Source organism: Pieris rapae, chromosome 24 (assembly GCF_905147795.1).
Source record: "Pieris rapae chromosome 24, ilPieRapa1.1, whole genome shotgun sequence".
NCBI lineage: Eukaryota > Metazoa > Arthropoda > Insecta > Lepidoptera > Pieridae > Pieris > Pieris rapae.
Window position 1 is genome coordinate 4885014 of NC_059532.1, and position 72089 is coordinate 4957102.

The window sequence follows — 72089 nt, forward strand, 5'->3', positions numbered from 1 at the left end:
ATATATATATATTTTCCCTGGAGCGTTTTCTATAAGAATATAAATTAATTACTGTTGTTTGTGAATAATAAACCAATTAACAAAGATAAAAATTTATAACAAAATAGAACATCCCATAGACCTATCCAAAAGCCTGTCGAAATAATATATTTATATGAAGCCTGTATGATTTTTATTAGTAATATTTTAAATTTTGGCATTAGTTACGCCAGCCAAAAGTGATTTGGTCCCCTCTAGTTTGGGGACCAGTTAAAAATATATTAGTATAGATAATAATCATTACAATTTTAGAGCGCTAACTTTTAAATTTATCTGTAGATATTATATAACTTGCGGTAAACTTAAGGGTGCGTCCACATCTGGTGAATGCCCTGCGCAACTCATGCAAGGCTTGTAAGAGGTGCGCACTCAGTTCTCGCGCTTACAGTTCCGTTTACTGACTCAGTACTTTCGAAGATGTCAGACGACACTAGTGCTTTTAAAAGCACTCAATATTATATTAAAATAATTGCTTTAGCTATTACATTACTGATTCAAAGGAGAAAAAGAGACAACGGCGGTGGCTGCAAAATCCTATTTTCAATACAAAACAGAATATAAGAGCGGAGTTTAAAAATGTACCAAAAAATGCCAGACTGAAAGGATACCAAAAGAAACTTAATTAATTTTACGGAGCCCAAATTATACCAATTTCGTACTGAATATACTAAAAACGGTCACACTGCCTCCAATAATCAGAAACCAACTAAGCGGGTAAATTAGGGACGCGGTTTGAGGTGCGGGCGGAAGGAAGACGCCAGCCGCTAGTTGCTCGCAAACTGCTCGCGAGCACATTCGCGACGTATTCGCCTGATGTGGACGCACCCTAGCATTCTCCCGCCGTGACGTCGTTTATACGCATCAGAAAAGACCCGTTTCCCAAACGTCTATAATGACTGTATCATAAACATAATCTTAACGTAACCTGCTGTACTTAGGTCATTGCCGTTTGTGTTACCAGCTTATAATTTCTTACTGTTATTAAATAGTTTCGGGTTTATTTTGATGGTACTTTTTACTTAATTTATTAAATTTTATAGATGCTAATGATTACATAAATAAATAAAATCTGCGTTTAATGCACAAGACAATATAACTTATACTTACTTAAATTATAACTTGATGTTCCGTAAAAATGTTACCGTCATGCGCCTATAGAAGTTTCACTTTTATAGGTTCTTTATTTTAGCGAATTAATTTTATATGACAACGATCAACTTTGACTTTGTTAAAAGTTGTAACTAGGTGAAACGCATGAATTTCATCACGAGAACATCACATCACGAGACGCAGTATGCGTTCTGACCCTCTAACGCGTGTATTGGTCGCACCTATATTCCGTCACATTTATTTTTATATACGTCATCGTGTGTTTGGTTTTTATTTTCGTTACGAAATTTCTTATTTCGGTAGCCGCATTTCAGGCCCGCGATAAAATTTATGCAATAGCTTATAAATTATTCAGAGTACATATTGCTAATAATATAAATAATTAAAAATAATGTGAAATACAAAGAAATAACGAAAACACTTTTTCAACTGATTGAAGCTATATATTATTATAAACTTATAATAATTTTATACAATTTGGTGACCACGCACGCTGTAAAGCACTCGAAACGTCGGGAAAAAAATTAAAATTATGTATAATAATTGTGAGTTTAAACATCGCTTCAATTAGTAGAAAAACTGTTTTCTTCAAATATCAATAAATAAATAAATAAAATATAATATCATGCATGCCTATTCATATGTGGCGGATTTTTGTAATTTATGTAACTTATTGTAAGACTATTCTGGCAAATAAACGATTTGATTTGATTTGATTTGAATATGGTCAAGATAAAATTATTGTACCTGGTATCACTGTTTAGTGTTTACTTGTTTTAGTGCGCTCGGCGTATCCAAGCTGAGATCTCGTTTCTTAATATTAGAATGCTAAGATAACTAGTCAATATTTGAAATTAGTGTTTTAAGTTCTAACTTATAAGTGCACTATGTTTTGGGTTTATTTATGTTATTTAATTTTACGTAAGTAAATTTATTGTCTTATTAGTAACGTATTATTCTTGATTCTATGTTTTCATCGTCGTTGTCGTTGTTTGTTGAATTGTCAAAATGATATTTTCTTTGTACGTTAAGTACAGACCATTCTAAAACATTTATAATTCTTAACATTAATTCTAGTATATAGTGGTTATTTATGTAAAGATCACATATTCTCATGGTGATATTCAAACATGATGATTAATATGATTTACGGTCGTAAACATATTGATTAGGATACTTAAATTTTGACAACCTGATCCCATAGTTTGCGTAAAATCTCGATTTGGAACGTAACATTTAATATATGATGTCATTTAACGAATTGCACATCTGTGCTTTTATTAATATTCCTTACATTTCTACTTAGAATTTATAAAACTTTGAGAGTTTCCTTCGCCGTTCGGAGAAATGCTAATTGGTCATACAAAAATCTATTAGTGTCACCGGAATATACGATCATAGTTATAAAATCAGTAAAATAATGATGGCTAATTCAATCAAATTATCAAAATCTTTTCGATTGAATCTGTAATTACGTTTTGATTGTCGTGGTATGCTAATTGTAAATTTGTGGTTTATACGTGTTTACAACATCGACTATCATAACAGGAAAATTGACGAAGCTAATTCCGAGAATCTTTAAGGTTAATTAATAACAATATTATTTTTTTATTATCGTTAATTTACCGATTTTTTATTTTGTTTCGGTTTTAGAACCATTTGTATTCCTAATTTATTAATTTCCTTTAATCCAATTAAGCAGACATTTATATTCTTAAATATGTCTGCCTAATTGCCCAAAAGTCTTTTGTTGGGCCGTGGGGTTCAGGGGCACAGGCGCTAGTCAAAGATGGTGCCTGGTAGATAGTTCCACAGACCCAGAGATCGCTAAATGAATAAGTTTCGCAATACAGTGAGATAATGCCGCATAAAAAGTACACTTTCACAGGGTCCGATTTTTTTTTTTTAATTTTTAATTATTATTATTACTCTGTATGTACGGTAAATACGGTATATTTGATTGTCACATTACAAAATTGTTTTTTTTACATCATAAACTGATATACGAACGAGATCCATATCATCAACCATCAGACAGCCTAATTTTAGTCTACTAGGCTCATTGTGATACGTATTTTTGATGCCCAAATTATGCCCGCCAAATGCTAAATTCGTACCTGCTTATATAGAAGAGAAGAAATCTATTAGGTATGAGGGTGTGCAATTATTTAATCAATTAACATCTCAAATTCGCAATATTGGAGTGTTTGACAAATTCAAAAAGGCATTAAAGATGCATGTTAGAATGAACATAGCTGACTAAAATTGTTACGGCTAATGGCGACGTCTATCTCGCTCGTATATAATATATACATATTAATATTAAGTTTCTCATGTAAATAAATATTTCTGTTTTGTAATGAGAAATAAAGTTCTTTAAACATTAATATAACGAATTTTAGACGGTAGGTACAGCTTCGGCAAAATAAACTTGCTCGACAAGTATTAATTTGTTTAAATGATAAGCGATAAAAGTTCATTTTATCATTTTTGAAGTTATATTTCTTTGGGCGTGTTAGAGAAAAATTAGGAGATAATTCTTACGAAGCGCGCGCAGATCACACAAAAAAACCGACGTACCCGCACACCGTCATATATCTATTTTATATAGTCAACATTTTAGTTTTTTGTGATATATAAGTATACTTTATTTCACTAGATAAAAAGTTATAATGAACCTTTCAATGTATTTAATACCATTTTTCTATTATAAGTGTCGTTTTATCTACAGTAACTAAAATGTATTTAATTTTAATCACCAATATAATAAAAGCATTAGACACAAATTGTAGTACTGGAATAGATGGAATCAACTCTAAAACCATAAATCAATGATATCTCTGGATCTGCTTTAATAAGCTGCTGCATAAAGGTGAATTTCTGGATTCTCTTAAGAAAGCTAAAGTTACTCCTATCTATAAATCAGGCGGTAAAACCGACCCCGGCAATTACAGACTACTATCCATTCTATCTTCAATATCCAAAATATTAGAAAAAAATATTTATTCACGACTTGATATTTACTTATAAACTAATAATTTTATTTTAAAAAGCCAATAAACGGTTTTAAATCAAAGAGCAGCAATTTATCAGCTACAGCCGATCTCATAATTTTTTTATGCCAAAGAAGTATAACTTCTAAGGCGTGTACATAAGTACACACACTCTTTTTAACTATAAGTTTAGAAAATTGTATATTTTTGTATAAGCGTGTTATTTCTCTATAATATAGAATAAATATTGTAGGAGATATTCAGATGGCCTTAATTTCACCTTGCAGACTCTTCTTATTAATTATTATTACTCATTTTCCTTATTATTACGGCTTATAATGAGAAAAATTAATAAATTCTACACTTTTACATAATATTGTTTTTAACGATGCGGGTTTTCCTTGACATAATCACGGTGTAATTTAACATTTGCTCTATTAAATAATAAATAAGCACTTAATTAAACAGTTGTATGTATAATTATAACTGAGTTCGTAGGTTCGAATCCCGTCTGTATGGCAAATCGAATTTCTTTGTATCTAATATGATGAAGGAAAAGATCGTGGGAAAACCGGCTTGCAGTTAACGGCGTGTACAGGAGGCTGATCACCGACTTGAATATTAGATTGACTAATGATTATGAAACAGATTCAGAAAATTGTTTCATGGCCCAGAGTCAAATAGTTGTAGTGCCACTGATTTATTATTATTAAACACAATTTGAAAGAGACGAAAGGGTGAACTTTATGAAGCGCTTTCGGACATTAATCGTAGGGGTAATCTAACGGCTCTCAACACATCTGCTCATAGTCTAGCTGACTGATTGCAAGATATATTAAGAAAAAAAATCGTAGGGGTAGGTGGGGGAAGCTCCGTCCTCCAACGAATCGAAAACACCCTGTTAATAATTCGTAAACAAGGTAGGGGGGGGGGGGGGGGCGTAACAATTCTCCTAATCCTATCCATTTTCACCTGATCAATAAGGAAATAATGACTTAATACAGTGAAATTGTTGCATTATATATTTTAATAAAATCCTTCAAGCATTCATAATAAAATATCTAATAAACTATTGATATTTTTAGCTACGTCAGCACGGATTTACGATAAAGGAATCATAAGCTCATGCAGGTAAAATATATTTTATTATTATTATTACTGGCTTTCCCACCGATCCTGTGCGTAATGTTGGGGAAAAAATCCTGGAATCGAGGACAGTCCAATTAGATGGACTGATGATCTAGAGAGAGTGGAAGGAAAGCATTGGATACGAAACACGGGAAACCGGTCGCACTGGATATTTAGGGAAGATGCCTTTGTCCAGCAGTAGTTCCCTGTTAGACCAATTCTTAAAAGGCCGGCAACCCACTCGCGGGCCCTCTGGCATTGAGAGTATCCATGGGCGGCGGTATCACTTAATATCAGGTGAGCCTCCTGCCCGTTTGCCCCCTGTTCTATTAAAAAAAGACCTAATCACTAAGGGCCCTTATAAATAAAATTGATCATGAAGTACCAATCAAATTCATATTTTACGAAGGCAATATTTTTTTGTATGTCTGCCAGGGTCAGTTTACGAAGTATGGAATCGACCTCCTATTGCTTAAAAATATTACTATAAAGGCCGGCATCGCACCCACTAATGAGTGGGCATGGGCGATAACTGCTTATGCACCTACCGAAGGCTGGTTCGATTCACTATACTATAAAAGATAAAATTGGTATTTCAGTATTGGCGAGTTCTCATGCAGCGATGGGGCATGTATAAGCTATGATCTGGCTTGTGATGGGAAAGGAGACTGTCTGGATGGCAGCGACGAAATCTCCTGTAGTGGATTATCGTAAGTATTTTAACCATTTTTGATGAATTTTATTTTAATTATACCTACTACTTTTGGGCTTTGGAGACAAATAGACCGAGAGATTGTATTGATATTTGATTGGAGAATAAGAATTTATTGCCAATTCTTCTCTTCCGTTCTACGCCCTTGATTTGAGAACTGGCAGCAAATGTAAAATTAGAAGCATTCAATGTATATTTCTTTTTGACGTTCATACAACATATGTACACTACATTATGTTACCTACATGAATAAATGATTTTGAATTTGAAATAACGACTGTTAATTTTTTTCTATTGTTAGAGCAGTTTTCTACAAACGTAGAATAAGGCGAAAGATAAAATTGACAAAAAAAATGTAATCTTTGTTACGCCAAAAAAGTAACTTTTAACACGTCTAAAAAAATGTGTAAGAAATAAATTAAAAAGAAAACAAAAAAGTGGCTGAAAAAAGAGTAAAATAAGAAGAATTTAATATATATTTCTTTTTTTGACGTTCATAAGTGTACATTGTGTTACCTATCTAAATAATTTTTTACTTTGACTACACACACGTCTATTTTAGAACAGTGCCAATCCGGCAGGAGGCTTATCTGATGTTGCGTGATCCCCGCCGCCCATGGACACTCATATTGCCAGAAAGTCCTCCCATCTTATATAAGGAATAAAAAATTGACAAATTAAATGTTAAAAAAAGGTTTTCTAGATTCTTTAGGATGGCAGGTGATTCCCATCCTGGCGAACGCCTTAATGGGTAGCTAGCACTTGATTTAATTATTTAATATAGTTCTCATTGAGAGCTTTACAATTATAGGGGTTATTCAGTACGATTGGTCTTTAGCATCAAAATAGTATTCACTTTCGGCGATTACCTCTTCATCAGCGCAAAATTTATTTCCAGTCAATTGTCAGCAAGGCTAAATCTGGAGATTTCCTTTACATTAAGACGTCTTCTAGCAGCCTATATATAAATAATTGTATATTTCAGACCTGACTTCAAAGATGATTTGATTTTGCATCGCACTCGGAGACAGTCGACGTCATGCAGGTGAGTCTTCGCCAGTCTCATATATATATATATAAATATGATTCGTTGTCTTGCACACACGTCTTACATACAAAAATAAATATCTAACAATGTTAATCATTCTCGATTCCACTTGAACACATAAAAAAAATCATAGAAATCTGTTTAGCTGTTTAGGAGTTTCATTACGAACATATGTACAGTAGAGACCAGCGGTTTATTTGTTATTTAGATAAATAACCTAGTTACTGACTGCAGCGCCATCTGCCGGGCTGATTGGTCTAAACCATCCAGGTGCCAGCCATTGGTAAAAAAATGTATGCGTGTACATAGTGTATATACGTAAGAAGTGAAATGTCTTTCTTCGAAAAATGATCTACTATATGCAACATTACAGAAATTGATTAAATATAGTTAAATTAGAGAATTTCTAAATTATCTTTATTCTATATTTTTTAATTAAAAAGAAACTAAATATAAATTCTGAAATATATTTTTTATAAATAAATTTTAACAGAATTAGAATTTGATTCATATAATTATTACTATCATTGTTATCGTTATTACATATTTTTGTTATTAATGGCTTCGAATCTCTTCGAATCAAACGTGACAAGAAAAAAATGGCGCGTAACGGAAAAATGTGACGGTAATTTTTTTCTAACGCCGATAAAAAAGTTTCACTTCAGAAAAATCGGTCCAGCCGTTTAAGTGGAGTTCAGTGACATACGCACGTACAGTAGAATTATACCTATAAAGTAGATAGTGGAGTGTTTTAATAATATGTTTTAGGGCCAGTTTCACAATGTATGGATGTCAAATAGCTATGCAACACATAAATTATTCGAAAGATAAAAGTTCCAAATAAGATACTCCGAATTTTATGACGTATAGCGCTATCTGACAGTCGTGAAACGAAAAAATACTATTTATCCTACCAATAAGTAATAAATAGCTTATTTGGAACTTATCCGGACATTGTGAAACAGGCCCTTAGTGAAAAAGATTTAATAATGTTAAGTGTGATCTTATCCGAAAAACAGTCTCAAATACCTGAATAAATTATCCAGTTCAAAACTTTTTCTATACGACCCCGAAGTTAAATACTCAAAGAGAAATATTCCTTCTTTTTGACGAACATTAAAATAGATGCCCGTTACGTTCATTGTACACTTGCGCCACATCTATCTATCTCTCTTCCATTCAATTGGCCTATGCGTCCGAATATTTACTCCTTTGTGTACAAAATAGTTATAATACATTAAAAGTGATTAAATTTTATTTATAAATGCAATCATTTCATAAATGTTTTGTTATGACGTCACGTTAAAGTATCGTCCGTAAACCGAGTTTACAGACAACCATCTCTTTTTTTTGTGAAAGAATTGTTGAAATAATTAGTTTTGGAGTTTATAAAAACTCTAGGAGTCTAGTCCCTCAAAGTTTTTCGTACACAAACCATAAATAAAATAAACAATTCCAGGCGGAATCAATGGCAGTGTCGCGACGGCAACTGCATAGGCCTGGATGGCAAGTGTGATGGTGTCACCGACTGCCCAGATGGAAGCGACGAGACCTTCCCATTGTGTAGGAATACTCCGTAAGTACTGTTTATTGGTGAACAAATTTTAACTGGTGAATTTAACTAACTCTTACACGATGTTCAAATAAATGAAACACTTTGTTTTAAGCTAAGTGTCTTCAATGACTTATACCTTTTTTGTTTTTATTTTTTTTTTAAAATACAATTTATTTATTGGATCACAATACTAATATTTTTGTACAGTTTTTACTATATTGTTACGCTACACAGTAATAATATAAAATAAAAATCAATAAAAATAAAATGCACCAACTAAAATCGATCGGTGTAAGGAACATTTATTTCGTAATCCTACAGCTAACATAAAATATTGTATCTAACAAAAACAAATTATACGAAAGATGGAATACATAATACAAATGGGTTCAAACATTAATGAAATAAATCAATAAAAATAAGTTAACATTTAAACTAAGTAATACCTAATTCGGTTGTATTATGTGTTTGTGTCTAAATGAAATGATATTGAATAAATGACATTAAAAAAATGTGAGCTGTCACAGGACGCCTGGCAGATGTGAAACATCGACATTATTTTGTAAAAGTAATATGCAGAAAAGAACAGATTGTGATAGAAACTAAATATGTCATAATGATAAAATCAAATATTACGATTTTTATTCCAGATAACGATGACTATTTTGAATAAACATTATTTTCATTAAATATTTTTAATGTGAAATTTACTACTGCATTTAGACTGTATATCATAAAGCGTGGCGACGCGTCGCCACGGCATGCGTCGTCACGCCAGAAATCGGTTTTACGTGCGGCTATAGATGTTTCACGGCAATAATAACACGATTTCCGGTGAAAATTTCAGATGTCAGAGCAACTGGTTTCGTTGTACGTACGGCGCGTGCGTGGACGGCACAGCTGCGTGTAACGGAGCGAAGGAATGCGCAGACGAATCTGATGAATTGCTGCCACGGTGTCGGAATGAGACTGAGGAGATTCGGTATGCACTTGCTGAATTTTACTATGACGCTGTACTGTAAAGAACGGTTCGGTGGCTTAATCTTCTCTTTAAAGATGGTCCTTCATCTCCACGTTATTATATCTTTACACATAGAATTATATATATATTGCACAGAGTTTTGACATTTTTCATGGTTCGCTGGCCTCAGCTAAGAGTAGAATTAGGACTCAGTACCAATAATTTCTTTTCTTGTTTGTAGTGTTTTAATTCTTTATAGCTATTATTTTTAGATTTTTGTTTGTTTTTTGTTTTGACACTTTATTGTATTTACTAAATTTCGCTGGTCGTGTCCACATGTTCTAGGGACTTTCGTATGTCTATGTATATCTATGTATATCTTGTTATTCGTATTTTCGTATGTAAGTTGATGTTGACATGTGTTTGTCCTAATTTTGTGGTCCAATAAAAAGAAAATAATAATAATAATAATAATTCTATAATTTCAATACATTATATATATATGTACAATGTATAATATCTATATCACTATCATCACTAAGTCTACATAGTATAAAACAAAGTCGCTTTCTCTGTCCCTATGTCCCTTTGTATGCTTAAATCTTTGAAATTACGCAACGGATTTTGATGCGGTTTTTTTTAATAGATAGAGTGATTCAAGAGGAAGGTTTATATGTATAATAACATCCATTAAATAGTGGAGAAGTACTATTATTTTTTAGGTTTCTAATGTGATGTCGTAAATAATTAAATTTTTTCCGCTTACATTGCAAACGCAGGCTGAACCCTACGAGTTTTATCAAAATAATGTATTCTTCTTAATTGTCAACCGTACCTTCGGCACCAGTTGAGTACTTCTGTCTATACAAATTGTGTTAACGCTATATAAAAACCAGTATATATACATTTCAGAGGCCAATTCCGTTGCGACGACGGGCAGCTAATACCCGCGGCCGACCACTGCGACGGCACGGCCAACTGTAAAGACAATTCGGACGAGACCGTCCGCAGCTGTGCGGGTAACAAATGCCCCGGGTACGCTTTTCAATGCGCGTATGGAGCTTGCGTCGACGAGGGATCGAATTGTGATGGGGTAAGGATTTTTATACTTGGCTATTCATTGTTAGTGAATCAAAATTTGAGTGAAAGTTTTGTGTATAGGATTTTACATCAGTCGGGAACGCCAAACTTATCTGTATTTCATTGAAAGTATTCTGTGAATTGTGCCCATTATTCTGTGAATTAATACCATTATTCTGTGAATTACTACTATTATTCTGTGAATTACTACCATTATTCTGTGAATTATGACCCTTATTCTGTGAATTTCTACTATTATTCTGTGGATTACTACCATTATTCTGTGAATTACAACCATTATTCTGTGAATTACTACTATTATTCTGTGGATTACTACCATTATTCTGTGAATTACAACCATTATTCTGTGAATTATGACCCTTATTCTGTGAATTACTACTATTATTCTGTGGATTACTACCATTATTCTGTGAATTACAACCATTATTCTGTGAATTACTACTATTATTCTGTGGATTACTACCATTATTCTGTGAATTACAACCATTATTCTGTGAATTATGACCCTTATTCTGTGAATTACTACTATTATTCTGTGGATTACTACCATTATTCTGTGAATTAATACCATTATTCTGTGAATTACTACTATTATTCTGTGGATTACTACCATTATTCTGTGAATTACAACCATTATTCTGTGAATTACAACCATTATTCTGTGAATTACTACTATTATTCTGTGGATTACTACCATTATTCTGTGAATTACAACCATTATTCTGTGAATTATGACCCTTATTCTGTGAATTACTACTATTATTCTGTGGATTACTACCATTATTCTGTGAATTACAACCATTATTCTGTGAATTACTACTATTATTCTGTGGATTACTACCATTATTCTGTGAATTACAACCATTATTCTGTGAATTATGACCCTTATTCTGTGAATTACTACTATTATTCTGTGGATTACTACCATTATTCTGTGAATTAATACCATTATTCTGTGAATTACTACTATTATTCTGTGGATTACTACCATTATTCTGTGAATTACAACCATTATTCTGTGAATTACAACCATTATTCTGTGAATTACTACTATTATTCTGTGGATTACTACCATTATTCTGTGAATTACAACCATTATTCTGTGAATTATGACCCTTATTCTGTGAATTACTACTATTATTCTGTGGATTACTACCATTATTCTGTGAATTACAACCATTATTCTGTGAATTACTACTATTATTCTGTGGATTACTACCATTATTCTGTGAATTACAACCATTATTCTGTGAATTATGACCCTTATTCTGTGAATTACTACTATTATTCTGTGGATTACTACCATTATTCTGTGAATTAATACCATTATTCTGTGAATTACTACTATTATTCTGTGGATTACTACCATTATTCTGTGAATTACAACCATTATTCTGTGAATTGTAACCATAATTCTTTGAATCATGCCCAAAAGTTACTGCATTAAGGTGCAATTCAAGTATTACAACAATTATTTACTTTTTTACACATATTACCCACGCATTGTCTATGCTTGCAACAAAATGTACTTTAACACTCATCATTTTACCAAAATCTGTCCAGCCGTTTGGGTGAGTTTATTAACGTCACGCACACTACAGAGCGATATTTTAAAATCAGGCTCAAATTACAGGTACAGCAGTGTGCGGACGGATCTGACGAATCAGATGAATTGTGCAATAGAATCGCCGCTCCCACTACGAGACCTCCGTACGTACAGACTATTTTAAAATAGTTTAATAACAACCCCCAGGTGGGGCTACTACCCTGGCTTGGCTTGTCTTCTGCCTAACAAGTCCACTTTTGGTCTAAGACCGCTACCCTCTCGATGATTACCCTTTACATCGAAGAGTGAGTGTCAAATGCGCTCATAGAAAGTACATTGGTGCAGAGTTGGGGATCGAACCTACAACCTCAAGGATGAGTATCTCAATAAAAACAAAAATATCTGATAACCGAATCCACTACTGGAAATATTTTTGAAATACCCACATTTTTTGCAAGGAACTTGAAGTAGATTTTTATATGAATTTTCAGGATGGGTACCGGAAATTGCATCGTCCCGCCTTCTCCCCCTAACGGAGTATACTCAGTGGTGGGGCAGCCTTCGGCTCGTCCCGGCCAACGGTTCAAAGCTCTCAACCTGAACGTTACCTGCAATTGGGGCTTCCGGGTCAAAGGGAAGAGCACCGTGCTGTGCTTCGATGGCTCATGGGCTGATGACCTTCCGGAGTGTATTCGTAAGTATTTATATCTTTATTGTGATTTTATAATGTATCCCCGAGCCATTAGCACTTTCACTACTAGTGTAGTTTTCATAAAATAATAAAATTATTTTCTTGTTAACTTCAGAGTTCTGCCGTCTGAACCCCCACGAGAGCGTGGAATATCGCTGCGTGTTGTCTGGAGAGCAGGAGGGCACAAAGCCCTGCAACCTATACGAGCCGTCGGGCACCGTCGTCCGTCCCGAGTGCAGGAAACCAAACTACTATTCGCCCTCTGTGTTGCCCCTCATGCGGTGCATCGAAGGAAGCTGGGACACCATCGTCATCTGCCAACCAGGTTTGGCCAGAAATGGAACTAATATCACTGTCATTATCAGGGACAAAGTCGAATTATACGTATCGAGCTTTCAGTATGCGAGTGCGTTTCAAAATAGTGGGGATAAGTCACAGAGTAGTGGTCATATTTCAGTAAATATTGGTCACAATTCACTGAACATTGGTCATAATTCAGTGAATAGTGCCCACAATTCAGTGAATAGTGGTCATAATTCAGTAAATAGTGCTGACAATTCAATAAATAGTAGTGATAATTCAGTGAATAGTGGTCACGATTCACAGAATAAAGGGGATACGTCACAGAACACTTTAAATGAAATACAGAATAATTGGGTGTTCCCGACCGATGTAATTATCCCATTAGATAGCACAAATTACTCATTAAGTAACACAAATATTACAAATGAAAATGGCGGTCAAAACAGCATTTTCACAACTAATAAACCTAATGACTTAGAAAGCACAAAACGAGGACCGGATTATGACATAGATTATGCTGATTGGAGAATGGGTTCCTCAAAAAAAAAACATAAAAATAATAATATTAATATATATTTGACCTCAAATCATTCTGATGTGTATGTGCATGCGCCGGAGTCGGCAATCGTGTTTGTTTAAAATTATATTAATAAATAATATTTCCAACAAAGTTGGCGATTTAAGTTTAATGAATACTCACATATTAAATAATATATTTTCTAAGTTCTTCACTTTTAACATTAGTATACAATTAAAAATAATACTTAGTCGTAAGTGTGGCCAACGTCAAAAATGTATTGAGTTTTGACGAAAGTTGCTGACGCTACTAAATACGGGCAAATACATAAAATTACAATTAGCGGGTATATAATATATTACTTTAAACATATTTGTTCCTATAATGACTGCTGTGTTCCTAATTAATACTCTTTTCTCATTACGTTTACGTTTTGGCGGGAATTCGCTATTTGACACCTGTCATGGCTTTATATCACAAGTTGTCAGTAAAATAAAATAAGGTTTGACATAACTAAAAAATTGTACCATAGACAATTTTTTTTGCTCGAAGCGATGCTCTGTTTCATGTAGGGACAGTAAAGTTTCTAAAGACGCAATTTGGAGTCCACTTAGATTCAGAATCCGAATAGTGACATATCTCGTGAGGCAAAATCCTAAACAGTTTTTACGTGCAGAAGACATAATGGTTTTGCTTATGAATAATACCCTAAAATATGCGTCTAAAGCTAAATAGGATATTTTCTATGAATTGAACCGTGGCTGGTTTTATATTAAAGTATACATATATTGAAATATTTTGTATTGACGTGACAACATCTACTAAAACGATAAACGTGACGCTCACGGTCCCGTGACGCTCACTGTCCCGTTATACTCATTGTACGCATGTGAAGTACCCACTTGCGTAATTGTTGATTGGCTTATGCGCCCGAGGATCGTCACTCCTTTGTAACAATACAAAATTAAATGAATTTTACTCATAAAAGTATGCAATCATTACATCAATGTTTTGTTATGAGGTTGTCACGTTAAACTATCGTCCGTTAACCGATTTGTACAGAAAACCAATTTTTATAACAAATTTATTACCGAAACAAATCTATTCGAAAAACTGTAAGCATTTGGAGCTTTGCCAAATTATCTTTTTTGTTACGTTGACAACACTGGTTCATCGATATAGTTCCACAACCAATTATCTTGATAATTAATAATAACACTTAAATATCTATGATAAACAACTATTTCGCATAACCATGGCGGTTGTCATTCCGCACAGATTACAAGAATATAGATTTAGTTTAAATTGACGTGTTCTTTTCGAATGTCAACTTTGACAGTTTGGTAATCGCGCACCATATTATAAATATGGCGCCAAATTCAAAGCAATACATATCTACTTATCTTCTCATATTAAAATACATATACCAAAGAGAAATCCATAAAATAGACAATCTATACCTAATATACTCTTTCGTCTCCTTTCATTGTGTTAACGCTATGCAGAGAGACAATTTAATTAAGTTTTCTTCTGTATATACATTTTGTAATATTGTTATTTTTGAACTTATATACTCAAAACAAAATCCTTCCGAAAAACTATCCAGATATAATTAACTTTAAGACAAAAAAATTGTATGTATTAAGAGAATGGATGATAATAAAATATTTTTATTTATTTATTTTTTGTTTTATTTACCCTATCCTCCATCCTCTTAATGCTCTTAATAGATAGTTATAAAAGCTAAGAAAAAAATACAGTTTTGAATTGTAGTCAATTGTCATATATTTTATTATTTATTATTATATTGTATTGTAAATGTAATAGTGGCTTCAATATGAGACTCTCACATCTCTCAGGGGTAGGTTCGGTTCCCGGCTGTGCAACAAGAGACTTTATATCTATCTCCACATATAACCAGAATATACACTTATAAAACGTCAATAAAGAAATAATGCTTCTAATTTTATATTTACTGCCAGTTCTCAAGCCAAGGGTGTACAACGGAAGAGAACTGCCAATAAACTCTCTGCTACTCTTTTCTTCGCCAAGCTTTTTGTTTTACACAATGTTTGTTAGGAGCTGCAACCATTACACTATATTCCACATGACATTTTTAAGTAATTATCCATAATAATAAAATAAACAAGATATAAACAACGGGAAAAGAAAACAATGCAACGCTTGCCTTAGACTCAAAAAGTCGAATGCGTGACAGGCACAGCAGGCTAATCATCTACTTACCTTTTAAATTGACAAATGGTCATGAAACAGAATATATATTTTAACAGTTTATACTATGACAGTTTTCTCAGCTCTATAGAATTTATTGTAAGTTCGCAGGATTCTGTAACAGACAGAATCCTCTTAAAGTTAATTAAAAAGAAGTCAATCGGCTTAACACGAATATCCTTCCAGAGTGTGGTACGACCACTCCTACTGGGGTGGATTTAGCGATTGGTGGGTTGCCGGCTCAACGCGGTGAGCTACCGTGGCATGCAGGCATTTTCAGCAAACACTACACTCCATTCAAGCAGATTTGCGGTGGCTCGCTGGTCAGCACCACTGTGATTATTTCTGGTAAGTTTAGCCCATACACGCTGAAAATATAGATACCCCCCCCCCCCTTTAAGGCAGTTTTTCCACTGAAGTATTTCCGAACCAATTCCACTTAGCGACCTTCAAGAAAAGAGCGTATAATTTATTTAAAGGCCCTCGACGCACTTGCGAGCCTTCTGGCAATGTGAGAGACTATGGGCGGCGGTATCACTTAATATTATCTAGATAAGCATCTGGCCCCTTTGCCTATTTAAAAAAAATCGAAATTTACGTTGACAATTGTGTTATTCTATGATATGCTAATTGTCATTTCAGCTGCTCACTGTTTCTGGGACGATCTGACCAAGAAGCAGCCAGCCAACAAATACGCCGTGGCAGTTGGAAAGCTGTATCGGCCATGGAATGATAAAATGGATAGAGACGCCCAGAAATCTGATGTAAGCATTTATTGAAGTAATTTGTACTTTTTTGTCTATTAATCAAGGTCCGGCTGAAGTGATATGGCAAGTATAAGTTTACAATAAAACATAGCATCAATCCCGTAAAAGTGAAAAGTGTTTTCTTTAAATGTGTATAAGCTATGTTAATAAAAGACAATACTAAATATGTCATATTTTTACGTCACACAATGTTGGCACATTACATTGCGATAATTTTAGAAATATTAAAATCATATAATTTTGTACATGGCAACAATATCAAAAATTCGAATGCATTTTTAAAGTGAAACTTCTTTAAGCGTAGGAGAAAAAAAATTACGGAACGTCATGAAGATGTGTTGCGTTTCTGTCAAAGATAAGGAAGAGAGAAATAGAGAGAGAGTGAGATAGGGAGATTGAGAAAGAATACACGCTATTGGTTGAAGTATTCGTTTAGTTGCAGTAAACGCAGATTTTTTATTTATTTAACATTAGCATGTATTCAGTGTACATATAGATATAGAAATATATTGAGTGATCATATACTGGTACATGATCATCTATTGGGGCTTTTACATTAGTAATAATTAATTTACAAAGAAGTTTCAAGTTACATGTGTACAGAGGTTCTTTATTTTTATTTCCAGGTCCGATCGATAGAAATTCCGGTCCGCTTCCAGGGCTCGGCTGCCAATTTCCAAGAAGACATTGCCGTGGTGATACTGACGGTAGCCATTCAGTATAAGACCTACGTGAGACCTGTCTGCCTAAGTTTTGACTACAATTTCGACAAGCGGCAGCTCAGTGACGGGAAACTTGGAAAGGTAATTATATTAAAGTTTACCACATCATATACATATAATCTACAGTATATAGATTACAAGTTATAATACATATATAGATTTATTGACAGTAGTAAATATATTTCTTGTTCCTTCAGATCGCTGGCTGGGGCCTCACAGGTGAAAACGGCAAGCCATCCCCGACCCTCCAGGTGGTACAGTTGCCTTACGTGGATTTGAATAGGTGCATCGCTGCATCTCCGCCTGGATTTAGAGAGTACATCAGCAGTGACAAATTCTGCGCAGGGTATACTAATGGTGAGTTATGCCCCATGCCCCATCAATATTTCTCCGTCTATCGTGTGTTCTATATATGGTTTTTAACCGACTTGTTCCCCATGGCCAATGCCAAATTGCATAATTGTCAAAAAATGTGCTGTAGCTATTGTTCTGTAAATACATAATATAGAATCTAATTGTGCCCCATGGCCCATGCAACCAATAATATATTACTGTATAAATAGCGATATAGTAATTTTCTATTGCAAGTTTTGTTTGTATAAGATTTGAATTCTATGTTCTTTCCCATGGCCCACTAATTATTTTATTCTTTATAAATAATACTTTCTTTGTGACAACATTGCAAATTTTGTTCCTCATATGGGATTGATTTCTGCCCCATGACCCATATCTCATGTCACTATAGACTAATTTTCTTTCTCTTACTTCTTTCACTATAGTCTATTCTATAGTCTCTGTTCTCCCCCAGGAACTACTCTCTGCAAGGGAGACAGTGGCGGTGGATTGGCCTTCCCCGACTGGGAAATGGGAGTTGAACGGTTTTATCTCCGAGGGATTGTATCAACTGCGCCGACTAACGAAGACCTCTGTAACGCACGCACTTACGTCACATTCACACAGATTATCAAACACGAACATTTTATTAAGGAGTTTTTACAATAAATCTATTTTAACGATTTTTTCTTTTATTCAACCAATTTATATTGAAAATTGAAATCTGTTTTGAAAAAATACACAAGTTCAACTTCTTTAATTTTGGGATATCATAAAATAAATTAAAAGTTAAGTACAATATTAAACCGAGTAGGATAACTATTTACTTGTTTAATTACGTCTTAAGTCTTGCTCATAATAATTACGTTGGTATTTAATAAAAATCAAAACGTAGCGCGTCGAAATTAACTATGCACAGATTAAAATATAGCAATGTCAACATATAATTTGTATTTTGACGTTACAACGTCTTATAATTCGATGGAGCCGGCTGCACGCACGAAAAAAGATGACTTATGCGACGTTACCTTCCTCTGAGGCGATCCAATTAAGGCTTGAAGTGCAAGCGAGAGCGCGGAACGAACGACAAAGAGGCACAGTCGGCCTCCGCGTTCGGCAGCGTTTGTTCGTTAAAATATTGACATAACTGTATTTATGTGTAAAAAATAATGTAACTTGATTAATTCAATTGTGATTTTCATTTACCCCCTTCTTTATATCCATATAAAATATTTATCAAACAAATAAAATTGAAATATTCTTTTGAGAAATGCAACCATTACATCAGTATTTTCGTCGTTTTTTTTTTACAAATTTTGTAAGATATTGTACTCACTTGTATTTTTAAACTTACAACTAATAGTCTAAGATCCGGGATTAGAAAAATATACCCTCATCTGTTATATGAAACAATTTTTCATAAGCCGATTTTCCGATTTCGATTCGATTTTATTTTTAATTGATAAAACCATGATAAATAAAATATTTAAAGTGTTTAATTTGAAATGAATAAAAAATCACTTAATAAAAAAATCGTAAGTTTATTAATCGATCTTTTATGCAGAATGTCACTTATTAGTACAACTGTCATTCATTATGAAACGTCTCATTGTCGCGATTTGCCTGTTATTTGTCAATGTCGTTATCAGAAGTTAAAAATCGCCAATTTAAGATTCATAAATTCAGGGTCAAGTCGATTTTCAGATTTGATAATTATAATTTATAATGCGAAGCTAACGGTATCTTGTTGTGTCTAAGGTAGTTACCAAAAAGATTTTAAAATGTTGAGACATTTATTAAGGACTATCGCTAAGTCGAAAGTGGTTTCCACGAGAAGTAACGGTAAATTATCAACTTTAGGCAATTACAGAAGTATTGTGCCTTTATCGACAACTCGACCTCACTTGCAAGAAGATAAGTAAGTAGATAAACAATCTTTAGTCCTTCTATTATATTTACAATTCTCTTTACACTATGTCGCACGGTGTTAGATATTAACACAAAACTTACATATTTAAAATTACAAAACTACTAGCTGAAACCTGCTGAACTACTTGTCTTATTAACTTATGTAAGGGTACATCTTTAAAATTGTTAGTTATTCAATGAGCAAAATTTGGGTTATTTCAATTTAAACTTCACAGTATATTCCTGAATGATAAATTAAATATTTGAGCCATGTTAATGAAGATGTGAGAAAAACATATGTCTAAAATATAAGGCTTACAATAATAAGTCATTCCCATGTTAATATAGTTTAAGGTCATTCTAATTTGAATAAATGCAACATGATACTAGAGCTTTTTACTTTAAAATATTGACTTTCAATGGTAAAATATATATATTTTAAACATATTTAAGACAACAATGTTTTTAAATTTATAATACAATCATAATAAAGTATTTTATATTATATCATTTTCAGGATAAAAGTAACATTTGTAATGCCTGATGGAAGGAGTCTGGAGGCTTTTGGTAAAGTCGGCGACAGTCTTCTTGATGTTGTGGTGAACAATGACCTTGATATTGATGGTTATGGAGCATGTGAGGGAACTGTTACTTGCTCAACATGTCACGTTGTGCTTAAAAAAGAAGATTATGACAAGTATATTTATTTACTAAATCCAATTTTGATGTTAATTTTTGTTGATTATTATTTTTAAATATAAATGAAAATGATTGTAATTAGATTTTCCTGTATCAATCATTTGTTTTATGGATATAAAACAATTCTGGATTTTAAGACACAAATCTGTCTATTATTGAATATATTTTTATTAAAATTTTAACTAACAATGAATTAACATTGTTATTATTATTTTTCAGGCTACCAGAGGATGCTTGTGATGAGGAATGCGACATGCTTGATCTGGCCTATGGTCTCACAGACACTTCGAGACTTGGCTGCCAGATAACATTAACTAAAGATTTAGATGGTTTGGTTGTGAAAGTCCCTGCAGGAACATATGATGCACGCAGTTGATATATGACATTTTTATTGAGGGTGTGGCGGGCACAACTGCATCTGTTGTAATATTTATTTTATGTGAGTAGGTAATAGTTTCCGTGTCTACAAATCTAAAATTTATTTATTTTTCAACACATCTAAAAATTACATTGAATGCATAGGTGCGGAAGTGTGCCTGTTTCATGCCTATTAAATAGCAAATTGGGGCATACTACAGTTGTGAATTCATTTTAAAGAAATACTTTTATAGATACTTAACTCAACTTATTCTCAGTGTAAGAAATGTTAACCTGACAAATTAGAAAACAGTTTAGTAATTGAAAATTAACATTTATATACTTTATGTAAAATCTTACATGTTCCTGATCATTTACTCGAGGATATAAACATATGACACAATTTAATTAAATTAAAAATACCATTGTGTTAACAAATTCCACAATTTAGATAAGAAATTAATAATTTTATTCTTAAAATACATACAAACTACTTAATTAAGGGGTAACATGAATAATTCTCTATTGGTGTATTTTATGATGAAATCATTAATTTCTCATAATTCAATATTTTTAATCTGTGATTAGCATTCGGGATATTGAATTCTGGCAATTATTTTTAACATTGACAGTGACAGTCCTTCCTGTGACGTCATTTCACAAATCGTAAAATATTCGTTTTGTAAATTTTTAATTTACTTTTCTATATTTACTGGTGAAGCTATATTTAGTAAAAGCCCAATTTCAGTTGGGCATTATAAATATCAGTGATAAAGGCCACGACATATTCTTTTGTCTTTGGATTTGCACAAACATGACTAGTTTAAAAGTCGGCCACTAGATGGCGTTGACCAGTTTACCAGTGTTACGTAAAGATGTTGTTAGTATAAGAGTTAATATTCATAAATTTTATTAATTTGTTTTTTAGCTATTCTCTTTTTTTGTATATTATTGAAATTATTGTTGGACGTTGGCAAATCTGTAATTTTTATTGTACTGAAAGTATTGTATGAGATATTTCATCTTTGAATTGTCTTCCTAACACAAAAATCTTTGTTATTGCGCATAATTAGTAAAAATAATTATTGAAATAATAAGACAATTTTAATAAATTATTTTTCATAATATTTGTTTTATTAACCGATTTATAAATTTTACCTGCATATTGAAGCGATTGTATAATATTTGATAATAATAGTCTTTATATCCTTCTCAATACCTACTCTCTTATATTTTTAACTGACACCAAAAGAGGTGTTTCATCGCAATATTTTTACCATCAATAATGATGGATCTCCTCTTTAAAGAGGAGATTACCTTTCATATTAATGGAGTTAGATAACGATTTGCGTTTGGTCTATTAAGATTTCAAGCATTTGTTATCTGTCGTTCACATTATTCTTGTAAACTAAAAGTTTTGTAATCTATAAATTAAATCTATACATAATTTAGGGAAGACTTGAGTTAATATTTTTAAGCAAGACAGTCACTCCCGTGTTAATTCTTGACATACGAGTCATACTCTAGGGCCTAAAGTCTTGACTTTAAATATCGTATTATATAGTTATACTAGCTGACCCGGCAAACGTTGTTTTGCCATGTTTTTGTGGAAAAAATTAAAGTTTATAATTAACAAAAAAAACATAAGGGATGATTGTAGAGGGCTGAAAATTTAGGGTTGCATGTATTTTTGTATGGTGCATCGTAAAAAAATAAAAACGAAAAATGTTGTCTAAAAAATAAATAAAAAAATTTATGGGTGGACCACCCTTAACATTTAGGGGGATGAAAAATAGATTTTGTTCGATTCTCAGACCTACCTAATACGCACACAAAATTTCATGAGAATCGGTCGAGCTGTTTCGGAGGAGTTCGGTTACTAACCCCGTTACACAAGAATTTTATGTATAAGATAAATAATTCTAACTATATTACCTTATCATATCCTGATCAATCGTGACCTGTGTAATTCTTGTATCTCCTGTTCGTTTTGTAAATGTAATTCTCTATTTTCTTGAATTTGTAAGATTAGCTTTTTAGTTTTAGTTTGTTATTATAATATATATAGTTACTAATAGATTAAGGTTCTATATTTTAGTATAAATTTATTTTGTTTTTTATATAACTTCTGCACTTCTTGCACCCATCATTTTTTTTTCTATTCTTACTAGGGTTGCCTGGAAGAGATCGCTTGTTAGCGATAAGGCCGCCCGTTGCATCCCTTGTAATTTATATATTTTTTGTTATTTGTATTTCTTTAGCAACGAAGTGTAAATAAATAAATAAAATAAATATATTATATACACATTGGCTTCGTGGCGTCTGCGTGCGACTCTCATCTCTGAGATCGTAGGTTCGAACAAATAAATTTTCTATGTTCGCATTTAACATTCGTTCAAATGATAAAGGAAAAGATCGTGAGGAAGGAGGCTTGCTTTAGACCCAAACAGTCGACGAAGTCTGTCACATACTTCCCTTTTAGATTGACATATGATCATTAAACAGATTCAGATCTGAGGTCCAGAGGTAAAACGGTTGTAGTGCCCCTGATTTTTATTTATATTGAATACAAGTACAGTACACATCACCACTATGTGGACCTCTCCCCACTGAAGCAAAATCTAAATTCGCCTTAGGGTCCTTCAAGAAAAAAAGGCGTAAAAAGTCTAAAAAGGCAGACAACGCCCTCGCGAGCCGTTTTGCATTGACTGCCTTGCCACTTAACATCAGGTGAGCCTCCAGCCCGTTTGCCCTCTGTTTTATAAAAAACAAATCTAAAATTACACAATATAACAATAAAAAGTGCGTGCCTAAAATACAAAGTATACAGTAGACGTGCTAATGATGATATAAATAAATAAAACTCTGCGTCAGCCAATAGCCTGTTTTTCGTTCTCGAGTCCCTATCTCACTCTCTCTCAATCGCTCTCTCCCTTTTCTTTGCTAAAAACGCTGCACATCATCGTGACGACTCATCCGTAAAAAAATTACCCTCATGCTCATGCAAAGAAGTTTCACTTGAATAAGTAAACAATATAAACTGAAGTTAAAATTAATCACAAAATATAATTAAGATAAGCTTTACGATTTATGGGTTAGTTCATTAACTTTACGAATATGTACAAGACATTTTTGATGTTAATTTTAATTTGTAAGTACATTTTAATTTATGTTGGAAACCTTTTGTGCAATAGATAGGAATTAACACGATGCCAATTACAATTAAAGTTTCATTTAGACACAATTATGATGTAGAAGCCCACTGAAGTATTAAACCAATTCGAATTAGGGTCCTTGAATAAAAGAGCGTATAATTAATGAAAGGCCGGCAAAGCTTTTGCGATCTTGCAATGTGTCCATGGGCGATATCAATAAAAATTAGATCGAAAGAACTATGTATGGTCTTTCTAACCTAAAACTACCTTTAACCTAATATTGCGGGTGTGTTAGGAAGTTGTATTTAAATTAAGATTCGTGGTTGTTAAGAACTATTCTGTCTAAACACAAGTCAAAATCTCTGCACTACAAAATGTATTTATAATACATTAAAATCGATTTTTGTTTAGGTTTTTGTGGATTTTTTTTATTAGTAATTTTTTATTTTGTTTAATATTAGATCTCTTCGTGTATGTCATGTTTGCCTATAAGTGATTATTTTATCGACGTAACTTTGTGCCGAGAGTTGGCAAGCTTTTATCAATAAAAAAAATTTACAAGTTTTGACTTAAGTCCTACGTGTTTAAAAATATTATTAAATAATTTATGTGTAGGTATATTATGTGTTTAATATTAGGTATTAAATGATTATCGTATTAGCATAATCTGTAAGGATGAAGTATGTATTTTTGTAATAAATAAATAAAATAAAATATATATTTTCAGTTGAACTGTCCTCGAGCAATCGCCTCACAATTAACAAACGGAACAGACTTCGAAAAGGCTTTTGGCAATCGCCGATTGAACTCAACAATAAATACCACGACGCGAACTCGTTAGAAAATATGCAAATACGGAAGAACACACCTCGACGCGACATTTTTGATGAGAATAAAATGCTTTTTTTAACGAAACCAAGTGAAAACTCCGACAGAATGTTGAATGAGTTCATTAATAATGTTGTTGAATTGAAATCTCAAAAATATTTGAGAAATAATCGTGATATGGGAAGAATGGAATTTGATTTCAACGATTTAGTGTTGTAGTTATAATTACCCTAGTTACTTTGGTTACAATAATTCTGTGTGCATAATGTTTTGTTAATAAATAATGTAATACCACTGCGAGGAACGGGGGCCGGGCGAGTGTATGCTGTTCTGTGTTCAAACGTCTGCAATCAGTGATGCCAACTTGGGGGTGCCCCCAAATTTAGGGGGGAAACATGATGTCCAGGGGGTTTTTAGGGGGTAAATTGTAACGATTTAGAAATAAACATTCCCTGAACTTCCACAAATATTTTTAAAATAATCACCTGAAATCAATCCAGACATTCTCGATTGAATTTTTATATTGAAAGAATTTAATAAATGGGATGATAATAAAACACCGACAAACCAATTATTTTTTATTTCGGACAACTTAAAACCAATAAAGTAGTTCATTATAATTCTATGTATTAGCGATTAATTGTTACTTACTTAACATTTAAAAAAATATTTATAATACATTAAAAGGTTTTTAATACACAAATAAATATTTTTAATACATTCAAAAAAAATTTTTAATTAAAAAACAAAATTATTTAGCATAAATAGTTTATTCTTAACACAGTAGAACGACAATATTGAGAAATATTATACAATACAATTAACACGAGTTTGAATCTAATAAAAACGTAAGTAACAATAACCGCTTCACGAAACCAGAAATACACTTTGTGCATATTTATCAAAATGAATTCATCATGTATATCTCTCTCTCTCTAGCTTCGTGAATACTTAAATAAGCCCCCTTTATCACCTTGCCCCTAAATATCAAAAATAAATTAAACTAATCTAGTAAATACAGCGAGGAAGAATCAGTTTTGTTAGGCTTTTTAAACACGAACGGGTGAGAACTAGAATATTATCAACTGGCGTTTTTTTTTTTGTAATATCTTTAGGATTTTTTTGTAGATTTTGATGCTGAATTATCTGATGTGAACGGATACCAAGCAAGTGTCTAAAGAATTGGTAATCTCTTTTCTTGAAGGACCCTAAGTCAAATTGGTTCGGAAATACTTCAGTGGGTACCTAGTTCCACATCGTGGTAGGGCAAAAACCGTCTTAAAAACGCTGTAGAAAAATGGATGTCGAGGTGATTTGGATGGCATTTCGTATTCAGCCTCGACGTCTGAAGAAAATAAACTGCAGGATTAAATTCGAACAACTCAACGAACACTCTCCATAGTAAATGTAGTAAATGCGGTAGAAGATGCAGAGTGATCCATCTCTACGCAAAGGCAACTCAAGGCAAATGATTTGCTTTTTTTTTTAAAGAGTACCGAGTAATTTTTACGCCGGCTTTTTCTCTCGGCCCCCCTCTGTCTTCTTTGCCGACGAGCAGGGATGCCAAGAGGCTCGAATTTAATGACGTGGAATAAGTGATACCATGATGATCTTATGTTCCAAAATAAACGTATTTTTTTATCAAGCCGCTCGTAAAGTGACTGGTCGATTCAAGTGGAAGGAGTTGGTACTGGGGAGCCCCCACCCAGAGGTGGGAACAGTACTCCATGTGGGGCCGAATTTGCGCTTTATATAGTTGCAAGCGGTGGCCCGGAGTGAAGTACCGTCTTGCCTTGCTGAGCACACTAAGCTTTTTAGAGGCTAATATAGCCTTTCATTGTTGACATGAAAGTCATTCTTTCTCTTTTTTCAATATCACCTTCATGGGAAAGACATTCCTTTGCGTAAATAATGAGTTAAGTAAAACATATGAGTTATGTTTTATTAACAACATATCACTTATAATAATAAAAAAAAACTGCATGATAAACGCTCGTGTATAAACAGCCTTACTATAAAATATATTTGTGCATTATAATGATTGCTAAAACATTGAATAAATCTATACCCATAACATTATCTCAATTTTTTTTAAGATTCAACCTAAACTTGGCGAAATGACACAACTATCTACTGTTATACAGTACAGGATGTAACAAAAATCATATTTTGGTATTTAATTATTATTTTTAATAGTATTTTTTTAATTAGGATTTCCTCGAAGAGAACGCATTTAAACGATCACCCGTAGCTGTCCTAACATATTAATAATTATATATTTTACTCTCAACACAAAAAAATGATAATAATATTTTAGCTTAAATATAAATAAAATAAAAATAAATGTTTAGGCTCCATTAATATTGTTTATTTACCAATGGTAACCTTTACGACCACAGGTGCCGTTCTAGTATTACGTAAGCACTATGGGGAGGGGGGAGAGAGAGAGGGGGGGAAGAGAGAGGGGTTGAGGGTTGACGGGGGGAGAGAGAGGGGGAAGAGAGGTGCCGTTCGAGTATTACTTAAACACTATGGGGCCTCTCCCCATAGTGTTAAGTAATGGACGGGGGTGAGAGAAAGGAGAAAGAGAGAGGGGAGGAAAGGGGAAAGAGAGAGGGGAGGAAAGGGGAAAGAGAGAGGGGAGGAAAGGGGAAAGAGAGAGGGGAGGAAAGGGGAAAGAGAGAGGGGAGGAAAGGGGAAAGAGAGAGGGGAGGAGAGAGAAAGGGGAGAGGGTGGTTTATTTGATTTTTTTATTTGATAATAAATCGTTAATATACAAAATATTGAGAGCTTTGCTTTTTTTTGCTGACAGTAAATCTGCGTACATAATACTTGAAAGGCCCCTCAGGGATGGAATGGTCGCACCATATATATCGATGGCATAGATTAAACAACGAATGTATTTATAGATGGTTAATATAATAGACTTTGTTACACCCTGTATATATATTTCTCATAATATATAATTACAAAAAGTAACGCCTATGTTTTTAAATGTGGCAATATTGGCTTCATTCGTCAATGCATACTGGTAAACAAAAACAATACAGCGCCAAGCACGATATTTATCGTTTAAACGTCATCTACTTCTGAAAGTAAATGTAAAAAAATCCATACATTTTTGTATGAACATATAGTACATAATTTGAATAGAATACATATAGTAAACTAATGTAGTATATAATATGTAGAGTATTACTCGAAAATCGATACTCTCGAGTGTCCAAATCTGACATTACTGACAACTACTTGAGCTAGGTATCTCTTTTACATAACAAGAGGCAAACGGGCAAGACGTTCGCCTCAAGGGATACCGCTGCCCATGGACTGATCAAATGTACCTAGTGCTCGAATATGATTTACTCTATTAAAATTTTTTTTTCACAAACGTTATCAAAACGATATAGAGACGATAAAACTCGTGCTTGGCTCTATACGATTTTTTAAATATTTACAGCATTATAATATCATTATTCACAGGTGTTCCAATTATTTGATATTTAACCGGTATCAAATAACAAAACACCCTATATAAGGCTACAGATTCACCTATCCGTCTGAGCGTTTTCTGTGCAATTTTGTTTATCGTTTTTACTCTCGTAATGGAGTAGACAGCCCACAGCGCCAAAGTACCTGAAAAGTAAATCAAGATTTAAAAAAAACTGTGATTTAATCAGGTAACGTGATGATGTCAGTCAGGTGATCAGGCGTCTGTGTCCACCAACTCGAAACACTCACCCTTCGTGTTCCAAGAACAGCGCCTTCAAAGCTCCCTTGGACCAATAAGACATGGCATAGCTCAGCAGCTTCATCGACAAAGGATTCACTCGGAGGAAGTTGCCGCAAAACACCACCTGCAATTTTAATGTCATTTCTAAACCGATAGATGGCGCTGAACATTTTGGAAAAATACTAAAACGCGGTATTGAAATAAACTATTGCCCATTGATATGGATATTTTAATTGCACAGAGCATTCTCCCTACACTAAGGAGGCCCACCGGCAGAGACTGCGCGCCGTGCAGAACACATGCCTGAGGCGCGCAGTGGGGGCCCCCCGCTACGTGAGAAACGCCACCATAGCGCGAGACCTGCGGATGGAGTCCATCGACGAGTTCGTCGCGCGACTCGCGAAGGGGATGTTCGATCGAGCGGATGGCTCTCAGCATCCCCATCTCCAAAACATCGCGCCATGGCACTCCAGGCCGCCAGATCGCCTGCGGTATCCGCGTGAGCTACTCTCCGCGGATGCCGACACCACCGGACATGACACCAGGGCAGCAGCCGCGGCTTCGACCGCTGGTCGCCTCGCTGGGCCTCCCCCGGGGCTACCGGGGGTCTCACCCGGCGGAGCTTGACCGCGAGCCGCGCAGCGCGCTGCCCGATACCACCGACCACGACACCAGGGTCAAGTCGAGATTACTCCTTGACCCCACACTACCACCGGATTGACACCCCGGACAAGACCCCATCGGCTGCGCGCAGCGAGTCGAGCCATTGTTCCTCGCGCGCAGCAGCCCCCACCTAGGGCTAGTAGCCCGCCCCCGTACCGCCCTGTATCAGCAGGGCGCGAACAAACAAACCACCCGATAGAGTCTCATGCTCGAGCGGGTTAAAGCATCCCCCTTGCGAGGGAGGATGTAACTATTACAAGTCAAAGACAGAGCATTCTCTGCTGTTCTTTCCGGCTGAGCTAAGCTCGCCAAACAGCCCGTGCTGAGCTGTAAAGGCCCTTCAGGCCAACAGCGAGATTCCATTAAAAAAAAAAAAAAACTGCTGTTCTTATTACGAGAGATCGTTGCCGGCCTATTAAAATGGAATTAGCGAGTTCAACTCATAAACCTTGTAAGTAAACAAAAATCCATCCATAATTCATATACATAGTTAAATAAGGTAAACCTCGTAAGGATTAGGAAGCTAGGTCTAAGGCCCCTAAACCCAAAAAGGGGGGGACGTGTGAAGCCAACTTGGTTTCCCTCCCCAAAGTAAGAGTGTCAATCAAGATGAACCTTTTAGAGGTATTTGAAGTTGGTATCATTGTTGGACATTTGTGACTTATCAGAAATCTGAGGTTTCTATAATTACCCGCTGTATATTCTGGTTGGAGGCGCAGAGGCGCGCAATGGAGCCAATGTTGTTGGTGATGGTGACCAAAGTGGCTCGAGCCAGGTCTTCGCGGGAGACCTTCGCACGTCGATCAGCCGAACACATTTGGCCGAAGCTAGAAAATTAAAAAAATCTATGATATTGCTATTGCCATTTTAATGAAACAAATGACATTGTTATATTATTATAATATCTTATTACAGAAATCAAAACATAGACTTATGAGTTGATTATTTAAATATTTTTAATAATTTTACTAACATAGATTTCTATACTAACAATATATGGACTTATTGATTGGTCTGAAAAAAAAACATTTTTATTTTTATTTTTTTTATTTAATAATACTTAATATATTTCTTTAAAATAATAATGTAAGAGTTAGCAATGTAAGTAATAAAGTCTTGTGTAAAAGTGAATAAATGTTAAATTCTTCACATAAGATAAAACATATGGGTGAATAATATTTATTTCGTGAGTATATAATTTTTTTATGTAAAACTAAATAAATAAAATGTCTATTATTATTACAATTATTGCGAGCCAAGAACTATCCAAGTATTCGACTGTGTAGAGAAAAACATACAATTCACTAGGGATTTTTTTTAATTTCTGCCCCACCTGCCCCATCACCCCACTTTAACTAGACTCATAAATATAAATAATAAAAAATACCTGCTCGCGACCAAATCCCCTCTCAGCCGGAACCTCTCATAATCCCCTCCATAGATGTCTCGTATCAATTTGTCGACGGTCGTATTATCGCCCGAGGCGGCCAACGCGATGGCTTCTTCGAAACTGCTGCAGCCGGTGAGCAGGCAACAGAGACCGAGGAATGTCCCACCACCCAGACTGAAATCATATTTAGTATTTTAGGCTTAATAATGCTAATTTGATAACCTAACCAAATTTCTCGGAAAAAAACTTTTTTATCAAATTTCATAAAAATATGTTCAGTAGTTTGAAATACAAGGCATAGCAAACATACCTGGTCCCACTGACTCGGCAATAGTCGTAGGGCGAGCTGACGACCAGCATGGAGACCCCGCTCCCAATATTCACCAGAAGGAAGGGATATGGTGATGAGAAATCGAACGGTTTCCTCACGTACTGGCTGAGGCACGGCTCCAAGTATGGCGGCTGCAATTTAATTATAAAAACCCAATTATTCTAGTAAACCTGGCCTATCAAAAATCAATAAAGATTATAACTGTCAAAATATAACTAATTATAATAACTACACTCCGCTTTTCAATTCCGTAGAATTCTGACAGCTGTCATTTTTTGACATGACAGAGATTTATCAATTCCAATACGAGACTGACATCTGACGTCTATAAATACATTTTATTTTACAAACACAAACTATTTTAAATGCCCACTGGTTTGTCAGAAACATGGAAATACAATTCCAATACCTGGAGATGCCAACCGTAAAAGAAATAATCCGCAAAAACGGATTGGATTAACACATATACACACCGAGTCATTGTCAGTCGTGCTCTCCGGGTTCGGTTCCCAGTAATAGCACTCATGCGGGTTCATCGAGTCGATAAACTGAACACCCGCTATCAACGCGTCTAGTTCGTCCAATTTTGACAGTCGCATGTTCACTTCCTGTAAAAAAAGTTTGCGGTTAACGCACGTAACACGAAAATAACTTCATTTATCGATTTTTTTTTTAAACAGTACAAAAAGCTTCCTTACAAGCTTATGCGACTGAAATCAATTGCGGTTTAACCGCATTTCATATTAACCGCAGCGGTTAGGGCCACAAACATTCTAATTCTAATATTATCTCAAACACACATGTTTGTTTGCATTTAAAACCGCACCACACACACACGAGTACAGAAAACCCGCAGCGGTTTAACCGCAGTACGAATACCTTAATGAAGTCCTCCTCAAACTTGTAGGCGCCACCACCAGTGGCGTATATTGTGTTAAGGAGAGTGGCCATTCCCTTGGAGCGAGCGAGTTGCAGGAACGAGCCGACCTCGCTCGTCGGGAACCTGATGAAGTGGAGCGTGCCGTGGCGGCCGCGGATTGTCACGTTGTCCATCTGTCAATGTCAAAGAGACATTTATTATCCGCGCTTAGAATTCCTTTATGTATTGAATATTTTTGAAAATAATAAAAATACTAGCTGACCTGGCAAACGTAGTTTTGCCATGTATATCATTTATAATTAAAAAATAGGGGTTGATCGTAGAGGGTTGAAAATTTAGGGTTGTATGTATTTTTAATGCTCTTGATACAGTTGATAAAAAAATAAAAATTTATCTAAAAAAATTCTCAGACATACCCAATATGCACACAAAATTACATGAGAATCGGTCAAGCCGTTTCGGAGGAGTTTAACCACAAAAACCGCGACACGAGAATTTTATATATAAGATACTTTTTACTTACTTACTTACTTAAAGTTTCAATAATAAAAACAACATCCAAACAATCATAAATTCAAGAAAAACGCTTCTCAAAACAAGATGGCGTCGCACCAGTCCTATGACGTAGCATGCTTGTAAACAAATTGCTTTATGACATCCATATAGTGGTATGATTATTGAGCAACAAACCTGTAAATGCACATCTCTCCTGCCAGTCTTGCCATACGCCGAATTCCTGGTGAGGTACCGCCGTATATTCTTCAATATCTCCGTTTCCTTATCTATCTCCCGCCGGTTCGTCTCCCTGGGCTCGAAGTACACCAATTTCGTGAGGGTCCCACCAATGTCCATACCGAACCAGGGCATGGCTGAAATCAGAAATTTGCCTTAAAACGGCCGATCTTGATACGCGGCATTCTGAGCATGCTTTTGGATCCGAGTTTCCTATCACAAAACATGCTCTGAAACCTGGTCTAAATCGGTATACACTGACCTCTTTACTGTGAATAATTTGTCGTACTAGCAAAATTTTCTTGTATTTCAATGCAGTCGAGTCGACATTAAGCACGCCACTGACCAAACAAGGAAATAATGTTAAGGAAATAATTGCTAATATAGGGTTGCGTAATTAATTCTTTTATAAAACTATTTTTATTTAATATATGAGATGATGAAAATCCAGATTCCCGTCGGTATCCATTACATCAGAGATCCAATACATAAGGTAGGATTGAAGTATTACGTCACACATTTTTTGGAGATTCTTGACCACCCATAACGTAACGCGCCGTAACGTAACGTTCCGTTACGACCCAATGACTCATTAAATCTAAAAGTTGCCATTTATGTGGTGTAAAAATAACGTATTATTCAAAAAAAAGGGGAAGGTCTATAGCGCGGGCGGGTATCTAGATCATAAGTTTAACACCAATTCTAATTAAATTAACTTTCCTATTATTACGACATTATATAAATACTTCTATTATGTGGCATAATAAAATTAATGACATTTGCATGCCGATTTATATATGGCGGATTGTGCGGATTTTTATAACAATTGTATGTAATTATACCTCTATCTTAACAAATAAACGATTTCATTTCAATAATAGTAACTGTAACGCATAATTCAATCCCCGCCCCGCATCGTAACGTAACCCCCCCCCCCCAAAATTCCCCCCAAAAGAGACGTCATATCAAACACGAATTGTTCGTTAGAATAAACGGTTGTAAGGAAACTAATATGTTGTTTCAAAAGGGTTTTCAACACGGATTGAGCCATATATACCTTGCAGTCAGTAAGATCAGGTGACAGAGGCACAAATCTTAATATATATATATTTCTTGTGTGCGTGTGTATGTGACTGAACTCCTCCTAAACGACTGGACCGATTTTGACGAAATTTTTTGTGTGTGTTCAAGGGGATCTGGGAATGGTTTAGATTCACAATTTTGTCCGCTGGACAATGTTTTTTTAATTAATTTTTAATTTATTAGTAGTTGTTGATTTTGGAATGTTTTAAATTGGATCCGACAGACGGCGCTACCATCGCAGTGTCAAATTTCTTCTAAAAATAATATTCGAATTTTAATTTTAGTCTGTCCCGACAGTTAGCGCTGCGATCAAATTAAAAAAAAGTCTTGTTATCATTGTGCTATTGTAGACCATGGGCTGGATCGTTAGATATTGTCATAACATTTGAATAATAATTTTCATCAAAATGGTCCAGAATCTTTTAGCTTATTAAAGAAAGTTTCAAATTAAAGACGTGTAGACAGGACAACGTCTGTCAGGTCCGCTAGTATGTTTATAGAGTTATTATGTTTTTTTAAAGGCTAACTCTAAAAGTTATGTACATGTGTGTTATGTATGTGTGTGTATACTCACGCGGTGCCACGCTGTCGGGCGGCGTCGGGAGTGTCGGCATGTTTGCCATCACGTGGTTCTCTTTCAGCGGGGTGTACGGCACCCGCCTCGCTCGCTTCAAGTGATTACTTCTGCGGATAAATAATACTTTCTTCTTATAAAATATTACAAATAGGAAGATTGTGAGAACGGCTGATCTCTGGATATTGTCTTGACTTATTTAAGCTATCGAGGAATATTTTTCAGAAGTATTAAAACTTTCACACCATCACACACAACCAAATTAGGTGAGCCTTATATGCATTGTATGTATTAGAGCATAGACTATTAAATGTATCTTCGAACTGTAAACATCGTTCTTATTTAGTCCCGTCCTTACATGGCGAACCTCCCAGTATACACTTTGGATTACTTATATAATGTATTCAATAATTTTTCCTTTCGTAAATGTTTAAACCTTTTTGCATATATTCAGAGACTGATCGAGAGTTCTGACTGACCTAGGCTATTTATCGGGATGCGCACTCTTATTTTTTTTTTTAATTCAATAGTTTCTGAAAAATTAAATTCTTTGTACATTAGCGAGAGCGCTGTAAGTTTTTGCTGACGGAGTGTGGAGTGCAAGTAAGTTTTAACTCTTTTACTGCTGAAAAAGACCTTTGCAGCTGCAGTTGGTAACACTCATCTACTTTGGTGTCTTTTTCGAGTTTTTGACAGATTTTTTGTATCATCGATTCTTCATTTAATTTGGATACTAAAATCTCCCGTCTGCTATATACAGGGTATGATGCTAGCGAAGACGCGTATTCTGTGCGTCCCCCTAGATCGTCGCGCCCTAGGCTGCAGCCTAATTAGCCTAAGGGTTAATCAGGCCCTGTATATATCACGTACTCCATCGTCAGCTATATATTTAGCTAGCTAGGTTTGCGAAATAAATAAACAGGGCCCGTTGTGTCATTCGATATATTAACTTGACAAACGAAAATACTTTACCGTTGCAGTCGGATTTTCATAGTCGTAGAGAAAAGGTTTTTTTTTGTAAATAATTACCTGGTAATAGTATGTTTATTGTGCGCGACGCGGCGCTCCGGTCGGCAAGCCGCGAGGCAACCGTCACACCGGTGCAGGCGCATCTGTAATCACAAGAAAATCTAATACATTACGAAATTCAGAATACACCTGAAAGCCAATAAGCGGTGGCAGAGGATAGCGCTGGAAGATTCTCATATCGGAGACACTTGATTAATCGGGTAACAGTTTTGTAATTTATTTATTCACACTTCGTTGCAAAGAAACACAAATAACACAATATATATAAATTGCGGATGCAATGGGCGGCCTTATCGCTAACAAGCGATCTCTTCCAGGCAACCCTAGTAAGAAAAGAAAAAATACATATATATTTATCTATAGAACCTTAATCTAGAAAAAAAAAACAAAAAAAATAGAATATTATCAACTAACTAAAACCAAAAAACTAATCTTCAGGATTCATGAATAGCTAATAGCGATGTAATACAAAAGAAGAGGAGACAGGATAATACGATAAGGTTAGGAAATGTTTATATAGAAGAGTTTTAAAAGACGATAGGGAGTTATTTCTATCAAATCATACTTCTACACTTGAACATTAGTTCAAGAAATTCGTATTAATTGACAGGATTTTTTTTACGCGAAGCTATGTATTCAACTTATAATTATTTAACATAATATTAAATTTTTCGACGTTTAACTAACGAGAGAATAAAATAAAAACATCCGGTGAAGTGTTTTCTTTAAATGTGTAAAAGCTATGTTAATAACACAATACTAGGTATTTTGTCACTTTAACCAATTTGAGCAAGTTCCCCCCCATACATTATAACAACTTGACAGGATGCCTTTAATATCACACGTCTGACTTATAAGATTTTGAAGGCTTCAAAAGTCAGTAGAAGTGACAATGAACCTCTTTATTATTCCCATGTCGAAGGTCAATTCAATTGTATTCCCGTTTGAATAATTACAATGTAATATACGTAAAGAAAGGGACAGCTTTCGGCCATGGAAGGAAGCATGTACTTTACTTGAACTTTAGATTACACGATAATTGGGTAAATCGCCCATGCGCGTTGGATGAGGATTTTATTCATATTCCCTTGAACAGTTTACTATTATGTAATATAACAAAAACCTTAGCCACAGCAACGCTTGGCCGAGTCGAGGTGTGCCAATTTAATTTAAAATCGGTTAAGTAGTTTAGGAGTCCATCGCGGACAAACATCGTGATAGGAGATTTATATATATTAAGATTACAAAACAATACAAAGGAAGACAATGGACGTTAATTCAGTGTAAAGAAAGAAAAACCTTCATTATTTATTTTTATTTTTTTAAAAGTGTGTTCAAAGTGCAAAATATCGTTATCACATATGATATATAACAATGATAAGAATTAAGAGGCGAGCCCATGGTTATCTTGTTATCTCGAAATTGAATTTGATAAAATTAAATAATTTCAAAATTGTTCATTACGATATCTATTTTGTTTCTGATTCACAGGACATTGTTTAAGTAATACTAGGCTTCTAAACCAATTCGACTTACGCCCAAACCCAATAACCTATCTCAATCCATTTTTGACACACATTTTTGACATTGTTGTATCTGTCGATACAAGCATCCAAGATATCCATCCATATCTTAAGATTATATCTTACACCAATTTTTAATATAATTAAAAAGCTATTTGATATGTTTTAAACATAGACGTGTATTTTAATATTATTTCTACGGTTTTAGTTATTTTATTTAGTTTATATTGATTATCAAATATGAGTGTAAAGTGCGAAGAGCATTCTATCCGTCACCAAAAATCGATTGACTTCGTAGGGATTGGTTATTGGGATGCAGATAGGAGATCGATCGACTGAATTGTTTTCAATCTGATATTGTAGATTAATTATTGGGTTCGGGCGTTAGGGTCCTTCAAGAGAAGAGCGTTCCCTAAAAGTCCTGCTACACATTCGCGAGCCTTCCGGCCTCGACAGTGCCTATGGGCTATATCACTTAAGATCCTGCCCCTTTACCCCCTGTTCTATATAGAAAAATAGAAATTACTAGTGATTTCAGCGTATTGACAGAGGATTTCGCATTTAATATTTTCCAATAAATACTAATCGACCTTTAATTAGTTTTTGCGTCATATACATAATTAATTCAATTAAACATTACATAATTAAATAATTATTGAATTAATTAAAGACTTTATAACATCGAAAACACTCGACTCTACTTGGTTTGTCTACGGGAATAAATTACAAATCAATTTGACTTAAAAAAGGGCGTTCCAATTCTTAAAAGGTAACAAACGCAAGCCTTTAGGCTGTGTCCATGAGCGGCGGTATCACTTAACATGAGCCTCCTGCCTGATTGCCCCCTATTTTATTAGAAGTGCGTGCGTACAAAGTACATATGTTACACGTGAAACGTCTTTTTAAATTAATTATTACTAAGGTAAAAGGACCAGTATATGATCACTCTATGCATTTGTATATCTATATTCACACTGTTTGCTTGCTAATATAAATAAATAAATAAAAAATCTGCGTTTACTGCACAAGACATTCGACAGAATTGCCATCTAAAGTTCTTATATTTAACTACTAATACAGCAACCGATAGCGCGTATTTTTCTCGATCGCCCTTTCTTACTCGCTCTCTCCCTTTCCTTCGACAAAAACGCTGCACATATTCGTGACGTTGCATCCGTAAAAAAACCCTCATGCACCTAAAGAAGTTTCACTTTAAAAAGTACTACTCAGAGATTTTGTTTGTCACAGGTCCCTTGCTTATCCCGCCGCTCACACATGAGCAACCGACTAAAGAGAGAGGCTTGTTGCTAATTTTTTTTAAAGTCTACATATTCCTCGGAAATCATCGAGATGTCTAATTTACCAGAGTGCAGTCCAATTTTCATCTTAATAAGTTTAAAAATATGTTTTATATAGGTAAATATTTTCACAAGAATATCGAAGATACTCAAGAATTCTGTTAAATTATTCTCGTAATATAAGCGTGAATTAAAATAATCTGAAGGTGACCTTTAAACTGTTAACCGTTAACTATATAATATTTAACTACAGTTAAGAACATTAAGTAAGTAAATTGCCCAACTATTTGGAAAGGTTCAAGGGGAAGGTGAAGAACAGCGCCCCTGACAAGACACGCATCAAGTGACTGACGGCTAATCTCCAGTAATGGAGAGGCACTAAAAGAAGAAAAAGAAGTAAATAGAAAGAGATTCACGGCCAACCCCCAGTAATGGAGAGGCACTAAAAAGTGAAGAAGGAGTTCATAGGAAAATTCATGAAAAAAAAGTTTACACTATCTATATAAAAATTGTCGTATTGCAGTATTTTTAAACTCCATAGAACGGCTAGACTGATTATTATGAAATTTTCAAACGCAAAACGGTCAAGAAGCTCATCTGCTGTTAAGTGATGGACTACACATGGACAGTCACATAGCAAGTGCGTTGCCGGCCTCTTAACAGTTAAGTCTAAGTGTTACTATTTTCTTTTTGCCTATGAACAATGTTTCAGTTCCCTCTGACTTCACGTTCGTACTTTGGATTATCTATTAAAGTTCAAAACAAAACTCAGATATAAATCAATAGAAATCATCAAAAGGTCGCCGCGCATACGACGACTTGATTTAAAAGCTGACAACGCACTCCGCAAATCAAATCCCTTTTTGACAATTTAAATAACAAAATCCACTAAAATGTTTCTGCAATAACCACAAACAAACAGACACACTTACTTGATGAATTACTATAACTCCGGTTTTCTCCTCCATTTCGTATCACAGATATAAAAATCACTCTATATCACAGAATTCACTAAACTTACGCAATAAATAAATTAATATACAATCAATAATTTTACATAGAAATAAATTATAATAAACTAGAACACACCATACTTCTATAACTATGCGTAAATCTAACATAAGAGTGCGCGCGACGCGAGCGCCGAACGTTTTGTGAATGACGATTCAGTGTTGCCAGACACGAGTAAACAAACCGCCATTTTTAATAAAGTCAAAGGAGAAAATCTTATTTTATAGAACAGGTGCTCCTTGTTCCAGGACCGGAGGCTCAGGTGTTGTTAAGTGATACCATCCATGGACAAAGCTAGAAATGTCTTTTAAGAATTAATACGCAGTTTTCTTGAAGGTTTTAAATATTGAACTTAAAAAAGGGAACCTAGGTATAACTGGTGTTACTAACGCCCAAACCCAATAACCTATCTCAATCCATTCCATCTGAGATATACAATGATACAAGGCAATTTGCATATCGATTTCAAGCATAGACAGTGTGTGTATTAATAGTATATACACACAAAAATATGTAAATACTGTTGATTATCACCAAAAAAAGAGAAAAATGAAAGAATGTAGGGGGGGGGGGATTCCCTTTATATTTATTTATTTATTGACATAAATACATTTATTATCCTTTCAGACATGTATGTACTTCGGTTCGCGTTCTTATTTTCTACCTTTGTTTATACATAATAAACATACATATTTTATTTTTATAATGTTACTTTAATTTAAGTTTCTTTAACACAAAATATGTAGGGCAGTCAGGCAGAGAAGGTTGATCAGCTATATGGCTACTTATCTATCTGCAGCCAATACCTACAATTTGTAGCGCCATCTACACAACAAATCGTGTATCCGAAATGCAATTGTCAACGCACGTGTACTCGTAGGTATTAAAATGAAAAAAAAAAATCCGCTCACATTTCGGCAATCTGCTGCATGTTGCAACACCAAAACAGATATTACGCACGCACATTGATAAGGAAAGTGAACCAATCGGGTCATTCAATGAATATATTACATAAATATTTATTTATTTATGTATACAGATACTTAATATTAGTCAGTGTCAAACGCAATTTAAATACTTTTACTAAAACACAAAAACATAGTTTCAACAAGTCGTCTATAAATGCTATCTTAATATCGAGTGAACTTTCTATGGTGAAATTTCAACCAATATTACAGCCAGTAAACCCAGCCCTGCTAATTTTTTCATTCGTTTAAATTCTTGTCTATATGTAGGTACTCATGATAGCAGCAGATCAAACGACGCAAGTGGAAATTGATAGGCCATACACTGCGTAGAGATAACAATTATATCTCCAAGGAAATCGGAAGCGTGTTCATCTTAGGCCGGGATTCCACCAAAGCAGAGATTTGTGCAGTGTGCTGTGCGAGAAGAGATGTTTTTCAGCTCAGTTGCGAGGCGTTGAGTGCTCAGTACGCATTTTGACACAAAAGGTGAAGATGTCGCTATTATTACAAAAAAAGTATCTTCTTTTACTTAAAGAACTACAGTCTGAAGAAGCAGAATTGATAGCTTTATACTACCTAAACAACATCGCTCACTGCACGCTCACATCTCTCGTCTCCACTCAACAAACTCACACAACTCACACAAAATTCTATTGGTTGTTTTAGAAACATCTGCTCTCCGCTCTTCTCGTCGCCGCTTTGGTGGAGTACCGGCCTTAAGCTGGCGTCATAGTTGCAGAGCCAGAAAACATGGAGCGAGGTCTCACTGTGGACGACCTCTGTCTAGTGCCTCTCATCTAGGGGGTATAGGACATCAATTGAACTCAAGAATTAGGTATTTATGAGTCAAAAAAACTCACGCTCCATCTCCAAAATCCTTATGGCAAAGATTAAACAATTAAATTATCTATTCTGTGTGCACGCACAAAAAACTCTCCAATACAGATAAATGGGAAGGTCGCAACACTGGACTATGATATTATATTGAGCCTTGAAGCGCGCGGAAGTCAATATTATTTTTGATTAAAACAATAATTAATGATTTATAATTTCAGTAAATGTTATATATTCGCCGCGGTTTGGTTATCTTTTGGACCGTAAAGCTTATTATGCATATAACGTAAACTAAATACATGTATATGTAGTCAAACCTGGATAAATGAGAGGTCAACGAACCACAGCATTTTCTCTAATAGAGGTCTATAAAAGATTTAAATTAATTAGTCAGTCAAAATTTAAAAATGAGTTAAAAAATAAAACTAATAGGTACATACAACAAATAGCGTGTATTTTTTTCTCGATCACCCTTTCTCACTCACTCACAATCAGCCTCAATCGCTCTCTCCTTTTTCTACGACAAAAACGCTGCACATATTCGTGACGTTTCATCCGCAAAAACTTTACCCTCAGGCGTCTAAAGAAGTTTCACGTAATTCATTTTTGTATTATTTTTTTGTGTTTTTCTGTGGGTGTGTTTTGTTTGTAAATGTTATGTATATGTCAATAGTAATTAGGTTATTGCTGTCTAGGCAAGTATCAATCTCACTCATCCATCACACGAATCCCTCATTATTACTGGTGATAACGAATCCATGATATATTAAATTTAACATTATTAACAACGTTCATATATGTACGAATTGACTTTAATTCTCCTAAAAATGCTAATTATACGTTAATATACCAAACGCAATGACCTCTTTGCATTTGAGGATTCGCCTTAGAGGTGTGTCTTACATATTTGTATGTTTGTTTAATAAATTAACACTCAATGTTTACGAGTTTAACAATGTCACAGCGATGACGTCACACCGTTAAACGCGCTAGGGAAGTATTTCTTAGTAGCTTATATGCTACCTTTTGAAATCAGCCACTGATTTCGTCATGCCGGCTGTACACACTCGTCGAGCTAGGCCGATCGCGAGTGTACAATAGAGCTCTAGTCTTGTCTCGCTTTCTAGCAGTTGGTCTCGCCTCTTTCGGTTGCCTGTCGTTTTTTTCTCTAGTCAAAGCGTCTAGAGTCTCGTTCAATCCCTTGCTCGATGACCGTATGTTTGTTGTAGTAAAGCATAGTAACCATCCAGTATCTTCTTCTTTGCCATGGCTTCGTAATTATTTATGGTAAACGTGAAGTAAATATTAATAACTTTATGCACCAGGTCAGGTTTCCACGTCCATGGTTAACGGTGTTTTAACGAGCGTGTACAGGCTGCCCTCTAGTGAGCAGCCGAGAGTCTCAGCGAGAGGATCTCGCCAAGTATGTACAGCCGGCATCAGACTTTTCAAAGATTCTCTTGCCCGAGGCAGAACATATTAACATTGGCATGGCGTTGTCCGCCGCCATCAAAATCACAGCCTTCTATGGCCATCAATGACATGGAATGGAGCTTGGCACAGCAAAGGCAATTTTTTCTGGCACAAAGCATTCTTAAGTCGAAGATCCCTCCCATTAGGTTGCAGGAACAGCAGCGCCTTCCTTCCTCTAATCACCCCCCAGGGGATTCGAACACGCGAGACGAAAAGTTAATATGCTTGGTTTAAAAGTGTCATGCTACTTCAACGTAAGACTTGAGGAAGAATGCAATACTGCGGTCAGGTCGCAAATCCGTCCCATCATGAGAGTTGGAATCCCATCTCAATAGCATGTCGCCGTGAGCATCTTTTAGAACATTATTATACATTATCTATGCTAATAAGAAATTGTCGAGTTATAAACATCGTCACGACTGATATCAATGACATACAGTTTATTTATATAACATACTAACTGCCCCTGCGAATTTCGTTTCTCCTTAATGCCTAGCCTTCCTGTTTAGTACATACCAACATGGAACATTTTGCTATGATACCCCAGAGTTCTGTTTTCCGCAATGAAAACTTTTTAGGTTTTTTGTGATTTTTCTATAAACCTCAGAGTTCAAGTTATAAGTTCGTAACCAACAAATATAAAATAAGGGTTGATTGTAGAGGGTAGAGGGAAATTTAGGGTTGTATGTATTTTTGTACGCTGTATCATTTAAAAAAATGTCAATAAATAAATTTGGGGTGGCACCGCTTATCACTTAAGGGTTTGAAAGAGATAGTACCCGATTCTCAGTTATACACAGCATAAAAAATTTCATAAGAATCGGTCGAGCAGTTTCGGAGGAGTATGGGACGAACATTGTGACACGATAATTTCGTAAATACAAACAAATATGGTTTGATTATTAAAGGTGTACTCGTCTTCCTAGGACACCAGATCCTGCGAAAGTCACTCTTGGAACAAGAAAAACTTTCCTAATCTGTCCAGGCATCTTTCTGTCATCTTTCCTATTCTGTTTTAATAATCAGAATGGGATCTAATAGCAAAAACACCTTGGAATTCCACAACATGGCGTTTTCTAGAACCAGGATCAGTTGCTTCCAAACCTTAAAGAACCAGGTGCTCATGAGCGATAGTTAGCACTTAAATTCAGGTGCTAGCCACTGCCAATATCAATTTCGGGTACTATGATAAGTTATCCGACTAGGATAATGTGCGGCTTCCTCCAACCTAAAGGGATGATACACGACCACTAACTATGATTGGCCCAAAGCGGCATATACCCAACCAGAAATACTGTCATCGCGATTCAGGGTACGGGTCAGCGTATGTAGGCATCGCGACAATTATAAAATGTAATGAAAAAGATAAATAATACTGAACAGAGACGAGGTCCTTACACAGTACTTGTATAACGATTTCTAATCTTTGACATTGAATTTTTTACGAAACTTATCTAATTTAATTCAATGACAACATTATCAGTAGATAATGTATACAGGTCCGAATAACAATATCCTTAATCAATAGTCAGAATGAAACAACCGAAACGAGAGACAAATGTTTAGATAAATTAACCAATAATAGTGTCCTGAAATAATTGAAATGTTATCTGTGTGTGAGAATATAAGAGACCACAGACAATAAAAGTGTCTCCATTCCCCTAATTGCGATTGGTCAACAGTAAATTAATTATAGTGACACCAAACTTTCTGTTTAAATATTTTGAGTTTTTATAAAAATTTGAGGGACCAGAATGTAATTAAGCCTAATTATTTACTATTTTATAGTGCTAAATGATATTACTACTGGAACTAAAAAAGCTTACAAATTGCAGAACATGGACACAGGAACATAAGGGATGAAAGCGAGATAGGAATCCTGGAACAGGAAATCATGCTTCTCATGTATGCTCTACCCTAATCCCTAGTGGTTGGATATATATTTCAATAGCTCGAATTTCATGATACTGAGAATGTAGGAGTCTCAGAGGACCTTGATTGGATGATCTACGTGTGAATCGGAGTAATTTATGGTACCAGAGTTGCATCTAAGTATTTAAAAAATTATGATATTTGTTCAATATATTGAAATTAGTAAACAATCCCCCCAGCCCCAAAATCGAGCTATTGGTTTACTTGTAATTGGAGGCTAACAGAAACATACATTTTTAGATCATTATTAATAACTAACAAGAAAGCTCAAATCAAGAGTGTATAATGGCGAAGGCATAAAGGTCAGGAACTGATAAAATCAATTAATATTTTTTATATTTAATACATTACAATTATATAAGAGTTTAATATGTCAACATTTATAATTTTGTCATTTAATTTGTCATGGTTTATATGATATTAAAAAAAAAACAAAAATACTTGCCTAATACCATATCTGAATAGTTGTGAAGAATTTCTTCTTAAAACCAAATGTGTACGGCTGTAGAGATTGATGTCACCTTGGCCCCATAATTTCTAAAAAAAAGGATGTGTTTATGACAGGAATTAGATAGATAATGCATACATTTATCCTCTACAAAGACAGGCACTAAAACTTATTTTTAAAGATCACATTAATTTCAATCTGAGTCTTGCCATGAATCTAAGGTGGCTGATATGAAAATAAAAACTTAAAACAAACAATATAAATTTTAAAGTTTAAAGTTTTTAAAAACATGTCCTACAGGTCATAATTATCATTTGAACTGTACTTCCATTTATTTTTTATTCTTTTGACTTTCAATTCAAACTGTTCAGATAAAAATCTAAACATCACAATACTGTGTTTATCTAGATCTCACTTGTATAAATTTCTTTTGTACTGAGATATCTTTAGTTCTTACCAAGATACAAAGAATATTTATTATTTACTATGCAATATAATAACATGTTAGATCACAGTTAGTACTTTCTATTATTAAGATAAAATAAAATCAGTACGAATTAAGATAGCTTTACACGCTGCGTGTAACCCAAAAGACTGTGCTTTCACAAAAATAACTGTTTAACTAAATTGTCTTGAAATATACGGTTAAATGAAACCGGTTTACAAATTATAAACATATACGTTACTGGTGTAATTCAATATTTGTGGTTTATTGTGTATTGGATACCAGTAAAAGTATATACAAAACTTACATTTTTTTTAAACATTCGACTTGGGTATTTATTATCAAACTTGAAATTTAAAAGCGATTTCACAATATATGGTACCAATTTGCTATTTGATAATCTTGTCAACACAAACCTATAAAAGGTTATCTTGTTATTACAATTACTTACCTTTTAATTTATGAAGATTATCGTTATGGAATAAAAACCTTAATCAACAAAAAGACACTTGTCGCCGATTATAATTGCAAATTTGCAATAGATTTACATAAAACAGAAAATCTAAACCAACTCGATTTAATGACGTGACGTCTATTTTTTAGAAATAGAATATAAAAGTGAACCCACAGAAACCACTGAAATCTGTATAGACAGTAGATTTAAGTTTAAAACTTTAAGCCGTTGACAGACAGCAGCAAATATTTGTCAAAGGGATAATACTGTTTCGATGTAAGATGTTCGTAGATAGAGTATAGAACTAGTTAAGCTTCTAAAATAACAATAATAACTAAAGAGAGTGAGACATTAAAGAGCTTATTACACCACGCGATATTCAGACAGTCTTACTAAGATTTAGCCTAATGTAATAAGAGTTAGCCTGTCTGATTAGACCGACCAAATGGGTTCGGCGGTGCTTACTTGCTTACTTGCTGAATATTGTGTAGTGTAATAAGACTAAGCATGCTTAACCATTCAGTCAGCGCGCGGCAGTCGCAGAGCAAAGACGTTCGTACATGTTTGTTTTCTGTGGCCGCGTGCACCATGGCGTGTTCGCAAGAAAAAAAAGTACTTTGGAATGTTTTAGCTAAAGTTAGCCAACGCTCGACACACTGATACATTGGTAAAAACAAACATGAATCTTAAATTTAGAAAGAAGGTTCGGACAATCAATCTTATTATAGAATATCTTAGCTGCAAACGACGTGTCAATAAATTTAAATAAATTTTCTGCGATTCTCTAATGACAACATACTAAAGTGTACCAGCCTGGTTCTGTTCTTGATTTGTACCGAGACATTCCATTTTTATTGCCATATTGAATGTATGGAGTATCTATTAAATAACATTTAATAATATAAATTACTAATATAACATTTTAATAGTCATTCAAACTCGGCAACTCCTACTCTAAGGTAGTTTCCGTCATCCGACATCCGTCACCGACTACGTACGCTTTGCAAATGAGTAAAAATGAGTTAGCGTGCGGTATTCAGTCCAGTGTAATAGCGTCCAGTGTAATTAGATTTTAAGACAGTCTTACTAAGACAGTCTGAATATCGCATAGTGTAATAAGCACTTTAAGTGCAAGCGAAACAGAGTATCAGTATTTCTGTCTCTATTTGCGTATCTGGTTTTATTTGTTTACCATCGAGCCCTTGGTCGGCTTGGTGGTTCCAAACATATTTTTCAGTGCAAACCGACTAAATTGCGAATCATGTTACCAACGTCAGGTAGTTGCCACACTTCGTGTCCTTTGTAAATAGTTGGATTATATTATTCGCTATCTCACACGCTGTAGTCTGTACGCTGATGCCTGGTCTATACCATAGTCCGTCTACGAAGATGTTGTTTAATTTTCATTGTGTAAACGTCACTGCACATCAAGTACTGTCAATTGTCATAAATTGCATAATATATTATTGTGATTCTGTATTTAGCGATTGCTCTTGCTCTTGTCATCCCTCGTGTTTGAAAGAAGATCATTTTATAAACATTTTTCTTATTTAACAATTCAAATAATTGTGCAGTTACTCTTTGCGATGTTGTGATTATTTAAATTTTTTGAATTAAAGATTATACAATGGGGCTTCATGATATTGGTCTACCGCAAGACAGACTTCCACATTGTTGGTCGGATGATGTGCGAATGAATGCTTTATTTGCGCCATTCCGTTTGAAGTCTGTGAATCCTGAATCATGGGAGATGAAAATGAAATTCTGGTCTGACATAGTTCAACAATGGTGTAAATATAAAAAGGATCCTATTATATCTGCGTCAGATATGAAATGCGCGTTTCAGCGCAAAGGTCGTACACCTGCATGCATCGACATTGTTATTGAAGAAATGTTTCGGTAAGTTAACATACGACCCCTTGCCTATTTTAGCCTCAGTATACGTATTGTACTAATTGTATTATCATGTTTTAGAAACAACGTTTTTAAACAACATTGTACAGATATACTAAGTTAATTTACCCATACATATAATGTATACATACAGTGCTATGCTTATTTTGTAGCATTTCCATAAAAACTACAATGATTAAAAAAGTTTTTATAATCAATAATATGTAAATTAGACATTTTTAACTATCTAAATGTAGTATTAGACTTTTCTTTAAAATTAATTTTTATTTGAATTTTAACATTTAATCTTTAAGTTTAATACCAATCCTTCCTTTTGATAAAAACTAAAAAAACTATAAACACAGAATAAGTAATAAAATATCAAGAAGTTATCAAATAACATTAAATAAATAAATGAATTAATTTCACAAATGCAAACAGAATATAGGGACAGCTCTTGACAAATCATCTCTGTATTTGCATAATAAGTTGTATTAATTTTATTATCTTAATGAAATTCTAAAGTTGATACAATATTATATGACTGTTAGATGGAACAATGTTTGGGTCAGCTAATACTACTACAAATTTAACCACTTCCTTAAATAAGAGCTCTATTTTTATGCTTTTTATGTGTCTTTCCTATTACCACCTACTTTAGTTGTTTATATGGCAGCCATCCTTAAATACAAACACTAATAATATATTTTAATTATAGTAATGGAGACCTCTGTCCACTCTCAAAGTATCCCCAAATACTTCACAATGGTGCGGAAGGATGGATGTGGTGGGGAGCTAAGCTTGCCTTCAAACCAGCTGCATTAGCATTAACTGCTGTGTCATCACTGCTACCAGCCAGACAGTCTATTGACAATGATGGATTACCTAAGAGTAATATTGATGCCACACAGAGATTTGTTCTTGAAAGTGCTGTTAAGGTATTTATAAATTATGATGTTTATATAATATTGTAGCAATAAAATGCATTTATTAAAGAACAAAATACATGATCTCTATTATATTTATAATTTACTGATGTTAAATTTATACTATTCTAAGGGTCTGTTTCACAATGTCTAGATAAGTTCCAAATAAGCTATTATATTGGTAGGATAAACAGTATTTTTGCGTTTCAAGACTGTCAGATAGCACTATTCATCATGAAATGCAAAGTATCTTATTCGGAACTTTTATCTTTCGAATAATATATGTGTTGCATAGCTATTTGGCACTTTATCCATACATTGTGAAACAGGCCCTAAATATTACTTTTTGGACATAATATTGTAACTGTGACATATGATAATTGTTAAAAGGCTGACAGCATGCTTGCAAACCTTCTGGAATTGTGAAAGTTCGGCAACACCTCTGCCATCTGCCAGTTTGTCTCTTGTAAAAAAAAAAAGTTATTTTAGACTCTTAAATGTATATAACTCATATAAATATTTTTATTTTCTAGAAGCTGGCTACAGAATTGCTTAATTCATATCCTCCCGGTGTGGAAAGAATAGGCACCATTGAACATCATATGAAGAACACTGGCAACACCAACAGGGAGACGTTTGAACTGCTCCTTGGTTATTTGGTTTCTCAAGGAGCTGCTGTTAAACAGGGAGATGTGGTTAAACTAGGTAATTATTCCCAACCAACTCTCATTGTGGTTTTAATCTAACAGTTGCTCATCGCTGGTTAGTTAGCATCACATTATATTTGAAATCAGTCCACATATGATTCCTATCATATATTGTATCTAATATTTCAATGACGATTAAATTCCTATTTAATTGTCATTGAAATATTTAAAGTGTCGAAGTATTCTTTGATAATAAAACAGGTGGCATTTTAATTTACTATATTTTAATATTTAATAAATTCTCTTTAAGATAGTTTAGTTTTCAAAATAGAATTTCTATAAGGTCTTTTGCACTTCTCACTCTCTCAGTCGGTCTCAATCGCTTTCTCCCTTTTCTTCGTTCTTAGACAAAAAACGCTACTCATATTCGTGACATTACGTAAAAAATCTACCCTCATGTGCCTAAAGAAGATACACTTCAAAAATGTTTAAAAGTTCATAGCTTTTCAAGCTGTCACTCTCCAAAACTGTAATTTTTTATGAGTCCACGCATAGCTGTGGGGAACCTAATCTATAGTTAAGATCAGAGTCAACCCACTGGTCTAATGTGGGTAGGAGGATTTCTTCCTGTAATTATGCCCATTTATCCAAATTTAAATTTCAGCTGAGCCGAACAAAAAAGCCGCTCCTATATCTGAAATGGATGTTGCATTGGTGAAATTGATTACTGCTGAACAAAAATTGTGTGAAGATTTGAGCAGATTGTCCAAGGAAGTGCTCATGGTGGACAATGACGTCAGAGCCGCTTTGAAGCTTGGGAATAGGCCAGCTGTGAGTTATTTTTTTGCTACTACCCACATTATATTACTACTTAGTTTCATCATCGGACGTCGAGGCAGAATACAAAATTCCACCCGTATCACCTCGACATCCGCCATTCCACAACTAAGCGTTTTTCAAGGCAGTTTTTGCCGCTCACCACCACTTTGTGGAACCGGCTGCCCACTGAAGTATTTCCGAACCAATTCGACTTAGGGTTCTTCAAGAAAACAGCGTATCAATTCTTAAAAAGCCGGCCCCTGGCATTGAGAGTGTCCATGGGCATGTACTTAAGATCAGGTGAGCCTCCTGCTTGCAATTTCACTTCTTGCCCTTCAACAAAGGACGATGAAAGTGATACTGTTGGAATAGGATATTTGATTATCATCAGAGAATGCCCCATGGAAGTACGCAATCAGATTCCTTTATCCCTTCAAACAACCTCATATAGAACCATGCTGGTTGTTTCCTGAAAGAACAGCAGATAATTAGAGTTTCATCATCATCTCTTGCACAGGCGTGTCTTCCAGGCTATATCCCACTTAACATTAGGTTAAACTGTCCAATACTGTACTAAAAATAAGAACTAGAACAAGACCTAAAGAGGTTATAGTGCCACTGATTTATTTATAACACAGCTGTATTACACCATAAAATTAACATTCACCTAAGTGGCGTTATATAAAGGTTATATTATTTAAGGCGAAGAATCATCTCCGGAGGAAACACATAGCTCAACAAAGGGTGGACAAGTGCGAATCTGCGTTGCACAATGTCAGGCAACTGCTGGAACAGGCGAAGGACGTCGATGTCAATGCATCTGTTGTTGACACGTATAGGTAAGTTATATTTATACATACATTGAAAACTTAATTTTATTTTTTTGAAAGTCTTGTATTAAAAATAATAAGTTATGAGTACAATACATCGTTACAATGTCTTCTTGGAGAGCAATAGTCAGTTTTTTTTACACTCTGTCAAAGGGGTTGCGAGTGCGTTGCCGGCATTTTGAGGATAAAGTTATAAAGATTTGGAGAAATTTTATTAGTTTAGAAACAAACACTGATACTGATACCTTATCAATAGTTCATAAAAACTCACAAAATTATAAATTGAGGTCGTAAGTATTAACAAATATAATTAAAAACAGGTATTAAATAAAAATAAAAATGCGTAAAACAAAGCAATGATTACCAAAAATGTGACGATTGGACAAGTAAAAATATTTTGGATTTTTCAATTTTATTAAACTAAAATGATGTATTTCGAACATCAACCAATAGAGGGCGTTATATGCAGTTCCTTTTAACGCTAGTTATTTATTTCAAAAAACAAAATTAAACTAAAAAGATAATGTCATGGATGCATGAATGGCGATTGCAATACAAAATAATACAAGAATTACAAAAGTCATGGTTGAGCAGGATATGGTGTCAAAAGATGTTAATGGTTCGTATAGTAATTTAAATAGTTTTTAAAATTGCGCCATCTATCTGTAACATAACGTAACATATATTAGCGCCATCTATTTTAAACTGTTGTATTTTTATATTTCAGGACCAGTGCCAAAGCAATGAAGAGTACGATGAAGGAGGGTGGACTCGAAGAGGATTTAGTCCACGATACTATGGATGATTTGAAAGAGGTATTTTTCACTGCTACTATCATTTCCAGAATGTGCTTAGGACATATATGTACGACTCATCACTTAGCAAGGATTCTTATTATTGACAGTAATATTTGTGAGGGTGGGAAGATATTGGTGACCTCAACCATATTTTTCTTTTCTTGTTCCCAATATGACCACACCTTTCTGAGTTCCTTACAATTACCACATGTTCCGTTTCCGACTAAATTCTCTTGCCTTTTGCTCTATTCTTTATTGTATTATAATTTTCTTTCATCATCAATAATAATATTAAGATTTCATATTTATGTAAATATTATGATTTATGTGTTTAACTAGCTTATACCTTTGTTTACTTTTTTCGTGTTTAGTTTTCCTAACTTTTACAGGAACATATTTATTTTTAGTGGGAATCCTCGTAAAAGTATTTAAGCATAGACAATGAGTGGGTAATATGTGTAAAAAAGTTTTTACTGTTGTTGTTAACCATTTAATAAAGAAATTTTAGAAGCAAAAAATTTCTCAAGAGAAATGATCAGATTTAAGGCCTGTATAAAAGCGAAAGGACACCGTTTCGAATATTTTCTTTTTGACTAAGGGTCACTTAATTGACCTTACGCTAGGCTTCGCCTGAAACTGTTTCGCAGACTGTGGCCGATTCGCATGCCCTGCCTATATGCACACAATTTTTTAAATTTTACTAAAATAGGTCGAGCCATTTTGGAGGAGTTTAATTATAAATACTTTGACACGAGAATTTAAAATTAATATGTTATATTATATATATATTATATTTGTAATATCTAAAATTCTCGTGTATATAATATAGGTTACATAACTATAATTGTAACATTATTAATAACAGGTCATGGACGCATACAACGAAGTGGGGAGAGCCTTGGGTGGCACCATCGACGATGAAGACTTGAATGAGCTGGAGGAGGAGTTGAACGAACTGCTCTCTGGACCTGGAGGAGGAAGCGGTGGTACTCCCGAGAAGGAAAAAGGTGTGGTAGACATTTTTGTATATAAAATTTTTCAGTCTGATGATTTAAAAATCCACCAATTGCTTTCAATCCGTTCAAACTTAAGTAAGATTCAAAATTCATTGAATTCGGTTCAGTGGTTTTTGAGATTTGGTAATTAATTACTGTTAGGTGATGTAATTATTTTATGAATGATAAAGATGTAACAGACATATCTCTGTGGCCTAATTAAATCGTTAGATATAATATTTAGTCATTTAAGTATCACAATTCCTATAACAGTATATATGCTAATTAATTAATTACTTATCTAAAGTTTAATTAATTTCCCAGACGTTTCTCCGGAGGTCAAACTCCCGTCCCCGCCGTCGGTCAAGCCGAAGCGGTCGTCGGAGAGGGATTTCGTGTTCGATGGCGAAGAGCAGATGCTGGCCGACCTGAACCAGTTGGGCTTCGACGACACTCCGCGAAAGGACAGAGTGGCCGTGGCTGGAGGTGAGACAGCTTACAGCTTCACACAGATAAATAATAATAATAATTCTTAGTCAAGATTTTGACAGATGATTTCGTTAATTAATGTATTAATTTGACAGCTGACAGTTGACAGATGATTTCATTGATAAATGTATTAATTTGACAGCTAACAGTTGACAGATGATTTCATTGATAAATGTATTAATTTGACAGCTAACAGTTGACAGATGATTTCATTGATAAATGTATTAATTTGACAGCTAACAGTTGACAGATGATTTCATTGATAAATGTAATAAGATATCACTTAACGTCAGGTGAGCCTGACAGTTCTTACTCTCTTTGTTTATAAAAATAACAATAACACTAATATATGATAAATAAATAAATTGTACTGGAACAAACTGGGGTTTGGGACATTCTGAATTCCGGAATAATAAGTTTAAAATCTAATATTTTCAGTAACACACAGTCCTAAAAGGAAGAGTAAAGACTCAAAGTGGTCGCAAGAAAAAGGGAACTGGAGTGGAAACCTGGAGTCTAATCTTCAAGATTTAAGTCAGGAGTATGCGGAACTGCGCTTGGATGAAAGACTGCATCCAGGTATATACTTGATATGAAGGTGATGAGAATAACCCAAGACCTCTTTTTCTAATTTTTGGCAGTTGACAGTTGACATTAGATGGACAGTTAATGGTTAGGGATAAAAAATGCCTCTTGCTCGTAAATGTATGTATCTTCACAAATTTCCTGCAAACTAAGTGATATCTAAATAATTCTTGATTTATATTACATATATTTTTGTTTGAGCAGTGTTGGCCTAGTGCCTTCAGCGTTGGACTCTCATTCCTTAGGTCGAGGTCGGGTTCGATTCCCGGCTGTGCACCAATGGACTTTCACTTTTAATGGTGAAGGAAAACATCGTGAGGAAACCGACATGTCTTAGACCCAAAAAGTTGTCAGGCACTGGTGGCGTATCACCTACTTGCCTATTAGATTTGATTCATGAAACAAAATTAAAAATCTGAGACCAAAGTCTTAAGAGTTTTAGTTATATTTCAAATGTTAATGTTATGTTTTTCTGTTAATTATTTATGCACTTGTACCCTCAGTAAGTAAATAACTTATGTGACCTGTTCATATGAATGGTTTATATATAAATATATGCCACCTAGTTGTAATGAACAGATTTAAAGTGAATTTATTTTTTAGGTCAAGAGCTCAAAGTCGACTATACGCAGTCCCCTCGTCACTTCGCTTCCGATTTCCAAGTGCGCGACCACAAAAGTGAGTCCGGTGTGTGGCTCTTCAACAGCGAGGACTCGCGGAGGGCGGATCTCGCCACCAGCACCAAATATTCTCGGTGGGCATTTGCATTATTATTATTAAACAAGACATTCACCTCCATCATCTTCCCTTATCCTATTAAAAATACTAAGGGGCCGTTCAAGTTACGTAAACAGATTTATTGCAATCTATCTCTCTCTCTATCTCCCCCCGCCCCATTTCAGTAAGAGTAAGCATCTCGATTTCAAGCATAGACAGTGTGTGTATTAATAGTATATACACACAAAAATATGTAAATACGGTTGATTATCACCAAAAAAAAGAGGAAAATGAAAGAATGTGGGGGGGGGGTATTCCCTTTATATTTATTTATTTATTGACATAAATACATTTATTATCCTTTCAGACATGTATGTTCTTCTGTTCATGTTCTTATTTTCTACCTTTGTTTATTCATTGGTTTTATTCATTATGACACACTTATAAATTATGTAAGGGATGCTGTAGACAAGTAATAATTATTAATAACAAGACTAGTTATTAAATCTTACATTTAGAAAATAATATAAAAGTAAGTATAATAAAATAAAATAGTATTATGTAAGGTGTAGGCATTATATAAATACATTTAGATAATGCTTACGCCTTACATAATACTTTGAACGACCCCTAAGTGCCTATTTCATATCTAACCCTCTGTTTTGGTAGTAATTTTTCTTTCTCTTTTTACTTGTTGAGCAAGAAAAAGATTACTAGTATTTTTATTTTATTTATGTTTACATAATAGTATTATGTATGATGTGGTACACTTCAAATAAATAAATGATCATATTTTATCAATCAAATAGGCAAGGTTGTCAGCCTCCTGTGCCTGACACACTCCGTTTTCCTTCACCGTTCCAGTGAATTTCAAATGTGCACATAAAATACATTTACAGAGAGGTATCACTTATTCCTCATCATGAAACCTCTAGGCGTCCCTCATCAAGAAGACAGAGGCTGTAGGCGGATAGTCCATTGGTGCACAGCCGGGGTCGCAGGCGTCAGCTAGTATTTGAAAAATACTTTTTGAAATTTCAGAGCATCCAGCCCTGGCAAGTCGGAGAGTTCCTTCCTGATGGCCGTCGGTGGGGAAAGGAGACCTGCGTCCCCCTCCCCGGATTCCTCTGATAGCCCCCCACCTCCGAAGGAAAGTCCTGACGAGATGCAAGATCTGCAGAAGCGGCTGAATAATTTAAGGGGTTTTTAATTTTATATTCTGTTTATCATCCCCGTTGCTATGGAGACCACGGAATAGGTGACATGTAGGCACTGCAAGCGTGCCGCAAGTAAGAGGCATTTTGCAAAATGGCGTCGCACCAGGGCTATGACCTTGGGCTGGTGGGTTTGTTTGCAACCTGATATAGGGTGGCAAGGGTTCAAGTCCTTGGAGATAACTCCCAGCTGACCTCGAGGAGCCCCAGGAACCGTGGTCACTTTCCTTGGCTAACATCTGGAGGCCTGGACAGTCACGGCGCGATGTTCTGGTGTTGGGGATGCTGAAAGGCATCCTCTCGATCGAACTTCCCCTTCGTGAGAGCCGTATGATGATGTCGAGACTCCCAAGTTTCGCTACGATGGTATTCCTCACGAAGCGTGGGGCTCCTACTGCAGGCTGTAAGGTGTTGGTTGGTTTCCTTGGAAGAACCAGTTGGCTCTCCCGACGCACCTGGAGTGGTGCTTGTAGAGTCGAAGGTCTATGAAACCCCTGAGCGAAGGAAATAGCCTGATTCTTGTCCGGAGAATCTGTCTAATAACTGGTTTCAAGAGGTTGTATATACTCGGTGGGAAATACTTCGCTATATTTTAAGGTGTGACGTCATCGCTACGGTTGTCTATATATTTGTCTATTCCGTTGTCTATACCTTTGTTTTTTTTTTTTACTAAATCTGACCATTTTTATAATAATTTTTGACACATGTGTATATGTACATAACTTAATTTCGCTATAAAACTTAGTGCGTGCACAAAATGTAATTTTAGAAATGCGAAAATTTTGAAAAAAAAAATAAAAAAAATCGTTAATATTAAGGTAGTTACAATCTTAATGGATACTCACAGTCGTTCATTAATAATTGTAGTTACTAATAATGCATTATTGACATTATTATTGAACGACTGTGCGAGGCAAATATAATTAATAGGCCTGTAATAGTTAATTATTAATTAGGTATTCGACGCTTATAGAATGTTAGTTAAATAGGTAACTAGAATGTCTTAGTAATAATAATATAAACAGATTAAAACGGTTTCAAGTATTGCTTTATCGTGTCAATGTCACCTGTATAATCTGAGTTAATATACATTACCATAAGGGATGGTGAATTACTTTCAATGTGCATGGTCACTATAAAACGCATGGTCAATGAAAGTCATGAGTAATTTTAAAATACGAGTACGTGAGTTTTTTAAATTATTTACGGCTGCACTTTACATTTAAAATGCTTGAGAAAAACGTTTTAATCAGTTTATAAACTAATGTAATTGCATCTTATTCATCTAATGTTTATATAATTATCTGCGGCTGATCCGTTTACGATGAATTTCGTTAAGGATGTGTAATCATTTTAGGTATAATTTGTATAAAAATGTAAATAACAAAAAAAGTGATGTAAGTGCCTCTGAACACGCCAAATTTGACAGCTGCTTATATTTGCCAATTTAAGTAGCTCTTAATTTTGAGGTAAAGTATTTTTTAAAGCTTATTTGTGATACATTTAAGGTAGATTTAAACTCCTTGTAGTTAATTGGCTCTAAAAGTCCTAGGTTTGGTTACTAGAAGGTTTAAAATCATGAAACAGGTACATCTTTTAGTGGTTACGGTACTCTAATAATTAAACTGAAGGTCGCATCCAATATATGTACCATATTATGCTTAATTTTACGAGCATGCATGGTCATGTTGGGCCGTGCATGGTCACATTTTTAATTTAAATTTTGCACCGTAAATATCAAATAGGTATCGTAATAGAAACGTAACGTTATTTTTGTATGTGTTAAGCTTCAGAAGTACTCGTCGTATATGGTACTAAAAAAATACTACCTTACTATATAAATTGTATGAAAAGTTGGAGTTGACAAAATCTGCTTTTGGCTTCAATTTTCTTGCCTGTTCGAACCTAGGACTTTGGGGTTTATCCATTACAGCATGATACACCGCTGGCTGGCTCCAAGTGAATATTGGCCTGCGTTGATCTGTTTACAAGTAGTTCTTGGTACGCTAGAACAGTTTACTTATCGGCGGCAAGTTATGCAATATAAATTTATTTGTGCCAATATCTATTATAATTGTTACTTATAAATATATTTTAACTAGTCATTTTTTTATTTGACACGAAATACTGAAATATTCCACGCTTTTTGTATTATATAAGCATTAAAAAGGCGGGAAACATTTGAACATTAACCAAAATGACAGTTGACACTTTAGTTTTTGAATTTATTTTTTATAATAATACAACATGGCGGCTGGTATAAAAAGAAACTTTGACAATTGTCAATGTTAGGCGGTCTATGTAGCAGTGATGCCAACTTGGCGGTTTTCCCAAATAAGGAATACAATTTTTTAAAATTAAATGTATGATTATGTATTATTATTTATATTTACTTAACAAAGATAAATCTAAATATTAGAAACTCCAAGCGTTGCTATAACTGAAATATCAAAAAGATAATCCAAGCACGAAATTTTGTAGTATTTTAATATTAGCATATATTTTAATAGTAGCATTTTTAAGGTACGTTTAATATAACCTCTGAAACCAAGTGACACTGTCCCTAAGGAGAAATTTTGTAGGAGTTGGCATCACTGCTATGAAGCTTCGTTTAGTTCAGTGCGTTGCTTTAAGAAAACCTTTATTTTTCAAGGGAGTAATGTAATGTGCAGGAATCGCCAAGTTACCTGGCTTAAATATTATAAATTAATTATTAATTTAATTAATTCCGAACAAATCACGGATTCTTCAAAAAGTTATGTTTCTACTACTTTTACAGTTCGTCGTTCCACAGCTGAGCGCTTTTAACTATGTAGAGCCAGCTGCCCAATAAATTTCTCAATCAATTCGACTAAAGGTTCTTTAAGAAATGAGATTACTAATCTCACTCGCGAGCCTTCTGGCATTGAGTGTCCATGGGCGATATTATCAGGCGAGCCCCCTGTCTGGCCCCGGTTCTATAAAAAAATATATTTTAAATGTATCGGTTAATAACAACCACATCAAGATGATCCTTTTGAAATCTGGGATTTAGTTATTTAGGGAACATGTTTTCATTGAATTCGGGTGGGATTTTGAAGTTTTTGGAGGTCTCTCTAATATAGTTGACAAATGTTTTTTTAGACGATTTTATTTGGATATATCTTTTGTACATTAAAACTATATGGGTGTTATGATTTTCTCATGGAAAGGCCATGGACCCGTTTGACAGCCGCTACCAAAATTATTGATTATATATATTGTATAGTATTTGTAAATATATTTGTATTTTTTTGTATAATATACGAGAAACGAAATGTTTTTTTTTTTAAAAACCTTGTACCACAAAGGTCGGTTCGCTGGCACAATTCACAATTTGCCCGGGCCCAAACGGGCACTTAAAACATTAACAAAATTAATAAAATTCATCTCATAATGCAAGTTACCTATAAAGACCCGAATTTAGTTCGGGGCGGTTGTTGTATGGAGATGTTTAAATAAAACTCTTTGTTTGATGCTGGGTAAGAACTGACTTTAATATTGAAAAAAAATGAGCTCATAACTAATACAAAATAGTTTACATTTGTCTTTGTTTACATTTTTAATTAGTATTTAAACTATTTATATGTAACTTAAACTAAAGTTGGGTTACATCACTCGCGTGTGAACATTTTAAAATTGATACTTTAGGCTCGATACGCACTATGATGAGAATCCGGTCTCGGACCATTCCCAATCCGGTAAAATATTCTTAGATAGAATATATTAATAATGAATAGAATATATGAATGTAGATAGAGTCATAGTATTTTAACTATCGTATCCCTCCAGTTCCAATTCAATAACGTGCCAGTATTGAGCGAGATCGGACGCAGGGTGACATTACGTTTTTCTTCTAGTTATGGCAAATTCAAACTCAAAATACTTTTATTATTATAAGTAACAAATTACATTTGTGAAACAACACAAAATATGTTAAATTGATTGTAAATTTACATTTGCTTCCAGTTCGCAAGTCAAGGGCGTAGAGCGGGCAAGAAGAACTGGTAAGAAACTCCGTCACTGTTTTTTATCGCCAAGTTTTGTGTCATACAAATTGTTTGAAATGGAGCAAAACAATCGCAAGTATCATTTAAATATTCGACAAATTAAAAAGAAGGCATTATTGATTAATTTACGTTTAATGTGAGTTTTAAATTTATTAAATGATAATTCTCTAATTTCGCTTAGTTCGGAGTTTTTTGTAAAAATTAATACAATTTCCATATATCTTCTAGTAGTAGAAGTAGAGTTCTGTTTTGAGTATTACACTGGCTAGTAATAAATTGTGGACTTCTGAAAACGTAAGTATCTTAAAAATGTGTTTACGATAAAATTCTCGAACATTTTAAAAGTTGACCGTTTTTTTAAGTTAAATTTATTAAGAGAAATGTCCCATGACGACTATAGATTGAGATTGTGAAATTAGAAGTAGACACAGCGGGATTAAATCGCACCGTGAATAACATCCTAGTGTGAATCCAGCCTTAGACTCTCGACGAAGCAACACGATTTATTGCTACTACATGATATCTCAAATAAAATTAATTGCAGCTCACTTTTAGTAAAAAATATTCTATAATAGTATCTTCACATGTAATTATTATGGAACTAAAGTAAACACAGTAAACTTTAAAAGAGTAAGTGTGAAGTTTTTTGCCCATTCATCAAGGGGCAACTAGAATCATCTTTCAAAAGTGCAATGGTCAAATTGGAATTTAAATGATTTGATTTGACTTAAGACTCGACTTGTATTCAGCTTAAGAATTATTAATTTATGAATATTCGTTGCGATTTTTTCCTTTCGTAAATGTTTGAACCTTTTTCAATTAAGTATTCTAACTTTGTATAATTGTTTTTGTTGTTGTATATAATATATTATGTTAGCTGTAAATAAAGAGGCAGGCTGCTTAAAAAATATATTAAGGCAAAATGTTCGCTGGGGCAGGAGATACTGGATTCCGAGTATGACATCATAGCATTGGCTGAAAATAGGGTATACCGTTAGAAACATTCTGAACGCTAATTGCAAATATATTTGGAAATAACCGATTAATAAAAGTCATCTTTACATAATATTTAATGAACGAAATCTTAATGTTTGCTGCTCAATTTGAATTTTAAATTAGATTTTCACATTTTTTAAATATATATCTGATTTAAATAGTATTAGTCAAATAAGAGACAAGAATAGCAAATAAATGGAAGAGGTTAGAGGAAAAATAATAATACAAGATTGGCGATTAAAAGGAAGTTTTTCAACACTTGTTTACAAACTGTACCAACATATATAGTATGTATATCAAACAGTGAATGATCACTAAAGCACAAACAACGCTACAGGTGTTTCAATCCATCCAACAACTAACGCCCGAACCGAATAATTAATCCACAATTTCAGATTGAAATCTATCTGAGATCAGACCGTAACAGTCGATCGATCTCCTATCTGAATGCCAATAACCAAACCCTACGAAGATAATCCATTTTTGGCGACGGATCAAATGCTATTTCTTCGCTCGCGTGCAAATACGTTCGCGGGCTTTGTTTAAAAGTACTTAGTGCATTTTAAAGTTGTGATAATATTTTTATGATACGTATTAACCATAATACGACAATGTTATTACAGTACTAATGATTAAAATAACAAAATGAAATTTAAAAAAATGGTTATTTAATTAAATCGTTGAATTTGCAATTGTTACAAACTACGAAAGTTAAAAATACCGAAATCAATGATACACTTGCGCTTGAATTTGGGAAACTTATAAAATAAAAAATACGTTTATTTTGGAACATAAGATCATCAATCACTATTTCCACGTCATTAAATTTGAAACTGTAGGCATCCCTATCTATCGATATTTGGATTAATTCCATTGATGTAAAGAATTTTCCAAATTATCGTCAGTCATTCTTTTCTAAGCTGCGGAAATGATGATGAGTGATGTGTGGCACGTGAGTATCTGAGATCTGATGTAATATTTTTTTTCATTGGGATTTTCAAAATGTCTTGCGAGCCGGTGGTTGCCCATATTTGAACTAAGGTGTTGTTTTTCTTAACAGGTCTCACCATAATCAAAGGATATGGAAATAAAAAGGACTTAATTATTATTTATTTGTATTATTATAATAGTATATAAAGAAAATAACGACTCTCATTTATATGAGACGTAATCATCTTTATGTTTGAATTTGCCGCGTTTCGCACAGAGTGATAGACTCGGGTTATCGATGGTAAAACATGAATACTCGATGGTCGGGATTCTAACCTAAAAATATCGAACATTGAAGATTTCAATTATTGGTTTAAAGGTTATTAATTTTAATAAGGAATAATAAGTAAATCACCTGGAGTAAAAACTTATAATGTTGTTTTCTGTTTTATTGCAGGTAAGACTATTTCTAACTGTCTTTTGTAATTTTATCTTGTAAACAGAAAATAAATAAATGAATCTGTTTTTATTGCAGAAACCCAACTGAGTTTTTATTTCGAGAAGGAGTGGTATATAATAACCTTATTACAAAACAACATTAAATCAAATGTTTAAATTAAATCAAAATTAAAAAACTTTGATACCTGTGCCATTTTTATATATTGTAGTCTTGTTATCTTAATAATTATTTCATTTTGTTTAGTATTAATAGTGCGTATCTATTAATCCCAGTCTTCAACACGATTCAATCGCTAAGAGCACGTGACATGCCACGGCTCATAGATCATGTATTTGCTAAAACCTTGAATTTATTTGTTAATACACATATTAGACGATTACGTCTCAATGATATTACTCACAAATACTTTTAAGGAAGATTTCGTAAAACGCCATAATTACGCTAACCTCATATTTGAACTGACATCAAAACATCTCTGTCGCAATACAAATGTTTTAATCGCCTTCATAAAAGTAATCAGTTTGGTAATTCCAAGAATTTGTTTAATAAAGCCCCTTTCTAGATGAGGGGAGAATAGACACTGTCACACAGAGAGTGTTATGAAACAGGGGCTAAAGGGGCAGGAAGCTCACCAGATGCTACCATCATGAACATTCTATAATAAGAATTAGTAAACTCTTTTCTTGAAGGACCCTAAGTCGAATTGATTTTCCAGTTATTGCAGTAGACAAACCAAGTAAATAACTCAGCGGGCAGCTAGTATATAGTGGTAGTTCAGATCCCAGGAATTTCAGCTTCTTAAGATATGGAGGAGTTTAAGGATTGAAGATTATATTATATTTTATATACATGGTATTTTGTTATTCATTTATTCATGATTTGTAATGTAAGTAGCTAATTTGGTTCTATGACCAAATTTTCTGACTGTACTTGTGTATTGACAACTGTGCGATTTTAAATAAATAACATCGTCTCTTCCTAACAATAATGCTATTCTTTATTACTCTTACTCTATTGTTTATTTATTGATTTATCAATATCAATATGACTCATCAAAAATACAGGATATGTAACAAAAATATATCTGTTACAATTATAGAAGTTTTCTTTTTTTCTTTCTTTTATTGTGAAGTATGTAAGTAGCACAAATTAAATAGAATAAAATACAATACAGTATAAAAATTTTTTCCCTATGGTCCATTGCTCCTTTTTCCCGTACCTCGGTGGCAAGCTGTTGTAAAGTTGATTTAACTTTTATTTGTAATGTTGTGTTAATAAATGTTTCTTCCTTACAAATGATTGGTTTCACACGCACTAGAAATTAAAAAAAATTACAAACATAGCTATTGTTTTTATTTTCAATTTTTATCAAGCAAATATAATTCTGCCTCTAGATATATAATATTAATGTAGTACGTGTGTTAAACTAAACATATTTTATTGATTTTTATGTGATAATTATACGCGTTATTAATAGATTTTAATAATTCGAATAATAAAGGAAACACCAATTACATACCACACTTGAAAATAATATTTCGAGTTTCTTCAAAGAAGCTATTACCAATCATGAGATGGATTTTGTGAAAAATCAATTACATATATAAACAAACTGTTACAAATGTATGGTTATATAATAATTGTTAAGTCGATAATTTAGAAATCAAGTTGCATTCACTGAATTACAAAACGGCGAGAGGTTCAAACATTCTAACTATTAACAGTTTACTTAGAGACTCATTTTGACACGCACCTTTTTTTTTAAATTAGTTTCAAATAATGTCAAATGTCAATAAAGCGCGCGAAGTTTAATCGACATACAAATATAGAAATTGACGAAGGAGGTTTTGTGTCGTGCTAATTATCACTATGAAGGTTTTATTTGCTTTGTTAATGGTAAGTCGAATTTATTTTGTGTAAAATAATTAAGAATACTAAGGCCAAAGCCATGCAGCTTCGTTGTCTATATTTAATATTGATAAGAATTTATTTATCTTTTTTACATACAATATACAAAAAAAAAATACAATTATATTATTCTACGATGCGGCCGGCTTCCGGGAGAAGTCGTTTAGCTCTCTATCTATTATCTCTATCAATTACATAGTTTTGTTTTATTCAAATTGTTATAATAATAATATTAATAAAAGCCCTTTATTCGCTGACCTTTTTAACTTACATGCATATTATTTTTAAATCTAATTCGAGTAGAAAAATAATAAATTGGTTATTTTTAAATAGTATTAAGTCATTTTATATAGCTTAGTTAATTTAAAATATTCTGTTTGATACTTATTCTAATAATTACTTCAGTCCGCACTGATACGGTAACTCTACATTACATATGTGCAAAGTAAATAAAAACCCCAAAATACTGCGAAACGTCTCGACAGATTGTTAGATCTTTTTGTTTGGGAAATAGGCTTTTTTTTAACGCTAAGTAATAAGATCTAGAAGTTTTAATATATTTTCTGTGAATCGATTAATTATGTTAAGAGCAGTGTTGGCCTAGTGGCTTCAGGGTGCGATTCTCATACCTGAGGTCGTAGGTTCGATCCCGGGCTGTGCAATGGACATTTAAATCATTTCATCCAGGACATTTTATGTGCACATTTAACATTTGCTCGAACGGTGAAGGAAACATCGTGAGAAAACCTGTCTTAGACTTGAAAAGTCGACCATGTGTGTCAGGCACTGGAGGCTGATCACCTACTTACCTATTAGATTTAAAAACGATCATGAAACAGATTCAGAAATGTGAGTCCAAGACTTAAAGAGGTTGTAGCGCCACTGATTTTTTTTTAATTAAGCTAAGATCGACAGTCGAAGCTAATACCCGAAAGCTAAGTTTACCGCCAAGAAAATTTGAAATATAGCATTTTTGTAATAATTTCATATTTACCCTTTTTTACTATTTATTATCTACTTATATAGTTAGATATTAATCAATCCTTCTACCCAGCTGCCTAACTGACGCAAGAACCATACAATAATTGTTTATTATTGTATGGTTCTTGTATGTGTGTGTATTGTTTTTAGTCGCACTTATTTTAGAAAAAAATATAAAATAAAGAAATTATAATTTACTCTACGACAGAAATCTGCTACAATTCAAAAAAACATGTGCAATTCACACGTGGTAGAAGTGAAATCTTCAAAAACAACGTTTTTATAATTAATCATATATAAATTAAACATTTTTCACTATCTAAATGTATTAAACTTATAATTTAAAATTTATAAATCTTTCATGTGGCATAAACTAAAACAACGAAAGTTTGAAATTCGATTAAATGAAAAAGCGGCAGTTAAAAGAGGCTGTATAATGCCTCCTATCTTATTTTCTCCCACGGTAAATCTTATGAATGTATGTTTCTGTCTCTCTTTACCGCTGCATCCGGTTTGAAATCACGACGATTCTAAAGAAGTTTATCTATCTCATTTTCTCCCACGTTAAATCATATGAATAAATGTTTCTGTCTCTTTTTGCATCCGTTGCATCCGGTTTGATATCACAACGATCCTAAAGAAGTTTCACTTCAAAAACTCCTGCAACTACTAGACAGTGCATATTGAATTTTAACAGTTAAATATAAAATAGTATATTTAACTGTAACATACTAGTAGTTAATTTTTGAAGCGGGTTACAAATTTATGACATACGTATAACCTCATATAAAATTAAAGGGGAAACTATGGTCAAAGCCCTGAAAGGTCAAAGTGCCAATAACCAATAAACGGATTGAAATAACCATCTGTCGATACAAGCTATCCACGGTTGGTAGGATCGGTGTATATCGATAGACCTTTGTAGGAAAATAACAGTTCACCTGTGCCAATATCATATCTTTGATATTTTATTAATCAGAAATCTTTTCGATTTCTATGAGGTAGCCGCCCTAGGATGCAGCCTGCTAGTATATCCGCCACTGATTCAAAATCAAACGGGCTTTCTACATGACTGTTTTCTGATGAGTAGAGTAAATATGACATTATCCGGTCAATATATTCTTGAAGCCTTGTTGTATGTACAAAAAAACTTAAACGATTTTAAAACAAATGGTGACTTTCACCAGTATAATACGCGTAATAGAACTAATTTGAGTGTGCGACCAACCAGGCTCCAGAAGATAAACCACTCCTTATATGGAAATTGTATTCGTTTTTACAACAAACTCCCAAGCGAAATTAGAGAACTGTCACTAAATAAATTCAAAGTCCTTGTTAAAAGTAAATTAATTAATAAAGCCTTTTATAAATGTGACGAATACCTAAATGATCCTAATCCTTGGGATTGATTTGCTCCAGTTCAAACAATTTGTATTAAAAACTTGGCGATTGAAAAGAGTAGCGGAAAGTTTCTTGCCAGTTCTTCTTACCCGCTCTACGCCCTTGACTTGCGAACTGGTGGTAAATGGAAATTTACAATTAATTTAATTTGTTTTTCTTGACGTTCATAAGTGTACATGTTTACCTAAATGAATGAAGATATTATGACTATGACTATGATGTTACACAGATAGACAGATAGATAGGTAAAAACAAAGATTTTTTTAAATGTCTTACAATAAAAACTTCAATATATTGACAAATCTATTTAAATCTACATAATATAATACGTATTAACGCTGACTCAGCCATTATATAAGATCTCAGCCTTGTCTAATTCAATCAATTACACAATATAGCTTTTAGTTTATCTTTTGATCTTTACATATATATATTCTTGAAATTGGTTATTAATGACGTAACACTTATTTTGTATTTAATTAATTGCCTGCCTTAAATGATCAGCATGTGATGATGATATTGCCATCATCACATGCTCCGTTGGAAGTACAAACTTCCAATAGGGCAGGTAAAATTTGGTCCGTTATGTGTACGTATACTTGTTTTCTAGTAGGTCTTGAATTTGGTCCAGGCTGACCAAAGACTGTATCAGACTTTAATTAAATAGGGATAAAAATAAAACTAATTTTATTTTACAGCAGTGTTGGCCTAGTGCCTCCAGCGTGCGACTCACACCTGAGGTCGTAGGTTCGATCCCCGGCTGTGCACCAATGGACTTCTTTCTATGTGCATTTAACATTTGCTCGAACGGTGAAGGAAAACATCGTGAGGAAACCGACATGTCTTACAAAAAGTCGACGACGTGTGTCAGGCACTGGAGGCTGATCACCTACTTGCCTATTAGATTGTAAATGATCATGAAACAGATTCAGAAATCTGAGGCCAAGACCTAAAGAGGTTTTTGTGCCACTGATTTTTTTAAACAAATTTAAAAAGATCACCTTTAATGCTGGCGATTTTCGCTGCATTGCGATACTTATTCGTTGAGCGAGGAAACCACTAACACTAAGTCAGTCGCCAACTAAATTTTTGAATACCGCCGTGCTCTTGAACCTTATAGCCCAAGAGGATCTACTCCAAACGGAACAAAATGAAGTTGGAAAATGTATTGCATTTTTTCAGCGATTTCATTCCATGCATCTTTTTTAGCATTTCCATTTTTGTATATGCCGGTTTTTATATCCCACAACTCGGAGTGCTTATGTCTTAATTAATAAAATCAGTAATTGTCTTCTTACTTGTTAGATCAGGTAGTAACTATTTTTACGTAGTTGTCAAAATACAGCTGATCGCAAAACACAGAATATAGCAACAGACACACTTCACTCATAGCAAACTTCATGTCACGTAGAAAAGGATACACTGTGCCATAACAAAGAGAATGACTGAAACAACAATAGAACTGGCTGTGCAATATTGCAGTTGAATTCGATAGCCTAGCGATCATCCGGCAACCCATCAGGGCAATATCGGCCATAAGTCTCTATGCAAAACATGTTTGGCTATATGGCCGGGACATTACTGCAATATTGCATAGTGTGGCTGACATTGTTTGCAATTTTCTGGGCCATGTGTTGCAGCAAAACATGGCCCATTTAGAAGTCCCATTAAATAATCTTACACAATAAATTTCGAGTATTGTTCCGCACAACGCTAGGGTGTGCGGAAATTGAGTCCATAATGCGTTTCGCGTAATTTTTGATCATTTTACAAATGTACGTAACCTTTTACGAGTGCCGTGAAGCGCACTCGAAATTGTGAAGTGGGAATTTAACTGCGTTTGACCTAGAATCATTTTTATAAACGTCTCGAGTGTGATACACTGAGGTCATAGGTTTGAATCACGTAGCACTTTTCTATTTATGTATGACTCGTACGTAGAAACTTCCGGTTTTATTCCAAAATTGATTCCACCTTTTACTGACAGAGGAGTTTTTATTAAATTTTACATTAACTTATCTTCAGTTATTCTCACTTATCTTCTTACAAAATTTTCCTTTCTCATCAAATGGAATCTCGCTGTTGGCCTTGAGGGCCTATACAGCTCAGTACGGGCTGTTTGGCGAGCTTAGCTCAGCCGGAAAGGGGGGGTTTCCCGCGACTCGCGCAAGGGCGTCTCCTGTGAGACTCGAACCTCGGCTTGGGCCGTCCCGGGGTGGTCAATCGCCTGAAGGGCAGGACGGAAGCTCATTGGAGTGAGCGAAGTAAAGGCCCTCGCCTTCCCCGGTGAAGGCGGTTTTACACCCTAGTCTGTTGTTTATGGCTACTGTTTTTGGCCGCGCGGGCGGCTTTTAATTTGTCGGTACCTACGGTTCGCTTATCTGCTAGTTTTAATGGTCCAGTGAATAGGCTATCTCGCTCTAACAACTTTATTACAAAACATTGATGAAAATATTGATGTGTTTAACAGTCTACCAACATTACGTAACTTCTTAATGTGGTTTAAGTTTTAATTCTGTTTGTTTATTACTGTTATTTTTATCTTTTAGTTTTAGTTATGATTAATATTTTGTTTTGTTTTTTCTCAATTCTTTGCTATTAATTTATTTTATTATTCTTTATTACCTAACATGTCATATGGTGTAATGGTTGCAGCTCCTTACAAAGAAAGTGTAAAAGAAAAAACTTGGCGGTTAAAAAGAGTGGCGGAGAGTTTATTGCCAGTTCTCCTCTTCCGTTCTACGCCCTTGATTTGACAACTGGCAGTATCTGGAACTAGCAGTTTTGACGTACAAACATTGCGTTGCCTACATAAATAAATGTTTGAGAGAAAAAATAAAATAAAACAAATAATTGTTTTTGGTTATTTTTGTGTTTATATGTAAGCTTTTTAAATAAATACACAAAATTTCTTTAATCAGTTGCACAATGAGGAGTGGCGTAAACGATTCGTTATGCTAATTCGAAAACAATGCGACCATCTGTCGGTATGTGGACACAAAAAACTGTGTTTGTTCGGAATTAACCTCTGACCTCACGAGGCGTGTATTTCATAATGCCATTGTAAAGCTATTTAAATATACATATAAGATTTTTTATTGAAAATAAATAATGTATTAGATTCAATAGATTTCAAAATGTGAAATAGGTATACCAAAATTAAATCAATATGACGTAACTTTAAATTTGTTCCAAAATGGCCAACAAACAACAAACTTGCTTGCCGCTCGTTTCTTGCCAGAATTTATTCAGTTCAATGGGTGGTTTCCATCGTCCTGTGAGCCGTCTGATGTTAGCCACCTGTACCATAAAAAATACACATATTTTTTTTAACCTAGCAAGATATCGAATTGTAACCATACAGAACTACTAACTAATAATTATTTTGACGTCGGATAAATTATACAGAAATATTTTTCAAACATAATTTTTATTATCTATAATCAGTACTTGTATTGTGTATAAATTGCTTAATTATTCAAGAATTATTGAATACAGAATAGCTGGCAATCCGGTTTCGATTTGGACAAATAAAAGATAATAGAATATTTGGGAATTTATGAATCGTGCATTCGCTTATATTTTTCTATTATAAAAATAAAGTTCGTAAAAGAGACGAGTAGAAACTACAACCTAAGCTGGCTGCTAAATACTAGTTTTAAAATATTACTATTAATTATTTATTTGCTCCAACACAAATAATTAACTTTTTGTATACTTTTGGTAATTTATATTTAATAGACAATATGTTTTGGGACAAGAACTAGCGGAGGTGCTAAAACTGTTAATGTTTGGGGACTGAAATAAAAAAAAAGAGTTGGGAATTTAATAAGTAGTTTCGAGTGCTTTTTAGGCAGCGATACTGATGTTTTCTCCAAAGTTCCTTCTTATACTTCAAATCGTTTGAAGATTTCGTTGGTTCAAATTATTCATTGATTTCTAATTATTTCAGTTGACATTAGTGACTCAATCGCAGGGACATGTGATAGTGCGAAACGATTTTGACAGTCCAGGCGCAGATGGTTCCTACCGATGGGCGTTTCAGACAGGTAATAACTTTTTTGTAGCACTAACATTAATATTAGTCATCGATTATAGAATACGTTACGAAAATACTTCGAAAACAAAAGTTACAACAAATAACAACATTTACCCGATTATGCTTAACGGAACAGCCGTCGAATATGTAGACAGCTACACGACAGCTCTTGGTAAACAAGTTTAATTTAAGAAACAAAGACATGACAAAGAAGCGGCGCTCCAGCCGCATCACCACACTTTGGAAGAAGTTTTGGAGATTAAAAGAAATCCTCAAATGTAAGCTCCCACTTAAGCTAAAGAAAGAGGTGGTGGATTCCTGCTTGCTGCCCTGCCTTACATAATATGGAGCACAAACTTAGATTTTCAAAAACAAAACAAAAACCAAAATAAGTTCGTGCCAGCGTGCAATAGAAAGGAGTATTCTGCAAATTCAATTACGCGACAAATGTAACACCCACGTAGTTCTGGATTGCGAGGCTGTGGCTAAACAACGTACGAAAATCCTCGGAACAGTGAGGTCGCTCCGAGAAGCCTGTGAACTGCCCAGGAGACTTCTGTGCTTCTGGAAGGAGCTGGGCTGGCTCGAGTATCCAGGGCCTTACGAAAAACGGACCAATTTCGAGTCTAGTTGCGGAAATTGAGCCCACCTACCTTATACCTTATACGCGAAAAACGTAAAAGTGAATGTATTCGCAGAATAGCCAAAATTATTGACGCTGAGCAATATGCCCTAAAACTTAAATGGAGATGGGCAGGCCACGTGGCACGTTATTCAGATGACAGATGGTCTAAAGCAGTAACCGAATGGACTGGTCCAAAAGGAACAAGAATGGCCGCATGTTAGTTAAAATTGTATTCATATCTATGTTATTTAATTTGTGTAAATAGGATGTGGAAGAATAAAGGCTTATTATTATAGAATAAGTTAAAAATAAACGACTCATTTACTTCCAATATACAAATATACAGTATTGACAATTTTCTTAACCTTCATAGGAATAATATAAATTATAAAAAGATGATTAAAACAAATTTAGAAAGTTTGGTCCCTGCAGCAGTACCTTTAATGCTGGCATTTCCTAGCCGTATTGCGATATCTATTCGTTGAACACGTTGGAACGAGGAAACCGGTGGCCCCATGCCGGTACTATCTATCTAATCAGGCGTCAACTTAAATCTTCAACTAGCACCTGTAAGTGCACTGATTCAGAACGACCCAAGAGTCTCTACTCCAAAAGGAACATTTCAAAGTTGGAGAAAGGCCTATTCAGACTTTATTACATTTATACAAAAAATATTATAACATAACATAATACATCAAAAATACAAGGGGTGCAACAGGCGGCCTTATCGCTAACAAGCGCAACAAACAGGCCAGGCAACCCTATTAAGGAAAAAACTAAAAAAAAAATTACTTTAATAATTCCCTCAATTCACATAATCATAACATAAAAACTTTGGCGTAACTCATTTAATCTTCTTTCGTTCAAGACTAAAAAACATTAACTGCAATTATTTCCTTTTGACTTTCCAGATGGTGGTATATACCACGAGCAGCGAGGGTCTCTCCAGCCTGCTGCCTCCGGAGTACCAGCTCTGGTTGTAGAAGGACAGTACCAGTACACCGCTCCAGATGGACAGGTTATTTACAATGTGATCTCATACTCGAATCTCTGTACTTGTACGATTATAATTTCTAGTCCTTAACATGAAACAGAGATAGATATTGCACATAAATCTCTGCCTATGTTTTTGATCCAAATGCATAAGTCAGATCATTTATTTCAATTTTCACTGAGAATAAGAAAGTTCTACTGACAAAAAATAAGATACAAAGGAAAACACAAAACAAAACATGACAGTAGAACAATAAAAAAGTATACACAAAATTTATAAATCAGGAGACCGACAAACATACTAGTAATGGAT

General features: G+C 34.3%; 5 protein-coding genes and 1 long non-coding RNA gene across 8 annotated transcripts in view; 5 read left to right on the forward strand and 1 right to left on the reverse strand.

The window, feature by feature from the left end:
• The first annotated feature begins 1911 nt into the window (after positions 1 to 1911).
• On the forward strand, positions 1912 to 18441 carry LOC111003782 (modular serine protease). The gene is made up of 15 exons (XM_045633706.1): positions 1912 to 2070; positions 5228 to 5273; positions 5870 to 5980; positions 6968 to 7027; positions 8490 to 8606; positions 9433 to 9567; positions 10459 to 10639; positions 12281 to 12357; positions 12685 to 12887; positions 13000 to 13209; positions 16123 to 16284; positions 16579 to 16700; positions 17330 to 17506; positions 17623 to 17782; positions 18234 to 18441. Exons 1-15 carry the CDS (start codon positions 2037 to 2039, stop codon positions 18425 to 18427), a joined length of 1989 nt encoding a protein of 662 aa, XP_045489662.1. The 5' UTR covers positions 1912 to 2036; the 3' UTR covers positions 18428 to 18441.
• A 959-nt stretch (positions 18442 to 19400) lies between these two features.
• LOC111003778 (adrenodoxin) lies at positions 19401 to 21507 on the forward strand. Its single transcript, XM_022274462.2, has 3 exons — positions 19401 to 19676; positions 20184 to 20363; positions 20585 to 21507. Exons 1-3 carry the CDS (start codon positions 19540 to 19542, stop codon positions 20739 to 20741), a joined length of 474 nt encoding a protein of 157 aa, XP_022130154.2. The 5' UTR covers positions 19401 to 19539; the 3' UTR covers positions 20742 to 21507.
• A 5893-nt stretch (positions 21508 to 27400) lies between these two features.
• LOC111003784 (pantothenate kinase 3) lies at positions 27401 to 45665 on the reverse strand. 3 transcript variants are annotated; one of them, XM_045633595.1, is made up of 12 exons: positions 45501 to 45665; positions 44602 to 44693; positions 35118 to 35200; positions 34089 to 34198; positions 32390 to 32568; positions 31699 to 31872; positions 31293 to 31427; positions 30799 to 30950; positions 30486 to 30662; positions 29790 to 29925; positions 28444 to 28559; positions 27401 to 28338 (listed from the first exon to the last, which is right to left on the reverse strand). In XM_045633595.1, the coding sequence occupies exons 3-12, from the start codon at positions 35198 to 35200 to the stop codon at positions 28251 to 28253; spliced, it is 1350 nt and encodes a 449-aa protein (XP_045489551.1). In that variant the 5' UTR covers positions 44602 to 44693; positions 45501 to 45665; the 3' UTR covers positions 27401 to 28250. The 3 variants fall into 3 exon arrangements, with proteins under 3 accessions (XP_045489551.1, XP_022130161.2, XP_045489550.1); XM_022274469.2 differs by lacking the exons at positions 44602 to 44693; positions 45501 to 45665 and adding an exon at positions 38871 to 39081; XM_045633594.1 differs by lacking the exons at positions 35118 to 35200; positions 45501 to 45665.
• A 1309-nt stretch (positions 45666 to 46974) lies between these two features.
• Positions 46975 to 58711, forward strand: LOC111003783 (charged multivesicular body protein 7). The gene is made up of 11 exons (XM_045633854.1): positions 46975 to 47402; positions 48115 to 48334; positions 48856 to 49027; positions 49634 to 49800; positions 50491 to 50627; positions 51346 to 51433; positions 52281 to 52422; positions 52735 to 52896; positions 53338 to 53478; positions 54088 to 54238; positions 55243 to 58711. Exons 1-11 carry the CDS (start codon positions 47131 to 47133, stop codon positions 55409 to 55411), a joined length of 1821 nt encoding a protein of 606 aa, XP_045489810.1. The 5' UTR covers positions 46975 to 47130; the 3' UTR covers positions 55412 to 58711.
• Positions 58712 to 61684: 2973 nt separating this feature from the next.
• On the forward strand, positions 61685 to 62677 carry LOC123690343. The gene is made up of 2 exons (XR_006751024.1): positions 61685 to 61826; positions 61905 to 62677. It is a non-coding gene; the product is annotated as an uncharacterized LOC123690343 (long non-coding RNA).
• Positions 62678 to 63473: 796 nt separating this feature from the next.
• Positions 63474 to 72089, forward strand: part of LOC111003781 (endocuticle structural glycoprotein SgAbd-1) — a 10256-nt gene continuing 1640 nt past the window's right edge. Inside the window, exons 1-3 of the mRNA XM_022274465.2 lie at positions 63474 to 63725; positions 70072 to 70168; positions 71695 to 71801. Coding sequence (XP_022130157.1) covers positions 63699 to 63725; positions 70072 to 70168; positions 71695 to 71801 — 231 coding nt within the window. The 5' untranslated portion in view covers positions 63474 to 63698. The remainder of the gene's footprint in view (positions 63726 to 70071; positions 70169 to 71694; positions 71802 to 72089) is intronic.

Bases quoted from the DNA above. Each gene is read 5' to 3' on its own strand.
- LOC111003782 (XM_045633706.1), top strand. From the start codon at position 2,037: ATGTTTTGGGTTTATTTATGTTATTTAATTTTAC. The intron at 5,981-6,967 runs GTAAGTATTTTA...TGTATATTTCAG, and splicing joins ATCTCCTGTAGTGGATTATC to ACCTGACTTCAAAGATGATT. The intron at 17,783-18,233 runs GTGAGTTATGCC...GTTCTCCCCCAG, and splicing joins CTGCGCAGGGTATACTAATG to GAACTACTCTCTGCAAGGGA.
- LOC111003783 (XM_045633854.1), top strand. From the start codon at position 47,131: ATGGGGCTTCATGATATTGGTCTACCGCAAGACAGACTTCCACATTGT. The intron at 50,628-51,345 runs GTAAGTTATATT...TTTATATTTCAG, and splicing joins TCTGTTGTTGACACGTATAG to GACCAGTGCCAAAGCAATGA. The intron at 54,239-55,242 runs GTGGGCATTTGC...TTGAAATTTCAG, and splicing joins ACCAGCACCAAATATTCTCG to AGCATCCAGCCCTGGCAAGT.
- LOC111003784 (XM_022274469.2), bottom strand. From the start codon at position 38,906: ATGGAGGAGAAAACCGGAGTTATAGTAATTCATCAA. The intron at 35,201-38,870 runs GTAAGTGTGTCT...TTGTGATTACAG, and splicing joins GAGTTATAGTAATTCATCAA to ATGCGCCTGCACCGGTGTGA. The intron at 31,428-31,698 runs GTATTCGTACTG...CTTTTTTTACAG, and splicing joins TTGAGGAGGACTTCATTAAG to GAAGTGAACATGCGACTGTC.
- LOC111003778 (XM_022274462.2), top strand. From the start codon at position 19,540: ATGTTGAGACATTTATTAAGGACTATCGCTAAGTCGAAAGTGGTTTCC. The intron at 19,677-20,183 runs GTAAGTAGATAA...TATCATTTTCAG, and splicing joins CCTCACTTGCAAGAAGATAA to GATAAAAGTAACATTTGTAA. The intron at 20,364-20,584 runs GTATATTTATTT...ATTATTTTTCAG, and splicing joins AAAAAAGAAGATTATGACAA to GCTACCAGAGGATGCTTGTG.